Genomic DNA, 72,089 nt, shown 5'->3' on the forward strand with positions numbered 1-72,089 from the left:
TCTTGAGTTTAGGCGGGTTAGTTTTGGGGGTCCTGCTTCATCCTAGAGGCATGTTGTGTGGTCATGGAGGACAAGAAGATATACTATTGACTTCTAATATTTATCTCTCCAAAGTTGGACTCAGTATGTGCTTCACCAGAAAATAGAACTTGAATGAGAAATGGGATGGCTTTATTTTTATTTTCATCCTCTTACCATGAGAGAATAATTTTAGCCAGCACTTAAACAGTGATGGCCAGAAATTGTTTAAAGCTCTTTATACAGGCCAATTCACTGAATCATCACAACCACACTGTGAGGGAACTGATATTATTGTGCTCCTATTAAGGAAGAGGAAATGAAGGTACAGTGGAGGCTGGTGGTCTTAGCTTGGATTCAGCAGTGTTCTCAGATGAGGATTTGTGTGCAAGTGGTTTATTAAAGAAGTGCTTGCTCCAAGGAGGGACCAAGAGGGATCAGGGATGTAGAAAGGAAGAGGAGGAAGCCAAGTAAGAGTCCCATGGAGATAGAGTCCAGCAGAAGGGAACAACAGCATAATCTTGCAGGGGAGCTCTGGGGTATTAGTTGTATGTCAGATAACAATAAACTGGTGACCTGTGCATTGAAAGCAACCTATAGACATTTTTATTTCAGCCCTTTCAGAGTTTTTAGGTAGAATTAATAGCCAATATTTTTAAAAGAAAAGAGATTTCAATAAAAAATTTCAGATTCCTGACTTCTTCCCTCATTCTTACCTTGTGAACCTGACTGGTGGTGGGTAGTTGACAATGGGACAGGACATGGGCTGTCCAGTTTGTCACATTCTTTACCACCCCTGGGTTTCACCTCAGCCACCACTACTCCTCCATGTTACTTGTCTGACTCCAAATGATATTTAAATTTGCAACTGCTTTTATGGATTTCCTTGATCATATCAACTTTCATTTGTTTCTTGAGACCAACAACTCATGCCAGGTTTTCATAACTTCTTCCCTATTTCTATTTCTAGGCTTTTGACTATAGTACAGCCTTTCAGAAGAAGTGTAGTATATTATATACTATAAGAAGAAGTATAGATTAATTCAGTCAATGTAGACAACAACCAAGCCAGGCGGCTCTTTAAGATAGAATACCTGGGTTGACTTTTACCTTGTTGAAATTAATGCAGCAAGCTTCAAACCATTCCTTTGCTATAGGCACCAAACACAAGTTCTAAGAATAGACAAAATTGGTAGAAAATTAATTTCCAATTGTTTTTTGCTCAGATGATGATGTCCTAATAAATCTCTCAGCAGCTTCCAATATTTTCATTTTCTATGTCAAAGGAAACAGATACGAAAATGAAATTCTGAGCTTCATGGGAGTTTAAGTAAAGTATAGCAATTTTCTAGTTGAGCAAATAATTATATTGCTTCCACAAATAACCTGAATAAAAGCATTTCTTGATTTTAGGATTCCAAAGAAAACATATCTTAGTGGGTCAAATTTTAAAACTGCATACCTGGGAAAATCCTTAAGCTTTAAATACCCTCCTCATCTCATTGAAAATTTTCTTGAATATTCTTTGGGACATTTTTCCTAACCAGCTCAAAACAAAATGACCAGATTTCATAATGAGCTATTAAAAAATCTTTAATTTTTCTCCAGAAAGTCTAATGCTGATGATAGGTCAGATGAAGACCAAATGTCTTCTATCTCTGCTTGTTCTTTAAGTGAAAGAAGTTGAGATTATGTTTTTAAAAAAATATGAGGGCATAAGTAATGACTTTTTCAATAGTGACAGTGCTTTTATGAAGTTCACCATTATTCCTCTAGATGATGATTCCTTTATTCATCCCCTCCCAGTGAGGAACGCCCATCTTATCTACCTTTGGAGGACATTCTTCTGTGTCCTCTGAAGCTGGGAAGAGAGAGATTTGTAGAAGAGAGGAGCCTAAGCTGAAAGAAATCTTTTGTTTTGTCCTGGTTCTGTCTCTTACCAAGCATGTCATCTTGGTAAATTCACTAAATGTCTCTTTCTCCAAGCCTCAGTTTCCCCATCTGTAAAATGAGATTGATAATAATTTCTCTTCTTTGCTCACAGGGTCATTGTAGAGAGACTCAAATGAGATGTTATATAAGAAAGCTCTTCATTGAAGGACTTTAATTGCTATAGTTTCCCCTACCTATACTGAAACATAGGTATTTTACTTTTTAGTGCATGTGACAATAGGGAGTATTCTGCTTCATTGAAGATCATTATGTTTTTGAGCACTAGATGTCAGTAAAGCTCTGTGGTTTAACTGGTACTGCTCCATGACTGGGAAGATCTGTTCATGGAAGATTTTCCAAAGCAAAACTCATTGCACTTCTGCTTATTTTGCCTTTCTTACTAAATGGTCATAAATTATGTGTCCTCACCTCACATCCACCCTCATAGTCATACCACTAGAATTCTGCTTTCAGCACAATTTTCTGTCTTCCTGGAGCTTCCTTCTTTCCTTTTTCAAGTGTTTTCTTAGTAGAAAATGTGAAAACCAAAAGAAAACATGCTATACTATAAACTCATGAAATGCCTTAGAATAGTTACTGCAAGGTGGATTTGCTGCTTTTAAAATTAATTGTCATTTTTTAAAAATCCTATTTGTATTCATTTTTTCCTCAACATCCCACTATCATTGCTTTATTTTAGGTTTTTAGCCTTCATTCTGAGAAATGAAGCAGAAATACCAGAGTGGTGCTTTCCCTTACCCAGAAAGGCTTTTAAAAAATGCTGACTATCTACAGAAAAAAAAAAGTAAGTCTCTTGGAACTGTAGCTATTCTTGCTTCCTAGAAATAGCTTAAAAAGTTCAAACTAAAGCATATATGTGGGCTTTAGAGCCTTGTCCATCCTTTGGGGAGAGTTATGGTCTTTCCAAAAGCATGGATCCAATTATGAAGCGGGTCTACATTTCAACTGACTTGTTTGGTCACAGCAGAATTCACTAATTTAATTGCTTTTTTAACTTTCAACTTGAAAATCTTTTACCAGCATCAAAGTTAAGAAAGAGTAGGATGTTTTCAGGATTCGTTTTTCATCTAAGAAGGAAGGAAACTCAAAGTATTCAGTATCTGAAACTTCCCAAGAAAATGTTGGTACCATATTCAAACATAGAGATTTAAAAAGTTAAATTGCTTTGAAGTGATAAATGCTATTCATTTTCAAACACCACATTAAAAATTATTAATATCTACTCACATAAATTAATCCAACAGTGTTGCATTCCATTCTAACAAATTGCTGTTAGTTGGAATGAGAATTATTCAATCATTTTTACTGAGCGTCTATTATGAGATAGGCACGATCTCATATACATTTGCCACATGCTGAAGGTAAAAGGTGAGCAGACCCAGTCCTCTTGAGGCTTATAATCTAGTGAGGATGACAAATATTAATCAAATTGCTGCACAACCAATGGGAAACTACAAATCTGCTCCCTCCTCCATTTCTGTTCCCACTTCCCTGCTTTGTTTTCAGAGTTCTTATCACTTTGTGAGATTTATATTTAAATCTCATCCTAAAATGACAGCTCCTTAAGAGAGGCTTTGTTCTGTCCAATGACATATCCCTGCTCTGTAAAATGAACAGAACCTCACACATGGTAGGTACTCAGTAAAAATTTGCTGAATGAATGCATTAATAAAGGACTATAGGAGAAGTGTTATGAAACCCTTTACTAGAAGAAGTCAACCATGTTGAGGACATGAGGAGAAACTTCCTTGAAGAAGCGATGTTTGAATTGAGAAGAAAAGTAGGTATTGATTGGGCTGAGAAGGCACAGAAGATCATTCAAGGCAATATGTGCAAAGACTCTGTGGTGAGAGGGAGCATGAAAAAGGTAAAGGGCAGGAGGAAGGCCTGAGGGACTAAAGAGGAGACACTAAGTGAAATAGATTTTAAGATGAAACAGGAAAGGAAAGGAGGAGTCAGACCATGCAGAATCTTGGAGGCTGAATAAGTCAGAAGTTATCTTTATTCTAAAAATAATAAAAATTTATTTTAATATTTTAAGCAGGGAGGTGGCTTAATCTGACTTGAAAAGATTACTCTGGCTTCAGTGTGGAGAATGGATTGCAGGAGGGCCCAAATAGATTCTGGAAACACAGCTAAAAGACAGTGGTCAGGTGAAGCAATGTCGATAGTTTGAACTTGAGTACTGGTAGTGAGGATTGCAGTAGATGCATGCAGAAGTAGATGCTCCAATTGCAATTTAAGAAGTAAAACCAATGAGACTTAGTGAAGAGTTGGCTTGGATGAGGTGATGTCATTCAGTGAAATGGGGGCCCTTGGAAGTGGGTCAGGTTTGAGAGGAAAGATGATAAGTCAGGTTTTAGAGATGTTGATTTTGAGGTTTCTTTGGGTATCCAAGAGGACATATTAAGTTGGAGATAGTCCAGAGCTTGCAAAGTCTTGACTAGAGCTAGAAATATGTGAGTGCTCCAGAGATGATCATTAAAACTGTGGGCTAAAGACTAGAGTGAGAGGAGGAGAGACTTGTAGTTTCATATTAAGATCTCTGGCTCTAAATAAAGGATGGAAATGCAGACAAAGCCCTGATGTAAGCTGGTAGATTTGGGTCATCCATGCCTACAACTGAAGAATATTAACTGATGTTTGGTGCTCACTTGGTAGAGCATTCAATAGGCCAAAGAGAATATCCCAGAATTTTGTAGATTCAAGCATAATTGAGACTCAACTTCCTCTTCCTCTTCATCAAAGGACAGAAGAGAAAATCTTATGCTACTTTTACCTTGATAAAGTTCTTTTACTAAGCCTATACTTTAAAACATTATTTCTTTATGGTATATCTATGCATATTCAAAAAATAAAACCACTGTTGTAAATGTTTTCATTGATCCTATATTAATTATGCAATGAAAAATTGTTTTAAAAATATATTATTTCTTCAGCATTTACATTTAGATATGCTGGTGATTTTAAATAGATGGCTGATCAGACACTTGAAAATTAGTTATATTCATAGCTCACATTAACTGTGGGATTACTATGAGCCAAGTGCTGTTCTAAGGGCTTTACAACAATGACTCCCTTTACTTCTACCATAACTCGAGGAAGTAGCTACTCTTGTCCCCATTTGATAGATGAGGAAACCAGTCTAGCAAAATCAGGTAATTAGCTCAGGGCCACACAGATAAATAGTGGAGCCAGGATCAAACCTAGGAAGTCTCCTTCAGAGACAATACTGGTAATTACTGTGCCAGACTATTAAAAATCTACCATGCACATATTTTAATGTTTTGTATTTTGGATTAGACTGGAAATCTTTAATAAGACTTCCATGCACTCCTTCGTGGTTTGCAGATTCTGGTGAGCATTAAAAACCTGTTTAGCTTTACAACCCTGTGCCTGACTCAAATTCCCTTCAGCTTGTCTAGGATGAAAACAGCTCAAGAAGGCCGCGTGAACCCCTGGGTCTGTTCCAGCTTATGGAATAATATGAGATATGCTGATCAAATTTAAAAATAATGTTTTGGGGCCTCTTAGTCATAGTAGAAGGATCATTTTCTTGACTCAAAACATAGGTGTGTCCAGACATGAGGTCTCAGGAAAAACATTTAGCAAAATTCCCCATAAAAATAAAGGTGGAAGATTTGGTAGTTTACGTCATCCGGCAAAACTTTGAGATGTCACAGCCAGTGTCGCAATAAGACCCTAAGTTCCTAACAACCAAAATGGGCAACTACAACTCTTGCAAAATCTTCACTCTCAGGTGTTCATTTGAACCTGCCCTCTGGACACAAAGGAGATGGCCACAGGGAGCCCTCCACCCTCACTCCGCTAGTTCTTTGCTTGGTGCCCGCTCCCTACCACACTCTGTCTCCTAATTACAGATCTCAAGTGCTGCAATGTCCACTTGTCCCTCCAGCCTCAGGATTTGGCAAGGAACCTAAAGTGGAAATTAATTTTAGTTCATATCCAGAGCAAAGACTTCCTTTCTGATTTCTAGTCACTCAGCATCTGTGAATGGTGGGGGGAAAATGACTAGAAAAAGAGGATAGAAGAGTTTCTGTATAGTCATTGAATTTTGAGAGCAACAAAGATTATAAATGGCTGAAAGATTCTGAAATTCATTCCCAAATTGGTTCAAGAGCCCCCCACTCCAATTCTCTAATAGTAATAACAACTTTAAAATGATAAATGTTAATATTGACAAAGTGCCAACAAATAGCAGGAACACCTCTGAATATTTTAGGAGTATTATGTCTTTTAATGCTCACAGCAACCCTAGGAAGTAGATATTATTACCCCCTCCTTTTTTAGGGAAGCAACTATGGCACAGAAAGATTAAGTAATTTGTCCAAATTCACATAGCTCATTATTATCAAAGCCACAATCTGTATCCATGTGGATCTGCACAGTTCACTCCTCGGAGCCTGCTTTCTGGACTATCATGGACATTTCACCTACAAACATGTGACTTCTCAAAGGTTGGGCAGGAGGACTTTAGTAAAGATTGACACACCAGTGGGCCTGAAGAGCACAGTCGGAAGTAAGGTGGGAGGCATGCGGGAACAAAGAGAAGGAACCAATACTTCTTTGAAGAAATAATGAACAATAGTGACTCCACAGCCGGTGAGGCAGAATGGGCCCATTCTGGCCCATTCCGGGAGGATGGGGCAAAGAGCACATGCATAGAAGCAATGGTTGGCTCGACTCCTTATGAGGGCTGAAAGATGAACTCTCCTCTTTCTGAGTGGCAGCTACAGGATGAGGCATGGACTGTTGCTTTGATTACCTTTGTCTATGAAGTCTATGTAAGTCAAAGGGATCTCACCCAGGGCTCTTTCACTCTGGAAACAACCAATCCTGCCATTATAAATTCTCGGGACAGTGTCACACTGCATAACTTCTATGGACATATGGAAATGCGAAAGTAACCTCTGGGGCTTGCCCTGTTTCATTCAGTCCTGCACTCTTGAGTCTCTTGCTGTGTGCTTTCTTTAGCTGGACCAAGTGTGGCCTGGAGCCATGCTCTGGCACCCTCCTGCCCCCATGCACAAGGCAGGCTTGAAGGCTCTTTCTTTGTCATTAGTGGAATTAGCTTTGTTGCTAACTAATGGTAATAAGCTTTCTAATAAATCATTGTGTGTGTGTGTGTGTGTGTGTGCAGATAAATAATAGAACCATGGGTAGCTCACTGCATACCTCCAGTCTGGCCTCAGTACATTTATTTTCAGGATGCTACTAGTCTCTGTTTGTGAGGCATGAGTAAGTCCAAAACTTCATAATAATGTCCCGAACTTTAGCTCCCCACCTTCCTCTCCTGGAGTACTGCTTTGGGGGCAAACACTAACTTCCTGCACTGAAGGTCAGACATTCTGAATCATGCTCACCTTCATGCTGGGCACCTGAAAAATGATTCTGTTTCAGAGAAAAGCTATCGGCTTGAGCACCTTGGCCCTGGAGTAGCCTGTTTTCAAGCAGAATGTGAAGCTACTCACCAGGCCTCACCCTGAGCACACCCACTTAGATTATAAACATCCAGAAAATTACAGGCCTTTACCATTTAATTGGCAGTGCTGCTATGAATAAAAATACATCCGCCCACACACCCCATTTGCTCCAGTTGGCAGTGAATCTAAAGGCCAGATACTCCCCTTGGTGACCACAGTGGCTCCCTCAGGTAGATGCTTTGCTCCACCTTCAGCTTCTAACCTTCTGCTTCTCAAGTGTCTCAGGAGCACCCAAGCTGATTGTACTGATTGTCTAGATCAGATTATGAATCACAATGGTATGATGCCAGGTCTTGGTGTGGTTTTGAAGTGTAACCAGCACTGTCTGATGCCAAGAAGAGAAATGGCCAGGTTGGAACTGTGCACTCAGCAAGAATTCCTGGCCTAGACTTTATTTATCTTAGCTTAGAGCTGTGCTCTGAGACACAGCTACTCAGACTTAGGCATTTCCCTCCCATTCGCTACCCAGTGAAAAACATACCCATGCACTGACAGACAAGCAGACAGAGAGATGTTCATGACAAATTGTTAAATGAGAATAGCAGGATACAGCATTGTACCGTGTGTGACTCTAATTTTACAACATAAATACACATAGAGAAAAAGTTGCTAATAGTGATTATCTCAATGTAGTGATATTATTAGCTTTTTATTTGATCCTTTTCCCTCATTGACACTGCCCACATATATTATCTCTTTATAATAAATAAAATAATTATTTTACTTTAATAGCTAATTAAATAAGCAAAAGAAAAGAAACCTACTGTCTTTTATGGCCAGTTTCAAATCTTATAGCTTTGCAGAATCTTTTAATACAGCACTATTTAGAAAGAATCCCTCATCTAGGTACATATAGAAGATACGTAAAACATGTAGAATACATAAAATTGTCTTATGCCTCTATAGCAACACTTAACAACTTTCCTCCTTAAACTATACTTTTTTAAAAGTGTTGACTTATCTTGTTAATAGTAGATGGTTAGTACTTTAAAAGCAGAAACTGTGTTTGAGTCTTTTTCTGTTCTTTATTGCACCTAACACCCAACTCCACACCCCTGCCTATGGTAGGAAGCCAGAAAATCCTTTTTGAATGAATGATTACACACATCTTTGGGTACACTCTGTTTCTGATAAGTTTCATCAAAATTCACTCTCTCAAAATTAAAAATCTTGTATCTTTTCAATAAAACAAATAACTGAGATCTAGAGACTTCACATCGGTGTTTTGTCATGGCTAATATATACCAAAATAACAAAGTCAGCATCACCACATGTCAGATGCAATGAAGCTAGCTCTGGGACTCCAAACAAAAGCCAACTAGAGAATTACACACCCTCAGTTTCTTCTAGTTTATTTCTGGATTTCTCAAACCATACATGCTGCTTTTCATTTCCTAAAGCTCTTAATTTATACTGAAATGCTAAGAAACACATCAACATTCCAAAAATAAGTGAAACAAAGGTGAGGTGAAATTCAATGTGTAATTATTTTTAAAAGAAACCATGACCTGTGACTTACTTAGTGTATTGGCTTCAGCCTAGCAGAATCCCTAGCAGTTAAGCACAGATTTTTCTACCATGTGCAAAATAGGATGCAGAAACTGGCCAAGGCATCTATGTGCAGGCTTAGCAGGTGGGGAAGACTGGATAGGTCTTTGTTTTCTCTTGCTAAGGAAAAGACTTCTGGCTCGGGTTTTGGGCCACTCTACTCAACATTCACATGAATCTTCATTAAACTCACATTCCAATCAGCTCCCTAGGGCCTGTGGAACTTGTTTCAAGTATCCCTTTACCACATCACTCCCAACTCAGCTCACTACTTTTATTTCTAGCTCCAGCAATGCCTTAAACATCTTTCTAAACTCAAGGGCTTTATTGGGATACCAGACAGCATGTTCTGATTCTTTCACAATTTATCTTTACTCATCTACTCAACAAACATGTGTGGGGCACCTACTCTGTGCAAGTTAGTTGCTGTGGATAAAATGGTGAACAGCAGAGGCACCTGCTTTTGGAAAGTCCTGTCCAGCAGGGGAAAGCAGGTATTAGGCAAATAAATATCCAAGGAGTGTTTCATCATTCCTGCTGTCATACCCTACGGGGGAAAAGCATAGTGAGGAATGACAAGGGCTAATCAGGATTTCTGAACCAATGTAAGTCAGGGCAGGTCTCTGTGAGGAAGCCAGGCCCTTCAGGGCAAGTTCAGAGCACACCTGGGCAGAGAAGACAGCTCCAGGTGAGGGCACTGGGGCCAGGAGTTTGGAGCATCCTAGGAACAGAGAAGGACTGAGAAACACAGGGCCTTGCTGGTCTCACAAAAGGATAGAAATTTATCCCCAAAGCAATAGGAAGCCATGGAAGGCTATGGAGCAGGGGAGTAACACATCCAGATTACAGCTCTAAAAAAACCTCTGGCTGCTGTGCAGAGAACACATAGGAAGTGATAGAGAACACACAGCAGGGTGACCACACAGGAGGGCTTTGGCGTCCTCCAGGTGACAAGCAGCATGTGTCACAGTGGAAGTGAGGATAGGAAGAGGCGAAGGATTCAAGATATGGTTTAGAAAATACACAACAACAGAAAACCATCCATAAGATGTAATGAAGTTCACTCTGGGCATAACAGACTTCAATCTAATTCTTGTCCTTTTAAATTTCATAGTTTTATGAGATGATAGACTTCATAGGGCAATAAAATTTTATATATTCTGTAACTAGTTGATTTTTTTCTTAAAATTCTTTTCTAAATTCTCTAGGGGGACACTATAGACCACCACTTCTAGAAGTCCTGTGTTATCAGATTAAATCAGTGGTGCACACTGAGCTCCAACTATGTGCAGTGCCTTCCGTGATATTAAAAAATGTATGGTCCTTGTCCTCAAGGGGTCTTTAGTCACTGGCAGTGAATGAGCTATTCTTGACATGGAAGAACATGAATGCCAGGAACTGAAACTCAGAATTATGCCATCATTAGCAAATGAGGTGGGAAAAAGGAACTAGGAATGGGTCTCCAAACAAGCAGCTGAAGAGCTGAGAGAACCAGGAATCATCATGGACACCGAGGAAAGAGCTTGACGAGGAGGAGATGGCCTCTGGAGCTTTGGGTTGAGCCAGCGAGGAGGGGAAGGCGAAGCTTTAGGGAAGTATCTGGCGGTGTGTGATAGCTCGATGACACGGTGACTGCAGAAGGCAGAATCCGGAGGAACGACCCGAGAGAGAAGGCAGAGAAATACGACCACAAGTGTAGGTGAATCTTTGATCTATTGATTAATTTATGTTTTTGCCTTGTTCCAGAAAGAATTTAAGAAGGCTTGTAAGTGTTCAAATATATAGCAGGAAAGCATAGATTAAAAGAGGGATGAAAGGAGAAAGAAAAACAACGGTGGTGTTCTACAATGAGGCAGGAATGTGACCAAGCATGTGTGCAGTGCTGGGCTCGCCCAGAGGAGGAATGAGATCAAACAAACGGAACGAAGCCGCTGCCAGCCACCCTACAATCGCTTTACGAAGCTCCTTGTCTCCTTACCCCATTGTCATCTTGGGTCTTTCCCACTTCAAAGTCCAGATGTGCTCCAAACTGAGTCAATTTGTCAATATTTGTGTAGTTTCTGCTGTTTGGAAGGCATCCTTAGTTAAAAGATGGACAGAATTAGTGTCAATGTCTTCATGCAAACTTGTCACCACGGCAGGAGGACAGCCCAAAGCCTCTGCCCCTCAAGTCGCTATCGTCTCCTGTGAAAAGAAAGGGAAGCACAGTTTGGGGTAATACGTAGTCCCTTGGTAACCAGATGGGATTTTTCCAAATGGAGTTGTTCCAAGTCTAGATAAGGGTCTGAATTTAGAGGGAAAACTGCAGTAAGAGGAGCAGCAGACACAGCAGAGCTCATCTACCACAGGACGCCTGGCCGTCAGCCCCACTGAGCTGCAAAACTTCTCCAAACCCAGCCTCTCTTCCCTCCGCAGGGGCGCCTGACATGCACTTGGTTCATGGAAGGTGCTCAGTTAGGGGACTGCAGAACAAGCACATGTGAAGAGCAGGAAGAAACACAGGCTCTGTGGCTCCAGTTGGAATTAAATAGTCATGACTATTGAAATGAAGCCTTATAGTGTCCGAGCCTCGGTTTTCTTATTCATGAGAGCAGAGTGAATGCAGCAGAGACTGCTAATTACCCCCAGGCATTCATTCTCATCTGCTGGGGGCCTTGCTTAGATGCATTCTCCTTTCCTCACAGCGGCTCTCAGGGTTTGCAGTCTGACTGGCAGTTGGAATTCTGACTTCCACTCTGCAGGAGACTCATCTAATCCTGGGAAGGCGATAACCCATGCGACATCTCACCAGTACTGAAGGTCAGCCGTGTGACAGCAAACTAACCACTTAGGAGTAACTAAGACTCGGCTTGGGAGGAGCAACCTGTTTCCCTGCTTTAAATGACTTTCTAATTGTAGATATCTAAGAAGAGCAGGTATGGTCAATTTGCAGTGCCAGTGACATGTCAGGGACTTCATGGCTTTATGAAGAGATTTTAAGGAACAAATGCAAAAACATTGCCATTATTTATTACATCAAGGATTTGAAAGCTATCCTTTGATGTCTTTGTATTTTAAAAATGTTCTTTGAAAAATATTACAAAATGGAGTGTAGCTTTGACAAGTGGTAAGAAAATATGTTGTATTTTGAAAAAGTATTGAATGATTTTATACATAACATTGATGAATTCTGATTTTTATAAATAACAAGATTGTCCACTATTAGAATATTCTTTCATCTGAGGAACGTAAATGTTTATTCTCCCAGGCCCACCAAACAAAAGGATTCACAAAGTATCCTTAAAAAACATATTGCCCTAGTGTTTATTAAATATCATTCAATATATAATACGTGATTCAATGTGATATTCAAAACATGATTCAAATACAAATGTACCTGTCACAATGTCCAAAAATGGATGAATAATTCATTGTATTGTCCCAATAACATGGAAAGCTGTTTACAGGGGTCTCTCACAAAATATGTGACCATATGAGAGAAATTGACTTTACGTGCTTAGCTATTCATGTTAAAAATGTAACCACCAATAGCATTGCCAGAATGAAACCTCAACACAGATAATTACATGGTCTATATAATTTCTCCTGCTAAAACAAGAGAATTTTCAGTTCTGAAAGGGAACATCTCTCAAGCTCCCTATTCAAATGGATACCACTACAGACACACACACACACACACACACACACACACACACACACACACACACACACACACACACACACATCTCATCATTTGAAAATGACCCAAACCAACCTAGAGCTAGAATGAACTCTCTAATACAGAGCCAGCGATTTAGAAGCCAGATGAAGTATATCGGGCATGTGTTAAATGAAACCTGGGAGATGCTTGCCTGTCCTCTCAATACTTATTCGACATATTGTTAGCTTAGAGCAAAATTATTCCATTCTTGGTAGAGGGCAGTTTTGAATGTAGGTAAGCAGACCCTTCAGTCTTTTCCAGTTTTTCCTGTTTACCCCAACTTTGCACTAGCTGGTGGCTCCTGCTCTGGGTAGTGTTCTGCTCACTGGCCAGAGATGAAGTCATGGTACTGGCTTTCTAAGTGCTTGCCGCTGCATGGTATCCTGAGACTCTCACTGCCTTCTGGAGCAAGAGAACGTGTCTGCAGAGCTTCCAGCTACACAAGTCAGTTGTTAAGGGGCCAGGGAGCACCTTTTTTTTCCAGAAGGGGCCTTCATCCTCCTAGAAAGTTAGTTTCTAGGTCTCCAAGTTAGCGGGGGTGGTCCAATACCGTTCCAGAGCTTTCCTTAAGGCCCCCACCTGTGTGGCTGTTGAGGCAAGGTTAGTGCTTGTTCCCGCTGCATCCTGTTATTTTCTCTAAGTTAGATCCTCATGGGGCCAGGTTCCCACTGGATAAAATATTCAGAAGAGTGTTCGCATAGTATTAGAGGTTTTGATTTCTTCTGGCGTCTACTACACTCTCTGCTGGAAGACAATGAAGAAGCCTATTTCGCTCTGCCTTTGAAATTAGTCCATTAATTTCTTTAAAGCACCGAACAAAATGGTCCTCCATTTAGCTGAAGAATAGGGGACAGAATTCATTTAGCAAAAGAATGAGATGAGAGGAGTGGGGTGGGATGAGGATAATTGAAGAGAATAACAAAAGTCCACCTCATAGTACTACGGAAAATATTATAAAATGTTTGGTGGAGAGCTATTTCCTCAAGCAGCTGTCAGCATCAGGCATCTATTAATATGGACATATGAGTACATACATAGCTACTAACACTTAATTGATTATAATATCCTAATGTAATTAAAATAAAATTGAAATGTTGAAATGGAATTTTAAAATACATTTACAAAATACTGACTTTAAAAATGACTACTTGTATACTTTTTCTATTGTCCTGTATATTAAGAGGACTGTACATTGAAAGGAATCCTTTGGCGTTTTTCTTAAGTCATTGTGCTCCCTCCCTCACAATTCTCCAGCATGTAACAGGGGCAAATCTCTTTCAATAACAACCCTCCCAGGGAGAGGTGAAGAGGAGAGGCCGGGAATCAGTGAGCCCAGCATTCCCCAGTTGGACACCCTGAGTGATGCGACGCGCTGACAAGTAAAGCTAGCTCCCCATGGCCTCCCACTTCTCTTGAGTCTGAGGATGCAGAGACAATAGAAGGTACCAACCAAGATTTATTTGAGAGCTTACACAGTCATTCCATCTTATCCTCAAAATGATTAGTAGGGTATAAAGATTTTGTTTTGGAGAGTACTCTTTTTTTCCATTAAAAAAATCACAGACAAGGATAGGCATATGGATTTATTGTGAAACAGAAGGGCTGGTCTCCAGAGTGGGTGGGCAGGAAGGGGTTTGCTTAGGGACATTCAGAGCGGGGTTAGGGGGAACTGTTTCTTGAGGAGGCCTCTGGCAGCTTGGGCTGGCTGCCTCAAAGGTGGCCACGTCTTCAAGGTGGATTCCATGTTCTACCTGTGTTCTTCCAAAGGCACCTGGGATCCTGCAGAGACTCAGCCTCCCATAAGAGGGGAAATGCCAGCAGATGCCACCATCTGTTTTCATCTAAACTAAAACCAGGAATCCCCAAAAGCTGACCAAAGGCAGATCATGAGGATGCCTGTGACTCTGCACAGGTGTACGTGTCATCTGAGCCTGGGGGGCAGGGAGTTTGTTCTCTCATGGACAGGGAGATGTGCTGGCAGCAAACATTCCATTTACAAGAAAAATGCAGCATCTTGGAATAATTTACTTAACTTCAGGCTGAAGCAGAGGAAGTAAAGTGATAAAGACAAATTGCTATAGTAGCATTTTACATGGAATAATATAAATGATGCTTCACAAGCATTTAACTCCAGGCAATACAAAGGCGCTCACATGCCTCACCACTGGGCAGTATAAATTTGACAAGTGTTCTAAGGACAAGTTACCAACACATAACAGATACTAAATATATATATAAAACTACTTCCAGTAATTCTGCCAGTAGTAATGGATACTATAAAAATAACCTGATTACCCACAAACATGTATGGGCAATGATGCTTCTTATAGTGTTATTTTTAATGGAAAAAAACCCTAGAAAATCTAAATGTTTCAATAATGAAGAATTGCTTTAAAAATACCTACGCATGAGAATATGTGACACCTATAATTGAAAGGAATCCAATAGATATTATTTCAAAGTTATTTAAAATGATTTTACAGAAAAAGATACTAGATGAAATAATGTTCTTGACATAATGTTTGGCTTTTAAGGGGCAGACAACAAAAGAGTATGTATAGTATGAGCCCACTTTTGGAAAACAACTCAAACTTTATATTCACTCATTTATTGAGCACCTAAATGGGAAGATGAAAAATTGAACAAATACATAGCATTTAACATGATTACACCAAGCAGAAAGAAATATAAAAAATATCACTAGTGGCTATTTCTTTTTTTTTTTTTTTTTTTTTAAATAATTATTTTTTATTGAAGGGTAGTTGATGCACAGTATTACATTACATTAGTTTCAAGTGTACAACACAGTGGTAGAACATTTATATACATAATTCGAGGTTCCAGCTATTACCCTACCAAGCTGTTACAATATCTTGACTATATTCCTTATACTATACATTACAACCCGGTTACTTATTTATTTTACCATTGGAAGTCTGTCCTTTTTTTTTTTTTTTTTTTTTTTTTTTTGTGAGGGCATCTCTCATATTTATTGATCAAATGGTTGTTAACGACAATAAAATTCTGTATAGGGGAGTCAATGCTCAATGCACAATCATTAATCCACCCCAAGCCTAATTTTCGTCAGTCTCCAATCTTCTGAGGCATAACAAACAAGTTCTTACATGGAGAACAAATTCTTACATAATGAATAAGTTACATGGTGAACAGTACAAGGGCAGTCATCACAGAAACTTTTGGTTTTGCTCATGCATTATGAACTCTAAACAGTAAGTTCAAATATGAATACTCATTTGGTTTTTATACTTGATTTATATGTGGATACCACATTTCTCTCTTTATTATTATTATTTTTAATAAAATGCTGAAGTGGTAGGTAGATACAAGATAAAGGTAGAAAACATAGTTTAGTGTTGTAAGAGAGCAAATGTAGATGATCAGGTGTGTGCCTGTAGACTATGTGTTAATCCAAGCTAGACCAGGGCAATAAAACATCCACGTATGCAGAAGATTTCTCTCAGAACAGGGGGGGTGAGGTTCTAAGCCTCACCTCTGTTGATCCCCAATTTCTCACCTGATGGCCCCCCTGCGACTGTGCCTGTCTTAGGTTGTTCCTCCCTTGAGGAATCTTACCCGTCTCTGGCTAACCAGTCATCTTCCGGGGCCATACAAGGAAATGTAGAGTTGGTAAGTGAGAGAGAAGCCTTATTGTTTGAAAAGGTTAGCTTTTTACTTCTTTGCATATTTATGCCCTGTGGCTTCTATGCCCAGCATTTGTCTTGAGGTATCTTTACCACTTGGAGGAGTTATGATACTCGGTAAATTTGATATGAGGCACGAATTCTATTTAAGGGTTGTAATTAGGAAGGAAGAAGAAAAGCTATAGAAGTAGCAGGCGGAAGAAAACATGGGAAGATTGATTATTTCTTTGACATATCTTCTTGTAGAGTAACTTCAGCGTATATAGGTTTTAAGCTACTACTTAAATTGCGCACACACATTAACATAATAGGAGTATAGTTACATAACCAAAGCATATCTGTAATTACCAGCCATCTCCAGTGAAACCAAGAAAACCATTAAGGCACCTTAGGCACTTGTGAAAACTTATCTATGATATGGTGGATATTGTCCAACTGAACTTGAACAGTCTGAGAGAAATCAGACAAATTAAAACAACCCATTCCTGGGGACTGTTCACATGCCATATGTTCTTTTAACAGTAAATAGTCTGTAGTTGTAAGAGTTTGGAGTGCTACAATTTGCACTTCTCCAAATTCTTGGTTGAGTTCCAACAGTATAGATCCAGTCAAATTTGTTGTTTTTCTGTATGCACAGGCCAGCTTAGATATCTCCTTCCTCATTCCCATGGCAAGTCCAGGAACTGGTGGGATGAGTGCATCTACTGCTGTAGCAGTGCGTGGATCTTTGTTGGGGTTTTTTGATGATCATCTTCTGGCATGAGTCTTCCAGAGAATGCAGATGTTGGAAGTTCTTTTTCATATCGTATCTTAGTTGATTTTCGGGGTAGCCCAATTAGGCTTTGATCCTCTGTATAAACACAAACAGACCCTTTGCCTACACTTTTATATGTCCTTTATACCCTTGTGTAGAACTCGTTGGAGGTTACCACACAGGAACTGCCCTTTTTTTTTTTTTGCTTTGTTTTTGGTATCACTAATCTACACTTACATGACGAATATTATGTTTACTAGGCTCTCCCCTATACCAGGTCTCCCCTATAAACCCCTTTACAGTCACTGTCCATCAGCATAGCAAAATGTTGTAGAATCACTACTTGCCTTCTCTGTGTTGTACAGCCCTCCCTTTTCTCCTACCCCCCCATGTATGTTAATCTTAATACCCCCCTACTTCTCCCCCCCTTATCCCTCCCTACCCACCCATCCTCCCCAGTCCCTTTCCCTTTGGTACCTGTTAGTCCATTCTTGAGTTCTGTGATTCTGCTGCTGTTTTGTTCCTTCAGTTTTTCCTTTGTTCTTATATTCCACAGATAAGTGAAATCATTTGGTATTTCTCTTTCTCCGCTTGGCTTGTTTCACTGAGCATAATACTCTCCAGCTCCATCCATGTTGCTGCAAATGATTGGATTTGCCCTTTTCTTATGGCTGAGTAGTATTCCATTGTGTATATGTACCACATCTTCTTTATCCATTCATCTATCGATGGACATTTAGGTTGCTTCCAATTCTTGGCTATTGTAAATAGTGCTGCAATAAACATAGGGGTGCATCTGTCTTTCTCAAACTTGATTGCTACGTTCTTAGGGTAAATTCCTAGGAGTGCAATTCCTGGGTCAAATGGTAAGTCTGTTTTGAGCATTTTGATATACCTCCATACTGCTTTCCACAATGGTTGAACTAACTTACATTCCCACCAGCAGTGTAGGAGGGTTCCCCTTTCTCCACAGCCTCGCCAACATTTGTTGTTTTTTGTCTTTTGGATGGCAGCCATCCTTACTGGTGTGAGGTGATACCTCATTGTAGTTTTAATTTGCATTTCTCTGATAATTAGCGATGTGGAGCATCTTTTCATGTGTCTGTTGGCCATCTGTAATTCTTTTTTGGAGAACTGTCTGTTCAGTTCCTCTGCCCATTTTTTAATTGGGTTATTTGTTTTTTGTTTGTTGAGGCGTGTGAGCTCTTTATATATTCTGGACGTCAAGCCTTTATCTTATCTGTCATTTTCAAATATATTCTCCTTTTTGTTCTATTGATGGTGTCTTTTGCTGTACAGAAGCTTTTCATCTTAATATAGTCCCACTTACTCATTTTTGCTGTTGTTTTCCTTGCCCAGGGAGATATCTTCAAGAAGAGGTCACTCATGTTTATGTCCAAGAGGTTTTTGCCTATGTTTCCTTCCAAGCGTTTAATGGTTTCATGACTTACATTCAGGTCTTTGACCCATTTTGAGTTTACTTTTGTATATGGTGTTAGACAATGGTCCAGTTTCATTCTCCTACATGTAGCTGTCCAGTTTTGCCAGCACCACCTGTTGAAGAGACTGTCATTTCACCATTGTATGACCATGGCTCCTTTATCAAATATTAATTGACCATATATGTCTGGGTTAATGTCTGGATTCTCTAGTCTGTTCCATTGGTCTGTGGCTCTGCTCTTGTGCCAGTACCAAATTGTCTTGATTACTATGGCTTTATAGTAGAGCTTGAAGTTGGGGAGTGAGATCCCCCCTACTTTATTCTTCTTTCTCAGGATTGCTTTGGCTATTCGGGGTCTTTGGTGTTTCCATATGAATTTTTGAATTATTTGTTCCAGTTCATTGAAGAATGTTGCTGGTAGTTTCATAGGGATTGCATCAAATCTGTATATTGCTTTGGGCAGGATGGCCATTTTAACGATATTAATTCTTCCTAGCCACGAGCATGGGATGAGTTTCCATCTGTTAGTGTCCCCTTTAATTTCTCTTAAGAGTGACTTGTAGTTTTCAGAGTATAAGTCTTTCACTTCTTTGGTTAGGTTTATTCCTAGGTATTTTATTTTTTTTGATGCAATTGTGAATGGAGTTGTTTTCCTGATTTCTCTTTCTGTTGGTTCGTTGTTAGTATATAGGAAAGCCACAGATTTCTGTGTGTTGATTTTGTATCCTGCAACTTTGCTGTATTCCGATATCAGTTCTAGTAGTTTTGGGGTGGAGTCTTTAGGGTTTTTTATGTACAGTATCATGTCATCTGCAAATAGTGACAGTTTAACTTCTTCTTTACCAATCTGGATTCCTTGTATTTCTTTATTTTGTCTGATTGCCGTGGCTAGGACCTCCAGTACTATGTTAAATAACAGTGGAGAGAGTGGGCATCCCTGTCTAGTTCCCGATCTCAGCGGAAATGCTTTCAGCTTCTCGCTGTTCAATATAATGTTGGCTGTGGGTTTATCATAGATGGCCTTTATTATGTTGAGGTACTTGCCCTCTATTCCCATTTTGCTGAGAGTTTTTAACATGAATGGATGTTGAACTTTGTCAAATGCTTTTTCAGCATGTATTGAGATGATCATGTGGTTTTTGTCTTTCTTTTTGTTGATGTGGTGGATGATGTTGATGGACTTTCGAATGTTGTACCATCCTTGCATCCCTGGGATGAATCCCACTTGGTCATGGTGTATGATCCTTTTGATGTATTTTTGAATTCGGTTTGCTAATATTTTGTTGAGTATTTTTGCATCTACGTTCGTCAGGGATATTGGTCTGTAGTTTTCTTTTTTGGTGGGGTCTTTGCCTGGTTTTGGTATTAGGGTGATGTTAGCTTCATAGAATGAGTTTGGGAGTGTCCCCTCCTCCTCTATTTTTTGGAAAACTTTAAGGAGAATGGGTATTATGTCTTCCCTGTATGTCTGATAAAATTCCGAGGTAAATCCATCTGGCCCGGGGGTTTTGTTCTTTGGTAGTTTTTTGATTACCGCTTCAATTTCGTTGCTGGTAATTGGTCTGTTTAGATTTTCTGTTTCTTCCTGGGTCAATCTTGGAAGGTTATATTTTTCTAGGAAGTTGTCCATTTCTCCTAGGTTTCCCAGCTTGTTAGCATATAGGTTTTCATAGTATTCTCCAATAATTCTTTGCATTTCCGTGTTGTCCGTCATGATTTTTCCTTTCTCGTTTCTGATACTGTTGATTTGTGTTGACTCTCTTTTCTTCTTAATAAGTCTGGCTAGAGGCTTATCTATTTTGTTTATTTTCTCGAAGAACCAGCTCTTGGTTTCATTGATTTTTGCTATTGTTTTATTCTTCTCAATTTTACTCATTTCTTCTCTGATCTTTATTATGTCCCTCCTTCTGCTGACCTTAGGCCTCATCTGTTCTTCTTTTTCCAATTTCGATAATTGTGACATTAGACCATTCATTTGGGATTGTTCTTCCTTTTTTAAATATGCTTGGATTGCTATATACTTTCCTCTTAAGACTGCTTTTGCTGTGTCCCACAGAAGTTGGGGCTTTGTGTTGTTGTTGTCATTTGTTTCCATATATTGCTGGATCTCCATTTTGATTTGGTCATTGATCCATTGATTATTTAGGAGCGTGTTGTTAAGCCTCCATGTGTTTGTGAGCCTCTTTGCTTTCTTTGTACAGTTTATTTCTAGTTTTATGCCTTTGTGGTCTGAAAAGTTGGTTGGTAGGATTTCAATCTTTTGGAATTTTCTGAGGCTCTTTTTGTGGCCTAGTATGTGGTCTATTCTGGAGAATGTTCCATGTGCACTTGAGAAGAATGTATATCCCGCTGCTTTTGGATGTAGAGTTCTATAGATGTCTATTAGGTCCATCTGCTCTACTGAGTTGTTCAGTGCTTCCGTGTCCTTACTTATTTTCTGCCTGGTGGATCTATCCTTTGGGGTGAGTGGTGTTTTGAAGTCTCCTAGAATGAATGCATTGCAGTCTATATCCCCCTTTAGTTCTGTTAGTATTTGTTTCACATATGCTGGTGCTCCTGTGTTGGGTGCATATATATTTAGAATGGTTATATCCTCTTGTTTGACTGAGCCCTTTATCATTATGTAGTGTCCTTCTTTATCTCTTGTTACTTTCTTTGTTTTGAAGTCTATTTTGTCTGATATTAGTACTGCAACCCCTGCTTTCTTCTCACTGTTGTTTGCTTGAAATATGTTTTTCCATCCCTTGACTTTTAGTCTGTACATGTCTTTGGGTTTGAGGTGAGTTTCTTGTAAGCAGCATATAGATGGGTCTTGCTTTTTTATCCATTCTGTTACTCTGTGTCTTTTGATTGGTGCATTCAACCCATTAACATTTAGGGTGACTATTGAAAGATATGTACTTATTGCCATTGCCGGCTTTAAATTCGTGGTTACCAAAGGTTCAAGGTTAGCCTCTTTAGTATCTTACTGCCTAACTTAGCTCGCTTATTGAGCTGTTATATACACTGTCTGGAGATTCTTTTCTTCTCTCCCTTCTTGTTCCTCCTCCTCGATTCTTCATATGTTGGGTGTTTTGTGCTGTGCTCTTTCTAGGAGTGCTCCCATCTAGAGCAGTCCCTGTAAGATGTTCTGTAGAGGTGGTTTGTGGGAAGCAAATTCCCTCAGCTTTTGTTTGTCTGGGAATTGTTTAATCCCACCGTCATATTTGAATGATAGTTGTGCTGGATACAGTATCCTTGGTTCAAGGCCCTTCTGTTTCATTGTATTAAATATATCATGCCATTCTCTTCTGGCCTGTAGGGTTTCTTTTGAGAAATCTGACGTTAGCCTGATGGGTTTCCCTTTATAGGTGACCTTTTTCTCTCTAGCTGCCTTTAACACTCTTTCCTTGTCCTTGATCTTTGCCATTTTAATTATTATGTGTCTTGGTGTTGCCCTTCTTGGATCCTTTCTGTTGGGGGTTCTGTGTATTTCCGTGGTCTGTTCGATTACTTCCTCCCCCAGTGTGGGGAAGTTTTCAGCAATTATTTCTTCTAAGATACTTTCCATCTCTTTTCCTTTCTCTTCTTCTTCTGGGACCCCTATAATACGGATATTGTTCCTTTTGGATTTGTCACACAGTTCTCTTAATATTGTTTCATTCCTGGAGATCCTTTTGTCTCTCTCTATGTCAGCTTCTATGCGTTCCTGTTCTCTGATTTCAATTCCATCAATGCCTCTTGCATTCTATCCATTCTGCTTATAAACCCTTCCAGAGTTTGTTTCATTTCTGCGATCTCCTTTCTGGCATCTGTGATCTCCTTCCGGACTTCATCCCATTTCTCTTGCGTATTTCTCTGCATCTCTGTCAGCATGTTTATGATTCTTATTTTGAATTCTTTTTCAGGGAGACTGGTTAGGTCTGTCTCCTTCTCTGGTGTTGTCTCTGTGATCTTTGTCTGCCTGTAGCTTTGCCTTTTCATGGTGATAGGAATAGTCTGCAGAACTGGGACGAGTGACGGCTGGAAGGACTTCCTTTCTTGTTGGTTTGTGGCCCTCCTCTCCTGGGAGAACAGCGACCTCTAGTGGCTTGTGCTGCGCAGCTGCGCGCAGACAGGGTTTCTGCTTCCTGCCCGGCTGCTATGGAGTTAATCTCCGCTGTTGCTGTGGGCGTGGCCTGGCTCGGGCAGCTACTCCAAAATGGTGGAGTCGCGTTGGAGCAGGAGCTGCTGGGAGGCTATTTATCTCCGTAAGGGGCCTCCCTGCTCCTGCAGCCCAGGGGTTAGGGTGCCCAGAGATCCCGGATTCCCTACCTCTGGATTAAGTGACCCGCCCTGCTCCTTTAAGACTTCCAAAAAGCACCCGCCAAAACAAAACAACGCCCACCAAAGAAAAAGAAAAAAAAAATATTTTTTTTAATTAAAAAAAAAAAAAAAAAAGGTGGTCGTTCGTTTTTCTTTATTCTCCAGTGCCAGCCTCAGGCCTCTGCTCACCGGTCTTTCTGCCCTGTTTCCCTAGTATTGGGGTCCCTATCCCTTTAAAACTCCCAAAAAGCGCTCGCCAAAACAAAACAGCAAAAAAGCAAAAAAAAAAATGGTCGCGCGCTTTTCTTATGCCCTCAGTCGCCCAGCCTCCAGTGCCTGCTCACTGTTCTTGCTGCCCTGTTTTCCCAGTATCGAGCGCCCTGCACTCTGGCCCGGATGGCTGGGGCTGGGTGTTCGGCAGTCCTGGGCTCCGTCTCCCTCCCGCTCTGCCTGCTCTTCTCCCGCCGGGAGCTGGGGGGAGGGGCGCTCGGCTCCCGCGGGGCCGGGGCTTGTATCTTACCCCCTTCGCGAGGCGCTGGGTTCTCTCAGGTGCGGATGTGGTCTGGATATTGTCCTGTGTCCTCTGGTCTTTATTCTAGGAAGGGTTGTCTTTGTTATATTTTCATAGATATATGTTGTTTTGGGAGGAGATTTCCGCTGCTCTACTCACGCCGCCATCTTCTGCCCCTCCTCAGTAGTGGCTATTTCTGTGCCATGATACTGTTGCTGTTTTTAATTTTCCTCATCGTTTTTTTATATTTTCTAAAATTTCCAAAAGTGAACACGTATTATTTTAAGATCAGAAAAAAAACAAACAAAAAGTTACCTGTTGTTTTACATGGAACTTTCAAGAATTCAGTACACGAGAAAAGCACTCATCTAGGCTGCTCAGCGTTTCCATATACCCTTTCCTGTGCTGAGGAAGCCCAAAAGTCCTTTGCACATGGACACAGGGAAGATCAGAGGTGGCAGGTCAGAGGGAGGAGAGAAGCAGAAGGAAATGGGCACTATGTAGTCGACTTATGATGGCTTCTGAGGAAGGAAGTGAGCCAGGGTGGAAGGACTAGTCAGGGCCGGTTGGAAGTGGGAACTTGAATCCTAAGGGCCGCCCTCATTCTCAGTTCTGTGATGCATGTCCTCTCCCATTTCCGGGGCCCCGGTCCCACACTGTAAGAGGGCTAATAGTCTCTCTGACCCAACCGCTGAGGGGTTGCGCTGCGCTGTGGGATCTGTCCGCAAAGGATGCTAACGTGCACAGCCTAGCATGGACTCTGGGAACTCTGGGAACAGATACGAGGGTAGATGAGTGAGTGAGAGAATGAATGGATGAATGAACATGGAGTAATTCAGACTGTGAAGAGCAGCCGCTGCTAAAAGAAGAGAAAAAGTCTCAAGTATGTTTAGATTCATAAAAGTCACATTCTTCTTTGTAAGTGACAAAAGGCCTCAAACATAGCGCTAAAGCAAAATTCTGTGAAAGGGCGGTTGCTCATAAAAAGATAAGCTCTGTGGGCTCTATTACGCTTTAAAAAATGTATTTATTCATGCCTCCAGCAAACATTCCTGAATACTTCCTCTGTGCCTGGTGTTTGCCAGAGAAGGGTTACAGGGTGAATGAGGCCCTCTCCTCGTGGAGGTGACTGTGCCTGGCGCCCTGAGCTGTAGTGGGAACTGGCAGACTTCAAGTATTCCCTCTTCAACAAGCCAATCAAAATTTACTGACCCGTGTCATGTGGGCCAGGCACTGCGGTCGGCACAGACAGCGGCCCTTCTCTTGATGGCGGGGGGGAGGGGTGGGGGTGGGAGTGCAATGTGAGCGAATCATTCTCCACAATGACCTGTGGAGAGGAGAGGGCCCAGAGAGGAAGCCCTGTTTGGCTGGGAGTGGTGGGGAAAAGCTGCAGGGAGACGATACCTGTGCTGGACTGTGCAGGAGTCAGGCACTCATTTGCTCTTCCGTTCAACAAACATGAATGGGGCTTTACTGTGGGCTGGCATTGTACTGGGCTGAGGATGAAATGATGAATAAAACAGATGTGGTCCTTGTCCTCATGAAACTTACAGTTCAGTGGGAAAGGGAAATAATAAATATGTAAACAATAAACAAATACATCAAATGACTATGGCTATGAAAGGCACCATGAAGGATATAAACAGGGTATTGTCATGGAGAATAACAATGACAGCCAGGGGAGCAGCCTGCTCGAATTCAGAGTGAGTGGAAGGAGGGACAGCAAAGGGATTTCTGAGGGGGCCTTTTTTGAAGCTGAGACCCAAGGATTGAGAAGCATACAGCCATGCAAAAAAATTAAAGAAGAGCATTATAGGCCAACAGCTAGTGCAAAGGCCCTGAAGTAGTGACAAGAGACAGGAAGGAGGCCTGTGTGGGTGGAATATTGCTGCTTGAGGGGAAGGGTGGGCAGGTGAGCTGGGTCAGGTCATGATGGGCCTTTTGAGGTATGGTAAGGGTAGACCATCGAGGGGCAAGAGTGGCAGATCTGGTTTATGCTTAAAGCCACGCATATGCTACTCTCAGGAGAATAGATTGGGGAAAGGTGAGTGAGGTGGGCAAGAATAGAAGCAGAGAGGTCTGTGAGGTGGCTTCTGCAATAGTCTTGGTTAGACTTGGGTGGTGTGGAGGTGAAAGTGAATTAGCAAGGAGAATTGGGGGAAGAGCAGTGGGAAGTCTTCTTGGTAGAGGGAATAATTTGTGCAAACAAGAAAAGTGAACATTTTAGGAAACAACAGGCAGTTCTTTATAGCTTGGTGATGAAGGTTGAAAGATGGGAAAAGGTCAAATCATAAATGGTATGGTATAGAAAAGGAGGTTAGATATTATCCTGAGTGCAATAGGGAACCGTTGGAGGGTTTTTAACAGCAAGTCCCAGGAACAGAGTTGAGCATTATTAAGAAGCATTGGAGGACAGCGTCAAGACAAGTGGAGGGGGTCACTGAAGGTAGGTAAGACCAGTGGTGCTGAGATCAGCTAGGGGTCCACTGACCTGAAGAAGGACTGAGACAGGTAAACCTGGCTCTGCTACTTACTGGCTGTGTGACCTTGGGCAAATTACTTAACTACTCTGAGCTTTAGTTTGCTCAACTATACAAATGGGAGGACCTGACAAACTTTTCATGAGGATTACATTAAATGGAACAGGGGAAAGTGTGGCTCATAGCAGACACTCAGTTTTAATCTCCTTTCCTCTTCAATCCCTGAGTACATAGTTCCAAAGTGCATTCCCAAATATTTAGTGTTGCAAGATAGCTAGCCATTCAGCCACTGTATGATTACACTGCTCCTCTATACAATCTGAATAAAGCATACAAGGGAAAGTAAATAGAAGCTGGGGAAAAAATAATGGCATTTCCTGCTTCCTCATAAACTGGAAATAAAAAGTTGGCTGAACTTTTATTTATCCATAAAATCATCACTGAAAATCAGGTGAAGAAAATAAATGTCAGCTGTATTTCTGTTAGATAAAAGTTTGTAAGCCCCTTGAAAGTATTAGAGGAAATCTAGAGCCATGACTGAAGTGAGACTTTTACCCAGTTAACACTCTGCATTTCATGGGTGGCTGGGATGATGCTGAAATACAGATTACGAGTCCCTTGGTCATGAACTCTTGGCCAAGTGCGTTTCAAAGTCACAATCTTTCAGATTTTAGAATGGTAAGGTGGTGAATATGCTGTGTATTACCTAACACTCTTGGTCTTGGATTATTGCTCTTTCTGCAATGTAATATAAGAATATTCATTCCAAATGGGATACACAGAAACCCATAAAGCACTTCACTTACTTTAAGTGCATCCAACTCAGAAAAAAGTCTGCTTGGACTATGAGGATTTTTGAATTATTAAAAAGAGATTGGGGATTTAATGCATTTCCTCTGGATTTTGTGTACTCATTACCCACCCTGCTCCTTCACAGGGACCACTGGCTGGAGACTGAGTTGTAGAAGGCTCAGATCCAGACACTTATTCCACCCAGACACCTGTTCCCTCTGCTTCCTGGCCCTGCTGCTGATATCAGTCCAAGCGCAGAGCCTTCTTTACTCATGATGCCCTGGAGTCACCCCTGAAATCAAGCCTCTGCTCTGACTCTGTCCCTCTCCCACTCACAGCCGCAAGTCAGTTATACTTAAGTTACATCCCTCCTCGGGACTCCCAGTGTCCAGGTAAGTGTTCTGACAACTAAGTGCATTTTGGTTTGCACAGCAAACCTCTGGGTTGGGGTGGGGAGCAGCTTTCTTCAGCAGCCTGCATTTTCTAATCCCAGCTACAGGGTTTCCAAGACATTTTTATATGTAAATTTTGAGGTGATAAAACGTATTCAAACTGTACTCAGATGTGCAGGAAAAAACTAATAGTTTATTAACTGATGACTTGATCTGAGTTTATTCACAAGGTACCTGCTGGGTAGAAATGGGGTTGAATAAAATTAGTCCAATTTGATCAACTCTTCCATATAATGGACAGTGTGTTTCAGTGATGTAGTCCCTTGGGGATCTATGTACCCAATTTTTCAAATCTCATCCTTATCTTCTTCTTATCCCTAACTAGCCATCAGAGCATGAGGAGTGCTTAAGGCCATGGAGTGATGGGTGCTCACACTAAGCCATGTCCTCCGGCTCCTCTGGTCTTTGTGGCGTCCCTTTGGAGTGTCTTCTTGCTGCCCACCTGGCAGGCCTTTGCAGTTGACATTGGCTGCTGGTATAACCTGTGGTCTAGTTGTTCTCAGCTTGGTCAGAAACAATGTGTTCCCTGGCTGGGCAGGCCTCCCTACATGTCTCACTGATTTGTGGACCACTCTTAGCCTTTGCTGTGGTAGTCACTTCATCTCTCCTTGTGGTGCCTGATGGCAAACCATGGATCTCAAATCATTGCCTGCAAAGGGCCCCTGAAGTGCATGAAGGAACTTGAGGGCCCTATCTATGACAGGAGGTATGGAGAATACTGCTAGTGAGCAACCCAAATCTGTTCTCCCTTTCTTCCATGATAATAGGATTGTGGCTGGACAAGCATGGCTGCCCAGTTACACTACATTCCCAGCATTCCTTGTGGTTGGGTCAGGTCAAGTGACCAAGCTCTGGCCATGAAATTTGAATAGAGGTGATGTTTACCACATTGGGGCCAGAGTCTTATGACAGTGGGTGGACCTCAACCACCTCATCGTTCCCTTCCTTCCAAATGGAACCTAGACATGGCAGTCACGTACAGTTGATGACAATGCTCTAGACTCTGTGGCAGAGCACCTACTAGGAGAAGAATCTGAGTCTCTGATTTAAGGGCTGACCACCAGTCTGAAAACTCACCCCTGATGATTCTAGGAGAGAATTTCTTTGTCTTCAAATGATTATATAGTTGGGCTGCTTGCTTATAGCAACAGTTTTCCAAAAGGAACTACAGGGCATTGTTTGCAGCTAAGGAAGGCCACACCCTGCCTTACACTGAGGAACTCAGATGCATCACACTGGCAAGAGTCCTCTCTCCTTGGGGATCCTCTCATCCCATTTGACGTATCCCTGTCTTGGAGCAGGAAGACTGAGCTCTGCATGACCTTATCTGGCCTCTTTCTCCTTGGCTCTCTCCATCATTGATATGCACATGAATGTGTGCTTTGGGCCTTTTTTCCCCCTCTTTCAGTTATAAAATAACCATGCAGATGTAATGTACAGTTTGGTGACTATAGTTAAAAATGCTGTATTGTATATTTGAAAGTTGCTAAGAGTATATCTTAAAAGTTCTTAGCATAAGAAAAAAAATTTGGAAACTGTGTATGGTGACAGATGGTCACTAGACTTATTGTGGTGATCATTTCACAATATGTACAAATACCAAATCACTGTGTTGTACATCTGAAACTAATATAATGTTATATGTCAATTATATATCAATTTTTAAAATGCTCTCTAATCTTAACCTGGCTTTCACACTCATTCTCTGCAAAATCCTATTTGGACTCATGAACATGGAAATGCAAAAGAAAATTTTCGCTTCTAGTCTTTGAAATATCACCTATGATTACATACACACACACAAAAGGGAAAGGCTTTACAGCAAGATATTTATAGGGTTTATAACCAAATGATGAAATTATGTGATTTCTTTACCTTATTTTGATTTTATTTCTGGCTTTTCCACAATGAGCATATACTACTTGGTTAAATTTTTAAAAATCAATAAAGCTTATTTAAAAAATATGCCTATTGCACTATCAGTTGAGAAAAAGCAACTTAAAGTGTCTGTGGGAACCAATTTAAACTTGTCAGAGCAGTTAAATTAATTAGGTCTTAACTGACATTTAACAGCCAGGGTGGTAGGCCTGCCATAACTTAGCAAGGACTTAAAAAATTAGGGATAATAGTGTGCAGATTGTATTTCTGCAGAGCATGCTCCATTCAGAGGAAATAGTGCATCAAGCAGCATTCTAAAAATGCCTCTGCATTTTAGTTTGTTTTTTACCTAAAGAGATGCATGGATGAAATATCTAAAACAAAACACAAATCCATCTTCGTTGGTATTCCTGCTTCGTGTATTATGACCAGGGAATGATCACAACCTTTGCTGGAATATTTCACATATGGGTCATTGTAAATAAATCCTGAGGCACTTTTTTTTTCCATAACAAAGAAGGACATAGAGCTTTCTTCTCTGGTAAGTAAATTTCTTTGAAAAAATAAAATACAACAGCTAGATTTATAATGTCCAGGAGGAAAGATGAAATTTAGAGTTTCCAGGAAGGTTTGAAGCAAACTCCCAAACTAGAGAGAGGAGAGAGGCTTTGTTGCTATCACAGTGGCCCTGTCTGGACTGGCCTGGGACTAAGCTGGGAGGGGCAGGCAGTAAGGAGACACGGGCATGGGGACCCAGCGTGCCTTAGAGTCGCCTGCAGGAAAATGCAGCTGAAATGTCCCAAGCAAGAAACTTAATGTAAACTTAAACCTCAACTTTCAGGAAAAGAAAAATGTTGACAGGAAATTCTGAACTCAATTATTTTTGCTTCAGGTAGGTCTGGAGGGAGCATCTTGCCCCTTGCATATGTGAAGCAAACAGAAATTGCCCCCCGTCTCCAGAGTGTCAGGGAATTCACTAAGTAGTCTTCATTTTTCATTGTGGAAGTTTCCACAGGCATGTCAGACACTAAGTCGAAATACAGCAGACGGGGTTTGCCAAACACTTCTAGGGCAAAGGTTTCTTTCCCCAGCTCTACCAGTCCCAGACTATTACCTGTTTGCTGACTTCTAGGCTGGGTCTTAATCATTTCCAGCTGTTCTGGCTCCTGCAGTCCCTCTTGCTCCTCCCTGTCTGGCCTTCCTGCCCCCTGCGTCTCTTGTAGGAAAATATAAGTATTGCACGTAAATCCCCCCTTAGGACTTGGGAATCCTAAGCAAGAACCTTGCCAGTACATTCATCTCCAGAAACAGATGCCAGGGCTGGATTGCCTCACATGCTGTAGCTTCTCTTGGCCCTGTGGCTGAGCTCTTCTTCCTGCCCCTAATCAGTTACAGCCAAGCACAGAGAGAAAAGTCGGTACAGCTCCGCTATGCTGCAGAGAACTCCTCTGTCTTGCCTGAGGGGGATTGCCCCTGGTAAGTCCACTCTGGATTCAGTGAAACTGATTAACAACTGAACTGTTAGGAGTAAAAGGGTTTATATCAATCTTTATTCTCACAGTGGCAGGTCGAGTGCTGGAATCACATCTGCCTCTGCCAAGTTCCCAGTCCATCTCTGTCTCTGCCTCTAGGAAGAGCACTGGGTGGAGCTTTTTACATAGTAACACCGACAATAATGGTTCATCGCCAATGAGTGGGTAAGCAGTAGCCTAGCAATAGGCCAATTAGATCATCAAGTAATTTAGGGTCAGCTGAGGATTCTGACCATAGGAACTTTCACTTTCCCTACACCTTCCCCTCCAAATCCCACCCTGGCACCCTAATTCCCCCAATTCCTTCTCAGAGATAGGTTCTCTTAGGGCTTAAATTAATCCTCTCCAGGCAGTCATCTTTTGAAATATACATCTCTCTGCCTGGGTGGCTGGTATCTCCATTGAATCAATGACACCCAAAGCTTTGGTGACTTGGGAGGATTGAAAATCTGTGGCTAGCATGAGAATGGAGAGTGCCTGAGGTTGCACTACCTCAACACTATCCCTTTCAGCTGTAGACATCACTAATCAATCATGTAGCAGTTCTCCTGCCTGATAGGCTAAGACTGAAGCATGCTCAACACAGCATGTCAGGCAGCTACTAAGGCCTGGAAAAAATCGACAGATTTAGTGAAATATCTTTGCCATCTTTAGGTTAAACCACAGGATGCATATTGGACACTAGTGAGCAATAAGTCTGGGTCAGTGGTCACGGATGGCCTATATCAATGGTTTGCAAACTCAACCCTACATCAAAATTACCTGGGGAGCTTGTTAAAACACAGATTTCTGGACCCTGCTGTCAGAGTTTCTTATTCAGTAGAACTGGGATGGAGGCCAGGTATTGCTGATGCTGATTTGGGGACCACACTTCAAGAACCATTGTTCTACATCATACTGAAGAACTTAAACTTTATTCACCAGGTACTGTAGTGTCTTTGAAGGATTTCAGTCTAGGTGGGAGGGGGTTATGGTATCAGGTGTACACTCTCCAAAGCTCTGACTGCCCTAGTGTGGAGGATTGCCTTGAAGGGTCTGCAGCTGGGAGCAAAAAGGCTAAACAGAGGCTGTTGGCATGGTCCAGATCTCTTGCACCAGGCAATGTTCTGCATAATTGTACATGATAAATTACTGGCAGCAAAATTGGGCTGGGCAGCCTCCAGGAGCCTGAGAAAGGTAGAAAGTTGAGAGAGATCACTGCGAGGTGAGAGGAGAGAGCACTAAAAGGAGACAGGGGGCCTTGACAAACGTCCATTTTCCAATTTTACCAAGGTCCAAGAGACTGTGAGCTTGCAGAGGGGTCTGCAGAAGTGACATTCACGAGGCAGACCTGCTAAATTCTTGTGGCTGGCACTCTCCCTCCTCTCCTCTCTCTTCTCTGTGAGGAGTGCGGCTCGGAGAACAGATGGTGCTAATTACCAGGAGACCAACACTTTCCCTACCTTGTCTTTCAAAGTGTCAAAAAGACTGACAGGAAATTATGGAGTGCAGGGAGCTCTCCTGGTTTTTTCAGTTCAGTCATATCTGGCAGAGCCTGGTCATTCTGAATGAGTATCTGATGTATAATTTTGGAACAACATTAAAAGTATCTCAACTCTATTAAGTACTTTCCTAAGGAGGTGGGGGTCTAGGGTTATTGGCACACACATAGTAAAAGCGACTTCAGAATTTTACCCCACTTTCCAGATTGTAAGTGAAGCTGCATCAGGATCTGGGCAAAGAATAATAATTCCTACATGTGGAATCATGTCAGACCCCTGCTTATCAACTGGCAGTGGACTTGCATGACTTCGGATGTCTCCTGACTTACCTACAGGCCACAAAATTGGTCAGACTGGCCTGCTCTGAGTCTGCGTTGTGCTTTTTCACCACTGGCTCTCCCCAGAGAGTTCTCCAGCTGTGAGATTCCTGAACCTTTCCTCTCTCTCAAATTTACCTGCATTCATGACTTTCCTTGGAACACACCCAGTCATCACGATCCCCCGCCCCTCTGAAATCTTATGGCACTTACTGACCAAGCATATCCTTTGGTCCTTAGTAGTGGCTCTCTCGTGCTAGTTCCCTTTCTAGTAGTAGAGCCCTAGCTCTCTAGATCAAAAGCCTGTAGTAGCTGGGTCTTGTTTGTCTGAAAATGAACCATTATTCACACATTAAACTTGCATGGGTGACATGGAGAATGTGTTGGCTCAACTCCTAAATCCCTAGTAGGAGAGGCCTTCAACTGGGCCTCAGGGACACCTAGAACCAGGGACACAAACACCACCAGCATGCTCTGTCCTCCTCTCCATCTTTTGTTTCTGAAACTTGCTCTGTTCTCTCCAATTGGCATCCCCCAGAGCAGTAGGAACATGGCTACTGGCAGTTCTCAGGCTCATATTTAACAGCCAAGCTATCAGAGAGGGTCTGGCTTCCTTCCTTGTTTTCAAGTTCACAAAATCAGATTGTCCTGACTTAGGGGCATTCTTAGCCCTGGACCAATTCATTAATTGTGACTGTGGGGGAGGGGAGGTCCATTTTATGTTGGCTTCCTCCTTTCCAAAGAAGCCCGGTTTTGTTCTGTCATCTCTCCTTCACCACGTGGCTTTGTGGTTTGTGGGGACTACCCCAGCTCCACACCTGAGGGTGGGACCTGAATGGTCTAAGCCACAGGTTGGCAATCTTTTTCTGCAAAGGGCCAAATAGTAAATATATTATGCTTTGCAGCCCATATATCCTTGCAGTTACTCAGCTCTTCCTCTGTAATGTGAAGAGGCCAGAAACAACATGTAAATGAATGGCAGGATGGCTGTGTTGTAATACAAATTTAATTATGGACCCTGACATTTAAATTTCATATACTTTTCACATATCATGAAATATTATTCTTTTTATTTTCTTCAACCATTTAAAAATGTAAAAATCATTCTGACCCCTGGTCTTCACTGATCATTCCCCCTGCCAATGCTGGCGTAGATCAGAGCATGTGATACAACTTGGACCGAAAGGATGTGAGATGAAATCTGCTGGAATCTTCTGGGAAAGATTTCCTCACACTTCAGAAGAAGCATGGAAGACATGATTTCCTTAACGTTTCTGGACTGTGTCTAGCATGGATATGGCTGCTGGAAATCCCAGGGCCCTCTTATTGCTAGCTGGCTGAACTGAAAGATGGAAAGAGACTGTCTTTGCTGAAGTTTTGAGTCACTGAATTAACTACCCTGGAACAGCCTTACCTACAATCCTCTCGTTCTGTGAGTTTATAAATATTTCTGTTGCTAGCAGTAGTTTGGAGTTGCAGTCTCAACTGTGAGTACCACAGGATACCATGGCTGGGAGCTACCATAGAACCTTAAGATTTAAGTGAGTAGGGGAGCAGAACACTTAAAGAACAGTCCAGAATTTCACTGTATATTTCCTTTACCTTGTTAGATTACACCCTTAGTATACCACTTGATTGATTGCTCTTCATTCTCTCCCTCAAACCCCAATGCTTGAACGTTCTTCTCCTTGTCTAGCCACTGCAACGTTTGCATTTAGTTCCTGCTGTGAACTGAACTATTCCGTGAGATTGTTCCAAATGCGCACCTGAATAACCAGCAGAGAGGGACTAGCATGACTGCCCAGGTCTCCTCAGCTCACTCACCCAAGTACAGCCTGGAGCATTCCCTCCTGTGACCCATGGCTGCACTCATCTTTCCCCCTGCCCTTCCGGCTTCCATTCACCTCTTGAGCTCAGTTTCTCTTCCCAGGGTTGCAGCCACCCTCCACTACATCTCTCCATTCAGCCACTCACCTCAGGTGCTTGAGTGTAAAGAGAGGGCAGTTATTGTTGCCTAATGTCTGACCACAGAGATGGCACAGGCTCACAGCCCAAGAAAACACCCTTGACTTGACCTCAGATGTAGACGCAGGTCTGCTTAGGGGCTTTCTTCTCTATTTGCATTTCAGGCAGCTATTCAGCTGGCCGCCCACATTTTCCCACAGCAGCTGCAAATCCCCCTTTCTTTGCTTACTTGCTGCTTTTATCTCTTTCTCCTCTGCATGTATTTTCTTGGCCTGCCACCTTACTCTTCTTTCAGGGGCCCCTTACCCACACCTGCCATGAGTTCCCTTTTAAACAAAGTGTGGAGTGTGCAGAGGCAGCTGGGGGTGGGGGTGGGGTGGTCCTGGATGTACCTGTTACACATGGGCCCCTTGGAGCTTGAGCTGCTGCCTGGCAGAGAGGGGCAAAGACCCAGCTGTGGAGAGGAGCATGGGATTCCAGAAAAAGTCCACACCTCATTAGTGCCTTTTGATTAGTTTCTTTTATCCAGTTGTTAGGAATGGTAAACAGTGATAGAAGAGACAGTCCAGAGATTTATATCCCCTGAATTATATACAATTTGGCAAGATTAGATAAATAATGGGGAAACTACATAGAAGTTGATGTGTGTATAACCAGAGTGACTTGTAAGATTAAGATTGCCTGAAATCCCAATCCCTCATGTTTCCTGCACATTCTTGAAGGTTTATACGTTGATAGCTGTCTTTGCCCTTTGGCTCCTTGTGTATTTGTATCATTTCTTCTTCCATCCTGGGCTGAGAGCCAGGGCAGCTGTTCCCTGGAACACAGGACCGGGATGGGGCCTGCATGCAGGTGCCCAGTCCAGGGCAAGGTGACAACTAAATCTAGCTCCAGCTCAACTTTCCTGGGAAGGCCCAGAGAGGATGTTTAGAGGGAATCTTCCCCCAAGAGGGCACACCATTTTGTAATTTGTTTCACTGGAGGAGTTGCCTTTTTGATTTGTGCAAACGGGCCACATAGACTAGCAGAGGGTCCTGCACGGACCTCAACCCTTCACCAATTCTGAGGGAGGAACAGCCATTCACACCAGACACAAAAGGGCTTCTAGTAAACTAAAGCTCTGAAGGACCCGGATGGGAGTCACTGTGTGCAAAACATAGTCGCTCTTGCTCTGTCTCCTTTGTCCCATCTCTTTCCCTTGTCCAGGAGCTTAGAGTCATCCTTGTTATTTGAATGTGCTCCTGGGTGTCTCACCATCCACCTCTAGTGATTTATCCATGTGTTTCTTTCAAGTAAATGCAAAGCCCTCAGTATCTGGTGAATAACATTTTCTCTACCTCAATATGTTGGCTGTGACCAAAACAGTAGTTTATATTTGCTAGAATATGCTGTCTGTGCCACGGGGCTAAACAGCATTGGTGTAGAGGTAGATCTGGTGGGTTCAGGAGCAGAACACAACCCCATTTCCCCCCTGTCCCCCATTCACTATTCAAATGCATTCTGTGGAATTCTGTTTTTCTCAGGTCTCATGATGTATCAGTTCACTTTCATTTTAAGAGTAGTAGCACTTCTGTGACTAAACTGTTTAGTCACATATAATAGTGAAAACACTTCATTTCTTTCGAAGTGAAGGCTTCCCCCACCCTACAAGGCTGCTTCATGAGGATCACCAGCCTGTGGTCCCCACCACTTCTAGGTACCCTGGGTCCTCCAGGATAGAAGCAGAGGAGGTGGGATGGTCAGAGACAGGAGACCTGGCACCCATGTCATCTGTCATCGGGCATAGTGCCCTGCTGAATTTAATGCTGAGTTCCTTTGAGCCTGATGGTTGTTCAGATCTTTCCTTCCAGTTGAAGTGCACTTGTAGGCCCTTTGGCTTGCCCTAGGCAGATGTCTCTGCCTGCAGTCTCGGCCGGGGCCCGTCAGCATCGCCCCGGCTGGTACCTAGGCGGCCTCCTCTTTGTGGTGCTTCTCTGCTTGTGGGTCTGTCCTAAAGTGACCTCAGGCCTCGTCTCTCCCAGGCGGCCCAGATTTGGACAAGGAGCGCTGTCTCTGGCCCTAACAGCAGCGGGCAACGCCTCTCCCGCCGGCCCCAGGGCCTCAGAGAACTCTTCCTGGGCAGTCATTTCCTCCAGGCTGGGTCTGCTGGGTCCACTGGGTCACCTGAGCTCCCTCTGATGTCTTTGATAAATATTTACCCAAAAGATACTGGCTTCAGCTGTTTTTGTTTTTAAGTTTTTATTATGGAAATTTAAAAAATTCACGGTAGAGAAATTAGTATAATAAACCTATAATAAACACCATGAACCAACCACTCAGCTTAACAGTTATCAATTTGGAGCCAACCTTGTTTCATCTGCACACAAATACACTCCCCTATCTACTCCTCTGCAAACACTGTTTTTAAGCAATTATGACTTTTTCTATGAAATTCCTTGGTAAAAAATCTCTCTAAATTTGAAGTAGCTTATTTAAAAAATTTTTTGAATACATAGCTACTCAACCAAATTAACAATAATTTCTTAATACCATCAACTGGACAGTGTTCAAATATCCTATTCTCATATTTTTAAAGACTTTTTTAATAATAGTTTTAGATACACAGTAAAATTAAGAGGAAGGTCCAGAGATTTCCCATATGCCTCCTGTCCCCCCACACACATGCATAGCCTCCCCCATTATCACCATCTGCCACCAGAGTGGTAATTTGTTAAAATTTAGGAACCTACACTGACCCATGAAGATCACCCGAAATCCATAGTTTATGTTAGGATTCACTTTTGGTGTAGTATATTCTGTGGGTTTGGACAAAGGTATAATGACATGTACCCATTATTATAGTATCAGAGTATTTTCATTGCTCTAAATATCCTATGTGCTCCACCTGTTCATCCCCGGCCCCCAACCCCAGGGGCAACCACTTTTCATTTTACCGTCTCTACAGTTTTGCCTTTCTTCATCATTTTTTTGAAATGGTTTGTTCAAATAAGGATCAAAATATCCATATAATACATTTGGTGGATGTGTTTCTTTTAATCTATATATCTACCCCCCCCCCTTCTTCCCCTTGATATTTATTTCTTGAAGGAACAGGGTAGGGTCATTTGGGCTATGACATTTCCCACAGTCTGGATTGTTGCTGATTATATCAGCATTTAATCAGTATTAATTGGTGTTTTTACCAACATTTATTGTCTTCCTCTGCCTTCTGCATTGCCTGTAAAACAGCACATGAAGTTTCGATCAGAATCAGTTTGCATTTATCGCAAGTTTACTTTTTGGAGCTGTTGTGAACTTCGTATCGCATCACATAATATCTGGTAGTCTTTCTTATTATGAGATTAAGATTAATCGGTAGGTTCATATATTATCAGACTGGTTCAGGCATCTGCCTTCAAACTAATGATTTTAGCAGTTATTAACGATTATTACTTAAATCCCTTATTTCATTAGAATAGCCACTAATTTTTCTTTTCATCTACTAATGAAAGAAATGAGTACATTCTAATTCCAACATCCTTATGCATTTATTGGCCTACTTTCTCCTGTAAAGAGAACTTTCCCTTATCAAATTATTCGGTTACCCTGGGACACCATCCTTACAAGAAAGGCAGGATAAATGCTAAATTGTTTCCTTTACCTTACTGGTTTCTGGAATAATGAATTCATTCCATAGCATCCTCTAAAGATTACCAATTAGAGGGGTTTTTGGGGGGAGTGGTAGGGGTTATCATGATAAACTAAAGATTTTTATGTATTTGTTGTTCCTCAACCCCCTGCAGTTATTATTTTGGTTGTTACTTAAGTTGTCCTGTCCTTGGGCATGGGAACTTCTGGTTATGTCCTGGGTTATTGTGACATGTCCCAAGTGGTCTTTGATGCCTTCCTTCCTTTCTGATATGACAATTATATCTGGCCCATTTTTAATATCTTCTGCTCCAGATCTGAACTATTTTTCCACATAGTCTTGGTTCCTTTTAGTGAGAACTAGTATTAGAGAACTTATGTGGGCACCAAGGATACTCATGGTTAATGGATAGGTCATTGTTTCTGTACCATTTCATCGGTCAAGACCAGGAAATGTGTATTTAGGAAAATACTTAATTAAGGTGTGAAGGGAACCAGAACAGATTTTTTAAAAGTAAAAGAATAGAATGGGAAGTACCAGTGATAACACATGTAGGAATGGCAGATATTCTTTTATGAAACATTTTATTTTATAGTATTTGTGTATGAGAGAGAGAACTTGTTCAATATCTAAAAAACATGTTTGTTTGTTTTTTAAATCATGGGTCACACTCCAAGAAAAAGATTTGAAAACACTGGAAGAGATCTGTTGTTTGAACCACAATTAAGAACTGCTCCATACCACAGAACCCAAGAATGGACTAACAGTTACCTAAGGGATGGAACTGGGGAGGGTGGGTGAGAAGGGAGGGATAAGGGGGAAAACAGGGCATTACGATTAGCACACATAATGTAAGGGGGTGGGGACATGGCGAAGGCAGTATATACAGAGAAGACAAGAGGTGATTCTATAGCATCTTACTAAGCTGATGGACAGTGACTATAATGGGGTATGTGGGGGGAACTTGATAATAGGGGGAGTCTAGTAACCATAATGTTGTTCAAGTAACTGTACATTAATGATATCAAAATAAAAAAATAAATATAAATATTTTTTAAAAAAATGAACAGCTCCATACATTGGAGGAAGGCTGGTCATCTTCAATCAAAGGATCAGTTAGAAAATGAGATTTGAGAATCAAGAAGCCCTTGTCTATATGTTATGTATTTTATTATATTACCGTGAGTCATATTTGTAATGAGAAAATCAAAACAAATGCTAGGAGGAAAAGTTCCAAGGAATAAAAGGGTGAGTTTAGAGCCACATTGATACCCTCTGGATGCTTTATCCAGACTTTTCATGTGGCCATAAAGCTAATTTGTCCTATTTCTTTCTTGAGACTTTAAGAAGCAACCTTTCAACTGTTCTTAAAAGGTCTAAGAACAGGCCCTAGTCAGAGAGGGAAGAATAAATGGAGAGGTGGCAGCCTGCTCAGTAGGTCGACAGTCCGTGACTTTGCCATCCTTGTTACTGCAAAAGCCTCAGCTCCCACTTTGGAAAAGAGTTTGCCCATTAGCCACTGTTCTTTGAGGTTTTTAAAAAGGAAATGATAGAAAGTCCTGTGAAAAGTGCAGTACCCTCTGCTGCTACCAAGAAGACAGAAGATAGGAGTGTGGGGTCAGTTCTGAATATGAAAGTCATTCAATCAGGCTCCCAGTTCTTATTTGCCACAAATGTAGACATCAAACATTGCAAAAAGGGCTGTTCCCTCTTAGTTCTAATGTATGTTGCAGGTGCACACATCAAAAGATAATGAAATTCTAAAAGCCCCATGAGAGCCTAAAGCTACACTGGACTGGCTGCCTAACAGAATTCAAACTTGAAATAAAACCACATTGGATTGGCTGCCTAATGGAATTCAAAATTGAAATAAGGGACAGAAAAGCTATAAAACTGATGGGATTCATTTTTAGGTATGAAGTCTAAAAGAATGTGTCTTGACTCTCAAAGTTTGCAAGCTGTGCAATTTTATACGTTTTAGAAGAAGTATGTGCAAAGTCACAGACATTTTCTTTCATCAAGGTGTACTAGAATGTGCAATAAAACTAAAAAATGCACAAGTGCCTGTGCATAAGCATTCACACCCCAGCCACTTACTCTACACCAGGGCTTCAAGCCACCCGCACTTTAAAACAGCCCTGGGATTACTGCTCACCAGAGGGTTTTGTCTTTAGGAGGGATCTCTCTCTCCATTCTCTCAATTCTGGGCATGCCACTTCACTCTTCCACACCTGCACATTCACTTGCTGTCTCTCTGTTCTCCCTGTTCAGGCACAGATTGGGAACTCAGCACCTCCTTGAGTTCCTCCCAAAACGATCCACTTGCCCAAGAGCATTAGAAAGTAAGGCAGCCTTTGCTGAACACTTGAAAGTGGAGACAGAGAAGAGGGTTTAGGTTACCATCCTATAGCTAACAACTTAAAAGATTCCTTAAAACTTTCTATACCCTTTGACTTGGTAGTCTTACTGAGGAATTTCCCCCAAGAAAATTATGCTAAGTATGAGAGAGATTTATGCAGCAAATAGTCAATATAAGAAACAGAAACACTCTGATGTTCATCAGTAGAAGAATAGCCAAGTAAATTCTGGTTGCTAGGTATGATGGTGTCAGCTCAGGCTGCCGTAACAAAATACCACAGACTGGGGGGCTTAAACACTAATTTATTTTCTTACAGTTTTGGAGACTAGAAGTCCAGAGGTGTAGCAGGGTTGGTTTCTGGTGAAAATTCCCTTTGTGGCTTATGTTGAGGAGATAAATATTCAAATGGAGGCAAAACTGGTTTCTCCCACAATGAAGAAGGGAAGTCAAGCAACTGTCTACTGAATGTGCATGTCTATATACAAGAACTATTTTGCATTGCTATCAGTTATTTACAATTTACAGAACTGGAAACTAGCTCAAAGACAATGAAACGCTAGAAGAGGATAACTCGGAAGGATGTAACCTAAACAATGTGTAGCTTTGAAGCACAACTTTTTCCCTACTTTAGCCAAAAAACAAACAACATTTATTTATACTTATTATAAATAACTCCTCTTAAATATGTGTATTAAAAATAATGGTAGAAAATCCTCCTTCATTAAAAGGAAAGAATATACACATATACATACACATATGTAAATATATATATATGTGAATATGTATGTGTATGTGTGGTTGGATTTTGATATGTATATATCCTTATGTATGTATGTGAGTGGGTTTCTTTATTTTATTTTTATGCATTTTTGTTAAAAATTTGCTTAATAAGCATGCATTATTTTCATAAGAAAAACAATTTTTGAACCTTAATCATGAAAGAAATTCTATCTCAAAATCCTATTTCTTTCATGAAAGTTTCTTTGATTAATTTCATCGATTCCCTTCATAGTTTTCTGCTGATTCTACAGCTCTCTCCGCACTTTCACAGTGATCTTCACTGGTCTGTGGATATTCCCTGTGTGTTTCAGGACTGCCCTCCCTATTAGATTGAAAGTTTTTCAAAAGGGAGAATCTGTCTTCAATTCCCACTGTATTTTGTTGTTTATCTGTAAAACAACTTTCTACTTGTTGAGTAAATGCTCCTGATTAGATTTTACTGTGTCAAGATTTCTCAAACTGTGTGCCATGGTTCTCTAGTGCCTGGAAATGCTCCACCAATGAGGAGCTTTCCAAGCCAAAAACTTAAGAACACTGCATGCTGTGTGTCCATATGAAGCTGGTCAATAGAAAAGTGTCAATGTGAAATGTCAATAGAACTATCCCAATACCATTAAAAAACCTGGAGAATTTGCTAAGGTTCTCGTAGCTTATATGCCAGGAACCATGTATGTACAGGACATCCAGACCACAAGCAATATATAGACTGTGAGTCCAATTCTTCTCAAATTTTTCATTGATCAACATACCCTATTGGCCAAGGATAGTGAACACATACTTTGTGAGAGGTCTGCGGGAAAAGTCTAACTGACTGAATAAAAGAAGGTTTTTTGGAGTTTTATATTTTATCTTAAAAGGCAAATGTCAGTTCTACAATTGCTCCATAATATATGTGAGTTTATTTTGATATAAAAGTAAAGCACTATATTTTGTTTAGCTGAGTGGTTCAGTACTTCTATTTGAGATGCAAGGAATTATTTCTACTTTCCCACTTAATGATAGGAAAATGCGCATCCAGAGAGATAAAGGGACTTGCTCTACACCACACAGCAAATCTCATGAACCTGGGGTTGGACCCAGGTCTCCTGACAGCCAGTTCCATGTTCACTCCTGATTCCATGCAGTCCTTCTATCCCACAAGATGCCATTTGATTCAGAAAGCCCACTCCTATGACTCAGTTCTAAAGAAATAATCAGAGATGCAAAGAAAGATCCAAAGATGTTATTTATATTGCATTAAACTGGGAACAATCTAAATCTTTAGTAATGGAAAATGGTTAAATAAAATCCATATGACAGAGGATTTTGTAACCATTAAAAATGATGCTTATGAGGAATTATATAGTATTACATAATAAAACAAAATCAGGATTTCCTACCGTGTAAAAATATTATATGAAATTACTATGTTTTTCTGTATCTGTATCTTTACGTATTATTTATATATATTTATGTATCATTTATATATATTTCTATCTCTATATCTGTATGTATCATCTGTATCATTTCTACATCTGTATGTAGAAAGCCTGAAAGACCCACCAAAAAACTATTAGGACTAATAAATGAATTCAATAAAGTTGCAGGATACAAAATTGATACACAGAAATCTGTGGCATTTCTGTACGCTAATAATAAAGTAGCAGAAAGAGAAATTAAGAAAACAATCTCCTTTACAACTGCATCAAAAAGAATAAAGGAAAAAGAATAAAGAATACCTAGAATATCTGTCTATTCTTTTTTTTCTGTTTAAAATGTAATATCCCCAAATAATAAGAATGGTCATCTTTGGGCTGTGGGTAATGGATGATTTAAATTTTCTTCTTTATACTTTTTTCTATGTTTTCCAAATTTTCTGCAAAGAACATATTACTTTTATCATTAGAATTAAGCAGAGCATTATTTTAAAATTTATTTGCTATTTGGAAAAACAAAACTCATGGAAAGGTAACCATGATGCTTGACCATTTTAGCAATGTGATGCTGAATTCCTTTCCAGGGCCTTCTTTCTCTGTATGAAAGAGCTACCATAAATTGGGACTGGTTGCATCTGCTGGTAGAGAGGGGGAAACTAGTAACAAAGGGACTCTTTACAAAGATAGTGCATGTCTGAGATTCCTGGATGAGCCATGGAGAGAAATTCCCTTCCAGTGGCTAGCTTTGTCATGCTACTTCCCTCCTCTGCCCTTCTTTCTTCCCTCTTTCCTTGGTTGGATTTTTACTCTAGAAAGTGCCAGCAGGTAAGCTCTGCCCAGCCTGTGGGGGTCCAAGCAGGTCTTGCTCATGTGGCATTTGTCAGTGAGGAAACCTCATCATTCTGGGAGGCTGCAAACACATGTGTGGTTTCATTTACACATGGTACTGGACTCCTGTTTTCAGAGGGGAGAAACACAATATCCTGGAAGGAGGATGCCTTGAGATAATGCCACCTTACTATTCTAGCACAGCAGGTCTCAAACTTGAGCATGAATGGCAATCACCTAGAAGGCTTGTGAAAACTCAGATTGCTGGCTGGGCCCACCCTCAGACTTTCTGATTCAGTAGATGTGGAGGGGCTCAGGGAGCTGAGAATGTGCATGTCCACCAAATTTCCAGATAATGCTGATGCTGGTCTGGGGCCACACTCTGAAGCCACTGCTCCCGTGGCATTGCAGGCCTGATTACAACCAGGGAGAGGAGACTGCAGCCTAGGGGCTGTGACTTTCAGCAGGGGAAGATTTTGATTGATGAGATCCTCCCTTCTTTAGCCTAATTATTATATTTTCCCATTTCTAAGACATTCATTCACTCATTCAGCAATTTAAAGAGCACCCATAATATACTAAACATTAAAGATATAGCAATAGTTCTATCTGTTTCTGTAGGAAGATTTGGGGTTATTCAAAAGCTGTGCCAGTTCCAAAGAAAAAAGATACAGCAATAAACAAAACAGACAAGGTCTAACCTGAGGGGGTTTCTGTCCCCGTGGGAATGGTCTGCATTACTCAATTGTGATGTGCATTTCCGGTATTATTTGAGAATATTTTATCACAGTATAGAAGATGTGAAAGTCCTGAGATGTGTTAAGTATAGATAATGAGTAAGCAAGTAGCTCGTAGACACAGAATTCCTAAGATATGGTAAATAAATATGAGTCAGTAAACAGAGCATGTCAGTGTTTAACACAGAAAGGGATGGAAGGACCAGAAGAGACCTAATCACGAGGCACCAATGTTCGTGAAACACCGAATACGCGTAAGGCATATGAGGCCGTTTAGTGTTCATGGAGCTTTAATCTGTCCACCCGCTGGTGAAGTCCAGTCTGTTCCCAGGTGTCGTCAGTCCAGAAAACACAACCCACAAGTGCCCATCTGGCTGACCGGCAAGCCACCACTGTGGCCACTCATTTCTGCATCTTTCCCATCAAGCAGGCATGTATTTTGGCCCCAAGTATCTTCCACCTTGAGGACCCCTTGCTCAAACCTCCACTCTGATCTTGGCAGCCACACCACCTCTTGATCTTGGCAAACCACACCATCAGAAAGGCTGATGTGACAGAGAGAACAGCCTGTGAACTACGCCTCTGCCAGGAAGCAGGCAGTGTGGCCCTTCACCCCACGTGCACTCCTACCTCTGGCTGTCATTCTGTCCCAGTTTTTCCCCTAGCTACTTGCTGTGTGTTTTGAATGGATTCGAGCATCTTAATTTTGTATGTGAGACTTTCTGTCCCATGACCTCTGGGACAGCTTGTCTTCCAACATATTATGTGGTTCTCTGTGGCATCAGTATAATTTCCTGCAAGACCCTAACAATCATGCAAACAAATTACAAACTTGCTATCTTTTCACATGTCTTTTCTCCGTGTTTGGCCTCACCTCTTCCCTCTAACACAGGTTCTTCACTGACCCCACCCCTGGAAAGAGTAGTGACAGGAAAGAGCCCTGGATCATACCTCTAGGGCAGGCTCGATGTGAAATAAGAATGACTGTGTGGAGTGTCTGGGGCAGCGTCTGGTGTAGGGGATGTTCCCACAATGGTAGCTAATATTATTACTCTTCTGCTCTCTACAAAACATTACTGCTTTCTAATAAACAATGAAAAACCTTAAAAACTTCCTTCAGTTCCTCTTAAAGGATTTTCTTTCCTACCCAACAGCATTAAATTATGGTGCCAAGTCATGCCACCTAGTGGGCCTTGTGATGGCTTTATTTCTGTTTCTTTCCCAAGAGCACAGGGTCCACTTCACTCCTAAATATTTTAAGGGAGGGCTTCTCACATTGCTTGGGTATAATTAATATCCATTCTGCAAAACAAAGCCCATGCCTAGGGTTTTCTGCCGACACCAACATTTTGTCCCTCACTCCCAACTACCATCACTTAATGACAAACATGTTTTCCTCTATATAATCAATGCTTTGTAATTTATCACCCCCACAAAAAGATGAGCCCTCTTTTCATTTGCTAGGAAATCATAAGAACTCCCTTCCTATTTGAAATGTTCTATAGCTCTGACTCCCATAAGCTCCACCAAGCAGCTGTCTGTATTAGCACAGGAAAGGCTGGAATGGATTTAGCAAGGTTTTGTTTTGGTTTTTTTAAACGCAGCCTTCAGGGATTTCCCCCTTCTTGAGCTCAGAGATTAAGCTGCTGAACCTGACTGAAAGCAGCAGTTTGGAGGAGCAGCTCAAAGTTATCTCACCATGAAGCGAACCTTGGCAGACCTCGAAAGCTCCATCTGGGCTGCAGCTCTCTCCTCTGTGAGGCACCCAGCTCACCCTCTCCACTTGACTCTCCTTGTGTATAATCCCAGCATGTGTGTTTGAAAAGCAGTTGTATAGAAAAGATGTCTTTTTTGCATTTTTTCTGTTAAATTTATGTGAATAATTCACTGAGGTGCAATTTAGTTGTTTATTCCATCTATATATTCTCAGTCAGTTTAGGTTGTGAGACAACTAAGTATATTCTGAGTAAGGAAGGACCCAAGAAGGCAAATGGTGTTGTTACCCTTTGTGGGGCCACAGCGTGAGAAATATGTCTACCTCCCCCTGCACAGTGGCCTCTGAAATATCGAGTCCTCCTTCATTCTCCAGCTTTCCCACCTTGCTCCCCAGAAACTGCACACAGACTCCTCTCTCAACCCCAAATCCAAAGGCCTTGTGAACATAGAATTCTGCCCCTTTATCAAGCCCACACAGACAAGCCCACTCTCTCCCAACCCAGCCCCATGTGGAAGACACCCTGTTCAGACTCCAGCCAGACCTCAAAGGAGAGGCTGATGCCATGAATTTCCTTAGAATAAGAATCTGCTCTTACCTTTCATCATTTGATAGAAAAGTGGAGACATTTCTGCCCTCTTTACTGCAGAAGCACAAGGGTTAGCCCCATACTGCCCTTCAAAAATATAACACAAATGCTTGCTCTCCTTGGACAAATGTAATTTACAATACTCCAGAAACCACATTAAAAAAATAGGTAAAAATTAATTGTAATAATAAATTTTATCTAATCCAATATATCCCCAATACTATCATTTCAACATGTGATCAAAGAAAATTATTCTCTTTTATATGAAGCTTTCAAACTTGGATGTATATTTCACAGGCACAGCACATGCCCGTTTGGACTGGCCACATTTCCAGGGCTTGGTTGCCACGTGATGGGTCGCTACCATATTGAACAATGCAGGTTTAGAAGTTCAAATCAAAGTGGGTGGGAGAAACGGAAACTTCAAGTAAGAAATTTCAGTGGAAATAGCATCCTTTTTTACATGTTTGGGAATTCCCACCTCTGGATGAGTGAGGGGCATGGCTGCAGGAGAAGAGTGTTTTTCCATGAATCCTAAACCACTTGGCATGAGGTGCGCCTGTCTCTGTACCAAGGGACCGTCCTTCTTCACTGGCCCCTCTCCTCAGAGTAGGGCTCCTCCCATTCCACTGTGCACAGACTCCCTCCAGACTTTCTTAAAATGCAGATTCTGATTCAATAGATCTAGAGTTTTGCACTTCTAACAGGTCCTCAGTGACCCCCTGTTGACTCCTTGCCTCTGGTGCTCAGACCCCACTTTGAATAGCGAGGTTCTCCACCTTTGTGTGTGTGATTAAGTGGATGGGGTGGTATCAAGGTGGAAAGCGAGGAACTTGGAGTCAGGGGTTGGGGGGCTGCTGGCACTGGGACCATCCACTCTCTAGTTGTCTGAGCCGGGAATGCTGCTTAACCTGGCTGGGCCTCCATCTCCTTATCTATAAAAATGAAGGCAGTAACAGGGCCATGAAAGAAGCAATCAAGGAAGGCCAGCCATTTTAGTGTTAGGATGTCAAAGTACAAGCTTACTTATATTGAGACAAGAAGGAAATTTAATTCCCTGATTTAATCAGAAATAGGTCCAACATAATAGTTAATAAGCACCACGCCTTCAAGGAAAACTTCCCTAACCTCTGAGTCTGATGTAGATGTAGATGAATTCCCTGTTTCTCAAATTCTGTGTCCCTATCCGAGCCCTTATCTCATAACACCACATTCTGCACTCAGTCCTCAGTCTCTCCCCCTGGAATTCCAGCTGTCTGAGGGCTGTAAGAACAGCATCTGTCTACAGGCCCTTCTGATCACTGGAGGACCAGTGCTGGTTTGACTGTGAAAAATCACTCAGGGAGTTTGTTAAAAATACAGATTCACAGGCTCCATCTCAATACTTGGGTTCGGACCCAGAAATGTATGTATTTTCAAAGCTCTTCAGGGTTCTACTGCCCAGCCAGGTGTGGGAACCACTGGATTTATCCACTTTGTCTCTTCAGTACATCCTGAACTTGGCAAACATCCAGCTCCCAGCAAAATGTTTGCTAGATGAATACCCTGTTCTTTACATTGATCCAATGGGTCACGATTCTGAAGGGCCATCCCACAGATAATCCTATCAGCAGAGGTAGATCAGTTTTGTGGGGCGTGAACCTTATTCAATTTGAGGGCCTTCTTTAAGGAAGGAATACAAAATTAGATGTGAACATAAGTATTTATTTAGAAGGAGAAAAATCTCAACAATTCCAGGTGTGAAAAGCTGACCAACACTACATGCTAGTATCACCTCTTCATATAACAACAGTTTTATAATATTATTTATAATATAATTTCCAATAGAGAAATAGCAATATAATGTAGTCATTCTTTTAACATGGTTGATTGAAATTTGTTTTTTTAATTATAGATGGCTTAGGATGCATAAAACCTGTGGTTTTCCTAAACTGGCACAACTATATCTGAAAATGACTGAAAATCTAATAATAATTCCATTGAACTCAAACTAAATATATTCTTAACTTGGCTTCTCTTTAGCTGAATTTTCAAAATGCCTTTGACTACTCCATTTTCACCCAAGGGAAAGGGAAATGTGATTAAATGGAAGCCAGAGTGGAAAGAAACAGTGGTCATAACCAAGTGTTATTGAATATTGAAATATTTTGTAATGTAATAAAAACAAAACCATGTGAACACATGGCTAGGGCTCATCTGAGTGTCTTGGAAGGGGCCAGTGCAAGCAAGGATTCCAATGCCTAGGCTCAGAGAGCTTCACAGGGAATCTACCTGTGTTCAGTGATCCTCACAATCCCTGTATCACATAGAGTTCCCGGGTTGCAAGTAACAGAAACAACTCTGGGTCAGCAAGAAGGCATTTATTGTCAGCATTTCGGGTCCTTCCTGAACTGAAGGCAAAATAAAATGTTCTCAGATTGCTTTACGAGCTCAAAAATTTAATTCCAGGGCCATAATGCCTGACTGAATTAGCATAGCTCCAGAGCCCACCCCTCAGCCATGGGAGAGCTGTGCTCTTGACTGACACTTCCACCGAGACTGGGTCCAATGGGAAAGGATTAGTCCCCTAAGGCTGAATTCAGCCCTGCTATCAGAGGAAGGTGGGCTGGAGCTGGGCAGATGTCCTCTACATTCAGACTTCCTGTAGCATTTGCCACATTCTGTTATAAACAGTTGTGAATGTGCGTATGTGTGTTTCCAACTGAATTTGTACAAGCTTCAATTTAATGTCGTACATTTTCAATTCCTACTTACAAATTTCCATACTAGGTTATGTACTACATGTTGATTAAGTGAATAGATAGTGTGGTAAAGTAGTGGAAAGATATGGAGCAGATATGATCTAGAGATTAATTAACTTTCCCAGGGTCACATGGTCAGAGAACGTGTCGGAGACAGGACCAGATAACAGATCTGGTATATGGAAGGAATTTACTGTGTTTTCCTCCCATTGGGATTGGAATCTGGTCCCATTAGTAAATGTCTAGAAACTGAGGAGCCTCTCATGTCAGGAAAGTCACAGGCTCTGGAAACTTCCATATCTATTCACCCCCATTTCTGCCGCAACTGCATCCCCTGAGGACCTTCCAGTTAGAGGAAGTGCGGCTCCACTCCATGCCGCACCACGTGGCAGGGCCATGGAGCCTGGAGCCAGCCCCACCCCAGGGAAAGTTAAGCCTACGCTCTGTGCTGCTGTGAGAAGCTGGTCATCCAAAACGCCTAATCAAAACTGAATGTGTGCCATCTGGCGGAATTGCTTGCCCTAAGTGATTCTCAGCAAGGCATCTTGTACTAAGAGGTCTAAGTCATGATGATATTTGCTTTCTGTAGCTTGAGGTTGCCTAAGCTCCCTGAAGCATAGAGTTGCTAGCAGGGAGATTCCTGGGCTGAAAATATGCCAGGAGTCCCCACAGCTGGGCTGCAGCTAATGCTTTTTCCAAGCGTAGCATGGCAAAATCTGACTCGGGGCTATTGTTCAGTCACTGGTTCTCATGCAACAGCATGGATTTGTATCACTGATAGGCTTTATTAAAACACCGATTGCCGGCCGCATCAGGTGATCAGGTGTGGGGTTGGGGCCCTGCCTTTGTCTGTCTAACAAGCTCCCCAGGGGAGGCTAATGCTGCTGGTCTGAGGAGCACACGTTGAGAACCACTGGTCTAGGTGCTTCAGGGGCTTTTATTTCTACACGTGATCACTGCAGGGGATTTCATGCCCTCTTCTTGGCTCTGCTACGGCAAAGACCTCCAGGTGTGTATCAGAAGATCAGCGTTATACCAAGCCACCCAACAGCCGTTCTCTGTTTTCAGGCACAGAGTGGAAGCATGTGTACACCCCTAGGGGTCTCAGTTTCAGAACTACTAACATTTTGGATAACATTTTGTTGTGAAGGACTGCCCTGCGTATTGTGGGATATTTAGAAGCCCCCGTAGCCTCTGCTCTCTAGATCCGGTAGCATCTCCCTCTTCCCACTCCAACAGCCATGACAGTCAGAACTGTCTCCAGACATTGCCAAATGTCACTTAGATGGCAGAGTCAACTCCCACTGAGAACCGCTAATATATATATACTCTTAACAGTTCCACAGTTCCAGCAGCACATGTAGAATGGAAGAGTATTTAAAATTTCTCTGGCTGGTGCCATAAGTCACCTAAAGTAAACTGTAAGCTGATACAAATCACAATGATGCCTTTCCTCTGGAACATGCATTTTTAGAACTGTTTCATATGCTCAAATTCCTTTCATCCTGACCTGTGTGTTTGGGAGAGCAGATATTACATTGTCTTCATTTTAAAGATGAGAAGACTAAGTCTCATAGAGGTTTGGGGTAAGCCTGAGCTTACACAGGTAATAAAATTCAGCAGAGGACCAGAACACACATTGTCTAATTCCTAGGCCAGTGAATGTCCACCACACGATGCAAGCTTTTTAAGTCCACCTTTTTAAGCTTACAGACTTTCCATGAACAGTAACAGGTAATGGCATTTTCATAATTGTTGGTAGTTGAGAGGCCTGAAAAGACATGAAATTTCTTATACAGGTGGTGGGCTTATGGGCTTTGAAAATCCCATGTGGGACTAATGAAATCTATGTAGCCTTACCTGAGGACAAATTGATAGCTGTGGCAGCTTGTTGGCATATGGGACCAGATAAACCTAAAGTCCCCTAGGGAAAATGGCAGATCAAGCTAATGAGATTCTTCTGATGGCTGGGGTCTGGGCCTTGTACCCATTAGGCAGCATAGGGACACTCTCCCTCAAATTTCTCTGAGTTAGCCCACCCTTTCCAATATGTCAGCTCATTTTTTCAATAGATACCATCAAGGCTTAGCAACAGTTACAAAACAAATTTAAATATCACCATCTCTTAATTTATTCCAGGAAGGATTTGAGGCCAAATATTCCAAAAGGATTTGGTACTAAACTATTGCTCCAGACAGAGTCCAGTAGGTATTAGACATTGATGATTTGGGTGTCTCCATGTGTAGACACTACATTGCCACCTCCCACTGTAACTCCAACTTGCACTGCAGTTTGTGGCTTGGGTGAGCTGGGGTGGACATTTAAGTGAAGACCGAGATTTGGGGGATACATGAATCTATAGGAAGTATTTCACTATTAATTTTTACTCAATTTAGCCTTCTTGCCTATCTGACTGCTTGTTTACTGCCCTGGAAAGAACCATTTCTACTTGAGTTTGAGCACATAATATGCAAAGAAATTTTAAATAAGAACAAATCCAAGAAATTAAGAAGGTAGGCTAGCAAGATACAAATATGAAAAATCAGCTACAGCATTTGTGGGTTTTTTTGCTAATTTGCAAATGTCACTATTAAAGAGGTGGTGTGTGTGTGTGTGTGTGTATGTGTGTGTGTGTGTGTGTGTGTGTGTGTGTGTTTTAAGGGATTATTATGGGTGAAATAAGGCTCACCGTTAAAAGACTGATGAATGAGCCACAATTTGTCCAGTTTTCAAAGCTAGTTACTATTTATGTCTCTTACCTCTTTGGCTCAAGAAAAGCTTTCAAAACATGTAGCTAAAATGTTTAAGGGTTGCCAAGTGAGCCAGTAGGGCCATCCCAGAGAGAGTAATGGACTTCACTCCCACTGAGATCAAAACAGAACTCTCAGCTGGAAAAGACCCCTATAAACCCTAGGGTAACCCAGTAATGCAAGCGCTTGGATTCTCCCCTCAAGATGAGACTGTTTCAATGTTCCACATGCTGTCAGAGGCTCTAGTGATGCCAGGCAGATGGAGTTACAAAAATAATCACCAGGCCAGAGCACTCACTGCCATGTGGCAATGAGTTTGTGTCATGACTGCACTTGCCAGACTGATTTTACCATCCAAACAAGATGAAGTGACTCTAATGGCTTCCACTCGGTTCCATATGGCCCCTTCATGTTCACATTCCCTGTGGTGGGCTTTTCTTTGGTCATATTTCTTTCTGTGAAAGTATTTAGAGGAAGAAAGGGAGAAATGATGAAGTACCAAACCCTAACTTACCTGAGTCTGGCAAAAGAAAGAAAAATTCTGTGGAAAATGTGTAGAAAGGAAAGACCAGAGGAAATTGTAACACTTTTTCAGATTTTGGCTATATTGTCAATAAAATAGGAGCTTCCTGAACTAACACTTTATAATGCTATTTTGTTCTAGAGGTATTGTGTGTTTCTGTTAATAGATTGGAAAAACGTGTCTATGTGTAGAGATCTGAATCAATTAACATCAGTTTTAATGGAAATGTTGAAATAATTGAGGCAAGAGGTTAAGGGCATGGGTTAACAGTTTCATCACTTTTTAGTTGTGGGATCTAGCCCCAGTTACCTAAACTAGGCATTCATTTAATTATTCATTCACTTGTTCATTCAACATACATTTACTGAGTTCCTACTATGTATTGGGAACTATTGTTAAGTATTGAGGATATAGTGGTAAACAAGCAAGATAATGTCTTTCATGCAGTTTACATTTCTGATGGGATATAGAGACTATTAAAATATAAGCAAATCAATAAATTAAAAATAATACCAACTATTGAATGATACTAATAACTCTTGCTTGTTATTCAGACCACAGCTGAAATGTTGTCTCCTTAGAGAAACTTTGCCTCTCCATTCAATCCTTCCCTTTGTGTTTGATCTAAATACATTTAATCTAAATTCAAAGGGAAGGACTGAATAATAAGAAAAAGTCAGCCTTGAACATATTGGGAGGAGAATATTTGAAATCTAGGAAATGGGAAATACAAAGTCACTTGGGTGGAGGACAGCTGGGTATATTCAGGAATGAGAGAGAAATTCTGTCTGGCTGGAGCCCAGTGAGGTGGGAGAATAGTAGTACAGGAGTCGGTTAGTTGGCTAGGTAGAGGGAGGGGAATTTTCAGGGCCAGGGTTAAAGAATTAGAGATTTTATTCTGACTGTGACCTGGAAATTATATGTTATCAATTGGTGTAACAAATTGTGGCTTGCTGCAATAGACTATGTTTACCCCAAAGCCATTTCTTAATTTTATTCTTTGTCTAGAAGAAACAGAATTTTCAGAACCTGCAAGTCTAGACTTTTGTTGCGTAACAATCCTTCCTCGATTGTATCTGTTTCCTTTTGCATTTAAATATAAGCAAGAAGGAGAAATAGTAGGCACCTTCAGCACTCTGCCTGGAAATCTTCTACCTTGGTTACCCAGTTAAATGGGCACATTTTCTACTTTTCAGAGTTTAGTGTTGGCAAACTTTCTGCTGTTACTTGACAAGGATCCTCTTTGCTCCAGTGCTATTTTCTTCTTTCTGTTTAAGTCCCTTCTAGTAGCATCCTCTAAGGCCGGTGGGCTAGACTGAATAGCTAACACTGAATACTGGTATCTTAGGTTTTGCTAGCACACCTTCCTGAAAGTTCTTTCAGCTTCCACCCACTTCCCAACTCCAAAGTTACTCCTACATTTTGATTTTGTTGAAGGAGCACCTGACCTCCATGTACCAAAATCTATATTAGTTAGCAATTGCCCTTTAGCAAATTTCCCCAAAACCCATCAGTGTTTTGTAGATGCTTTATCAATTTGAGGAAGTTCTCTTCTATTACTAGTTTGATGCATATTTTTATCATGAAAGGGTATTGGATTTTGTCAAATACTTTTTCTTCAACTATTGAGATGTTATGTGCTTTTTGTCCTTTATTAATATGGCATATTATATTAATTGATTTTCAGATGTTAAAGCAAACTTGCACTTTTGTTTGTGTTAAATCCCATTTGCTCATGTTATATAATCATATATATTTGTAGATGTTGCTAGATTCACTTAATATTTTGTTGAGGACTGTTACTTCTAAGTTTATAGGTGTGTTCATCCATAGTGTTCTTTTTCCATGCTGTCTTTGTCTGGCCTTGGTAACAGGATTATACTGTCCTCCCAAATTAGTTGGGGACTATTTCCTCTTCTAGTTTTTGGAAGAACTCTGAAGGATTGGTATTAATTCTTCTTTGCATTGTTAGTAGAATTCAGTGGTAAATCATCTGGGCCTGGGATTTTTTTTGGTGAAAATTTTGAAATTACTGAGTCACGTCTCTTCACTTGTTATAGGTCTATTTACATTTTCTGGTTTGGGGGTCAATTTTTGTGGTTTTAGGAATTTCTCAATTTCATCCAGATAATCTGATTATTCATAGTATTTCCTTATAACCCCTTTTATTTCTGTAAGGTCAGTAGCAGTATCACCTCTTTCATTCCTCATTTTAATAATTCGAGTCTTCATTCTTTGCTTCTTGTTAGTTCTAGCTAAAGTTTTGTCAATTCTGTTGATCTTTTCTAAGAACCAACTTTTGGTTTTGTAGATTTTCTCTGTTATTTTCATATTCTCATCTACTGGGAGAGGCTCAGAGACTCCAAAGTTTGCCTTCCGGGAGAGGTCCAAATATACAGCATCACCATTGTGTATAGCACTACAGAATTAGCAATCAATCTTTTATGTGTTCTTTCTACCAACTGATACATGAGGCTAAATCCAAAGAATTTGATATGATCTGCTGCAGAGGGCCAAAAAGATCAAGAGAGTCAGTGGGGGAGAAATGGATCCCCACTTGTGCTGACTTCATTCCGTGAATCTTGAATGTTCCCAGTTTGTAACAGTGAAACATTTCCACTGGGGAATCCTTGTTCACTTCAAGGCAGGTATTTATCACTCCAGACAATGGCAATAAAATTTCCCCTAATAAAATGGAGTTCCTTCCAACATTTAAGATGAATTCAACAAGAGAAAAACATTTCACTTATGATTGCCAAATGCATATTTTAACAGTAGGAGCCAGGACAAAATTCTGTAGCATTGGGAAAATAACTGAAATTGTGATTATCCTTACAAAAAATATTAGCATGGACTACCTAACAGTTGTTTCTAATTACCTCACCTATTTACAGTCTCTGTCTCTCCACATAATTCTTTGTCCTTTTCTCAACAAAAATCTTAAGACAAAGACAGTTTGTTATGACACCCACACTTAATGCTTTGAGTTTCTACTCTCACCTAATACTGAGTTGCTCATCAAAACAGTGAACTATTGATGGGAGACTGGAACTTCATGGAGTTTTTACTGTATGCATGCAGGGCATTAGATGTAAGAACAATAGAAGGGAATCGCTGAGAAATCAAAACCTTCAATAATAAATTTGGTGTTTTAGGGAGATTGTATACTTGAAGGTGGGCTAGACAGTACTTTTCTCAAAATACAGAAAAGAAAAAAAATGTAACATTTGGAAGCATGATAGAACTGTCAAAAGTACACTGACTCTCCTATATATGCTGTGATAAATATGGAATGGTTTATTTGTTTCTTCAACAGTGTGAAGTACAAATGGCTCTTTCAGATAGAAAAAGAAAGCAAGGAAAACTGTGTTGCATTTCTGACAATGGCGACTTCTCCTGAGACCCATTCAAGTAACTGTCACTACAACCTTCAGCAAGGCCATTCCGTCAGTCCTCTTTGCCTTCTTCCCCAGTCCCCACACATTTCACTCTCTCTTGCTCAGGACAGGTCCTGGTATAAAAATACACGTGCCTGGAAGAACTCATTTACAATGCAGAGCCTTGCTACAAGTCCATTACAATACGGATGCCAGATCCTGCATTTTAAACAAGCATTCCTGTAACTTAGACACAAGTGGTTCCAGGACCACACTTTGAGTAATTTAGAACTCACTGAGTTCCAGCTTTGTGCAAGGCATAATCTCCATCCTAGAGGAGATTAAAATCTAGCTGGGGAGTCAAAACACAGTAACAAAACAAAACAAACTATGGAGAAAGAGATAGCAATATTGGTTCATTCAGCAAATGTATCAAGTGACTAACAGCTGACAGTTTACCAGAAAAATAATAGGGTGTTAAAACTGAGTGTTTCTTGTTTCAGTTTGTCTGACTCAAGCTAGAGCTGCCACATTCCAATTGGAATGTAGAGGCAGGACTTGCAAAAAGTGGTTGTGGAAAACAACGGTTTTCCCTTCGTTGACCACCAATGCCCAGTCTGTGAGACTGAGGAAAGAGTTGAAGTCTGAGAAAGATTGCTGGAGAGAACTACTGCTCTGCTGAGAGTCCCCCTTTCACTCCCAGGAAGTGGGGCATAGTTGGGGGGTACTTCCTGTCTTACTGAAAGTCAAAAGAGAGGGACTGCGAGGTAAGGAAATACGAGTGGCTGCCACTGGGACAAGGTGGCCTGGTGTCTGGTGAATGCCTGAGGCATCTAAAGGGTGGAGGCGAATGGCTGGTTTGCTGTGGAGCTTTTTCTGTCAACCTGCTCCTCCTTTTCTGCCAAAGGGGTTTTTCTCTCTTGCCTATGTTTCTTGGCACTTTTCAACCAAGGGCCTCAAAGTGATTGATAGTTGAACTCCTCAATACCCTGGAGAGGCAATTGGGTATCATTATCCCTAATGTCCAGCTGGACAAACAGAGAAGATTGACCACGTTGACCTAGATCACACAGTAGGCAGGTTGGAGAAGAGAAATGGATTGTAGCCTCCTGCAGCAAGAGTCAGGTCTCCCAGGGAAGATTTCCAGCTCCTAAGCCAGAACTTTGAACGTGCCTCCTTCAAGTACAACAGTCCATGGGGCACTTTGTAATTGTCAGGGTATATGAGCTGAGAGCAGCTGTGTGATGAAATTTGAGGGAGGGAACATTTTTCTAAAATATCCTGTTTCCAATTTGCACCTGATTGGCAGTCAGAAATGTAGAAAACTGTGCTGCTTTAACTGGCAAAATAAATATGCACCCCAGAGACTCGAGTTTCCTGGCCTTGTTTTAATTTTCCAATTAAAAAGAACATGCATACATGTTAGAATGACTGCTTACACACCTCAGCTTGCAAGGCTCTGAAAGCAACAAACTGTCCCCAGAACTCTCTAGAAATGCTCCCCTATGCAACAAGATACTTAATAACTGCAAAACAAGCCAACTAAACAAACACCAAACTAGCCTGAGGGTGGAGTGGGGGGTGGGTGGACACAGAGATAAATATAATTCAGTTCCTGCCCTGCAGAAGCTTACAACCCAAGTATTGACAAATAATTGAGTGCCCCTATAATTGGGGTTAGGCTCTAAAATCACTGAGTAAATAGAAAATCTCATTTAATCAAAATTACCCTTGAAAACTTGTCTGTGAAGTGTGACATGAGTTGTGTGTACAAATCTGTGCAGCAGTTCTTATGTCCTGTAAATTTCAATATCCACAGGGGTCATAATGGGAGGAACAAAAGAAAGGTTGTTAGACTGTCTGAACCTTCAAAGTTAGCCACCTGTAGGATAACTATCAAAGACTTAACTGTGAATAGGGAATAGAGTACAACATCATAGGTATCTGCTTAGATTCATTGCATAACAAACAACCTCCAACTCGGTGGCTTAAAGTGACCATCACTTCTTCTCAAGGAGCTACTGGTGAGTTGTGTGTCGGTTATCTTGCCTGTGCTTGGCCAGGATAGTTTAGCTTTGTTCCAGTTTCTTTGTCCTTCCCTTGATACTAGTGAGCTAGCCTGGGCATGTTTTTCCCATGCAAATGACAGGGACTCAAAATTGTAAGACCATAGACTCGTAGGAATAGAGAGAGGACAGTAGAAGCAGAGCCTTTAGGTATCATGACAATAGGCACACTTACCTCTAGTCTGCAATTGCCTGCAAGTCAAGGAGCTTATCTCACTCAGCATTGAATCCCTACCCACCTCACTCAAGTCTTGGTAGGTGCTCAGGAAATAGCTGTTGACTGTGAATATTAATTACCTCAGACCTTCAAGATAACAATTCTCATGTTGTTCCCGAGGATGAGGTAGGGTAATGCTGGTGCCATCTGTCCAAGTTGGGGTGGGAGCACAAGCCTGACCAGCAGGAAACTTAGTTCTCAAAGAATCTTGTGATTCTTGTGACATTTTCTGAGAAGCTTGAGCTTGTGAGTTCATCGAGGCCAGAGACTTCTCTTAATTATTGTGATATCTTTCCAGACAGTAGCACAATCTCACTGGGGAGCCAGATCTTTACTTATATAATTAACTATAACTCCATGTGATTAATGCCATATTTGAATAAAGAACAGAACCCTGAGGGAGCAAGAGCATTTGGTCCTACCTGGGGACATGGATCAAAAGGCAAGTTGGGGTAGATTTCAAAGGAAAGGTGAAGGGCTTCCTCATTTTCTCCTGTTGAAAAGCAAGCCCTTTGCTTTCTACAAAAACACCTGTGGAAACAAGTGATTAGGAGCATTCCTTGGGCAGGAACTAGGGAAGAGATTTTTATATAGAAAAGATGGGAGCAATGTAAGGAAATTATTGATTTGTTATAGCCTAAAGCCTACTTAGCTGTTTATACTGGTTGTCGCTAGTAGAGTGCCAAGGATCAAATTTGCCCTCTGCAATTTTGCCTTGGAACCTGTGGATGTACCCTTGCAAACTGCCACCAGAGGCTATTGATGCCTTTATTTAGCTACCAGAACTAGTTTAAATGGTTAAAAAGCCTGTTTTCCCCCAATTCAGCATTTTCTCTGTGCCAGAGAAGGTTAATTAGCTCCTACTATCTATTCTTTCCTTCTTTCTTTTAGTAATTGAATTAATAGAGCCTATGGCTACCTAGCCAAAGATTACAATTCCTAGCCTCTTTTGGAACTAGGTAGGGGACCATTGCCTGTGTTCTGGTCAAGGGGATGTAGTCAGAAATCATGTATGTAACTTCTGTATCACATTCTTGAAAGAAAGTTGTTTGTGCTTCGTTCCCTATGCAGCAAAGTCCATACCCAAGGGAATGACATGGCAGAAGAAAACTAGGACCCTGGTGACCTTCTGGAGAAGTGCTGCCTTCCCACCCAGGGTCACCTGCTAACATCTGTATTTCAGGGTGTTTTGTTATAGCAGCTCAGACTGTGTCCTGACTGATATACTCCCTGTGGACAAGTGCAGTCCAGCTCTGCAAGATCAGTCTAGTCTCTTCCTATAGGAAGATGAAATAAGAAAAGCAGGAGAGAGAAAAGAGATGGGTAGGTAGGTAGTTTTAGGTATTAGCAAAACCAAACTGAGAAGAGAGGATGAGAAGAAGGGGCAGAAAGGGAAAGAATTGTCTCAAATGATTAGACCTACTTGTGAAAACTGAAAGGAAGCAGGTTTTATTTTAACTTGGGATGGGAACAGGGGGGACTGCATTAACTTTGTGTCAAGCATATTTTTAGTAATTAGGACACTGCTTTTTGAAAGGTATTTTTATCTGCTCCACAAACGTATCATACAATAGATGCTTAAATACCAACTAAAGTGAAATATAACAAAGTCTTACCTGAGTTAATTGAATTGAAACAGTGTCAATTTCCTGGTTTTGACAGTGTGCTATGGTTATTATCATTGAGGGGAGCAGGGAGATGGGTACACAGAAACTCTCTTTACTATTTTTCAACTTCTGAGTTTTTAAACTATTTCAAAATAATAAGTTACAAAAGAAAAACAATTACTAATGGCTATATATACTGATGGAAGAGACTGAAGGAGATTTTGCGAGGGCTGTTTCCATTTCTCAAATTGAAGCATTTGAAAGTACACTGAAGCCAAGCTGCTCTCAAGTCAGTGGTAGCCCTCCACTGCTCATAGCTATGAACAGTTGCACCGCAGAGCTGACCTAGGGTGGGCACAGTTGATATCCCTCCAAAATAGTGAATTATTTGGTTGGGTTCAGAGTTTAAGAGCCAGTTATCACTTTGGTCAAAATAAGGAAAATATGGCATTTTACTAAGTTACAGCACTGTTTTCTTGTTCTGTCATGGAAGTCTTTAAAAACCCAAATTGGAAGGGTTCCCATATTTGACTTAGCATTCCTGCTCTGGCACTCTGTCCTAACCTATAGAGACTTGGCCATGAGATTGCCACGGATCTCAATTTCAGATGAGGAAGGAGACATGAACTAGCTGAGACCAAGAGAGGGAGGGGAGGAGCACAAACAAGGCTCTGGGAGCCAGTCCCCGAGGTGGTCCGCTGCCTTTCGCAGTGTCCAGGGAGGTGTGAACACAATGTGCTGGCTCAGACCTAACAACAGTTTCTAAGAAATTTTAGAAAATGGTGAGCAGAGCAAGCAGGGTCATTGCATGGGTGATAGTGCCTTGTTGCTAAGTAGAGAGGTGGTAAGGTAACAGGCCCCCCATCTCAGGTGATGAGCATGTGAGGTGGGGAAAGGTTGGGAGGAGAGTTGTGCAAGGAGTCAGAGTCATAGCCAAATGGACTGCATTAAGATTAGTCTCTAGGGAAGGATTCTAGCTCCAGTGTGGGAAACTAGTGTACTCGCAGCACACCAAGGCAGAAGCCAGATCTTAATAAGACCCGTGTGATCAGGCTACTATTCACTCAGATCAATAGATTTTAGAAAGCATACAAGGCTAAAGGGAGTAAGATTCATTTCAACACTAATCAATGATAGTTCTTGATGTTGATTTTGGTTGGTACCGTCAGACTCCGGAAGAGGCTGAAATTGGAGTTCAGTGATGTTGTGGAGAATTCTGTGAACAATGCTGGGGAGGTTAGAGGCTGGAACTACATACCACATCAAGAGCTAAAAAAAATTCATAGTCTCCAAATCACCTCCGATGCCTTCCGTGAGGTTTTTGTGACCATAAATACCATTATTTTTAAAGGATAAAAACAAATGGTATGCACTGATCCAGTGTTTATTCTGGAGAAGCAAAAGTGGTGGAAGTGACTGTCATGTGTTCATACCTGAGACACCATTACTTTTGTCTTCTCCCTCATCTCAGGGTTGCTGCTTCATCAATGTTTCTTCTCATGAGGCTCAGTTTCCACTACTGGCTCAAAGTGTATACAATTTTACCAGTGCCAAGTGCAAAACTGTCACACTCCCAAGAGAATCAAAGCATTGAGGGTAATAATGCATGCCCCTTATTATAGATCAGTGGGAACCAAATCAACTTTCTGAAGCCTCCCTGGGAGGGGAAACCCTGTAATTTTGGAAATGTGTCTTGTGTTTTGTAATTAAAAATGACCAGTAGCCTCTGTTTTTAGTGGCTTTAAATCTCTGGGAGTACAGGGTGTGTGTCACTCTGTGTGTGGGTGTGTGCTTGTGTGTATGTCCGCACATTCTTTATTTTGGCCTGAGACTTTCCCTATACTCTAGTATCATATAAATCAAGAACAGCAGTTTGAGCTAGTGAAAATAACTTTTCTACTTCTACATAGGATTTTAATCCTGAAATGTCTATACATACTTTTCCAGAATGAATTATTATGTTAATACAGAGAATTAAAACCAAAGACTTCAACCTTGGGAAAGGAGAGGAAAACCACCTGTCTGAGTTAGAACATGATTAAAATACACCATGGGAAACAGGACCAATATGTATCAATCCATGTAAAACATTTGTTAAATGGTGACCTTCAGAACACTTATTAAATTTTCCTTGAAAGTCTGAGAAATGTTTCAAAGAACATTTTTTTTTCTTTCATTAAATGAACCCAAACACATCAAGGTGGTCTTTCTTCTAGGGTGAATAGATTCTGCTTAAATATGAAATATGACAGGATTGTAGGAAATACATAACTTTGAGAGTTTATAATAAAAAATGTAGTTTCTAAGCAACTAAATCAATCCAAATAAAAACAATAAACCTGTTAGAAAGTTTTTGAAAGAAAAATGTTTTAAAAATACATTAAATGACTTGAAAAGATATATGCACCCCCATGTTCATTGCGGCATTATTTTTCCATTAATGGATGGATGGATGAATGCATAAAGAAAATGGAATGTTATTAAGCCATAAGAATGACATCCTGCCATTTGTGACAACATGGATGGAACTAGAGGGTATTATACTCAGTGCAGTATGTCAGACAGAGAAAGACAAATACCTTAGGTTCTCACTTGTATGCGGAACCTAAAACAAGAACAAACAAGCTCATGGGTACAAGAACAGGTGGATGGTGGGGGTCATGCTGACCCCTTCAATTCCCATTGCTCTTCCAAATTCATGTTTCCACCATCACGTAAAAATCCCTCTTTGTACCTGATCCCAGCTCTATCACCCTCCACACCTCCTCCGCTGTTCTGCCGGCCAGCTGATGGATTTCTATTTTATAATGCTTAGCGGTTTTGGAATACAGCCATTGACACTCTTCTGGCAGATGCGTGCATCAATTTTTGCATCCCACTTTTCATATTTGTCCTTGTTTACATGACCCACTTATTTCCTTCTACACATTCCTTTTGAAGGTAAGCTCAGAAAGCTCCATATGGAATCAGAAAGGGTTGCTTTCCATAGCTCTGCTTGTCTTCCTCATCAAGATCTTCATGGCTGTTTTGCCAGAAATCAGTTTTAGAAAGGGTCCTATCCCCTTTTAGTTGGATTTTTTTTTTTAATATCTGAGGCTGGTATTATAGCTATCATTTCTCTCAACTTTCTAGTGTCTCTACATACCTGTCAATAACCAGTATTCTCTCCATTATTATTAATTTTACCTTAAGATACTTACTTCCCAGACTCATTTTTACTTTACCAATTGATTTTTGACTTTTGGTTGACATCAAATCCATAGTAACCATTTCCCCAATTATTTCTTATGATTCCCGAGGGAGTTCACCCTGTTCACGTGGTGATCAGAGGTTTGCCTAACAGTCTGCTTTGAACAGTCCGAGCCTCCCTGCCGGGGTCTGAGCAGCCGAGGGGCCTCATCACCACTCTGTGTTGCTGTGCTGGGGTGTGTGTGTGTATGTGTGTGTAATTTGTATTATGATAGCTCATCCATCCTGCTGTCTAGCTGTGTTTCTGTAGTAAACTTAAATAACAAAACCATTGGACTTGCCCTTCTGATTTTTTTCTTTCAGCTTTATTAAGCTCTAGTCGACAAGCAGTGTTCTGTACAAGTTTAGATGTGTAGTTTAGTGACTTGACTGACATATTGCAAAATGATTACCACACTATGTTTAGTTAATGTCCACCATTTTGTATAAATACAAAAACAAGGAAAGAAAAAAATCGTTTTCCTTATAATGAGAACTTTAAAGATATACCTTCTTAGCAGTATTCAAATATACTATGCAGCAGTGTTAACTATAGTCACCGTGCTGCACATTGTATCCCTAGTGCTTCTTTACCTCTTAACTAGAAGTTTGTACCTTTTGACCACCTCCCTCCAATTTCCTCACCCACACCCCCTTAATCTGCCCCCTTCTTATATCCTCATTCAAATAATGGCCATTGAACTTGCAACTTCATATCCATGGCTTTACATGCAGAAATGCATCTTATTGGCATTCAATGCTACTCTCTATTCCACTGTATATGTTTCTTTTGAAGAATGCACCTACTCATTGTTATATATCATTGTCCTATTCAAGACATTAACTCTATCTTAATACACATACTTCCTGGGTTAAAATTTCAATGCTATTTGAACACAATTTATGCCACTCATTTCCATTATTTTGCTATAATGATACACATAACACATGATGTTCATTTATGAGACATACTCTCATGAGCATATCCAGATGCTGACTGAACTCCTTACTTTTGTACAGAAGTAAAAGCCTAAAGTAATTTATAATTTTCATAAGAGTTGGCAGTACATCAGACATAGAAGCTCACACCTGGCTACAGTATAAATAATATCAGCCATGGGTTATATATAATAGCTGTTACTCCATCCCTATATCTGTCACAAAAGTGGATAAGAATTAATTGAGATAACTTCAAACTAACCTTAGAGCAAAAGAAAAAAGTCACTCACAGAATATTGTATTTTATTATTGGTAACAAAATATGATGTATCTCAGAATGAATTGAGATATACTGATGTATCACTAAAGAGCTGCTCTCAATCTCAGTATTCAAAACCACAATTGTTACTCCTCACCCACTTTTTCTTATTTTCATCTGAAAATTATGAGTCCTTCCCTCCTGTTATACACTAGTCTTATATGCCACAATTGACCCCCATTATCCATTCTCCTCTTTTCCATTTTAGAAATGTAATCCCCTTTCCAAGGCTTAGCTGCTCAGTTAGAGACTGATGCCATTTCCCAGCCTCCCATGCAGCTTGGTGTGGCCATATGACAAGGTACTGGCCAATTAAATGTGAGCAGAAGCTATGTGGCCAACTTTCACATCAAATTTCAAAAATAAAAATTATTTGTACTTGGTATCACCCTGAGACCCCGGCAGGAGGAGTGCCTGCCCTGAAGGTCCCTCTCTGGCTGTGTTCCACCCGCTGGGTGAACATTCTTCAGGACCAAGGGGACATGGCCACCTCCATGTTCTCCTTCTTCCTTGCCCAAATGTGTCTAAGCAAGCTTCCAGAGCCTGAAGGAGCTTCTTCCATGGATCCGTCCCCCTGAGGATGGGCTGTGCCCCCAGTAGAACTGAGGGGTCACTGAGGAACCGCTGCATGAGGGGAGGTGTATGGACAAAGGAGTGTGCATACCTTTGTACAAGCCATACTTGCAGTGCAGATGGAGCTGAAATCAGGGAGCAAAGTGTGGCTGGCCGGAGGCTCAGGGCCAGGTGCTAATTTCCTCTGCATTGCTTAAACCAGCATAGAATTCTGAGGAGTCTGAGAGTTCTAAACTTGTAGATTTTCTAGGCAGTTTAGAAGGTACGTTTGCCAAAGTACTAGGTCAGAATATCTTTTACCTTTCAGTTTGATTGCTTGATTAATAATTTGGAAATATTCTGACAAAAATCCTTGGGCGTATGCCTGTACATCTGCCCAGATCTCCCAAATGCAGGGCGGGCCCCTGCCCCTTGCTCTTTCCTCTGGCTGGGAAGCAGACGTGGTGCTGGCCAGTGAGTTCTGCCCTTGTGTGGACAAGGACAATAGCCAAAGAGATGACAGGGTGACCTGGTCACAGGAGTCAGACCCCTGAAGGAGCTGTGCTGCAGACCCAGCCCAGGCTATGGAGCGCCCACACCTCGACTGTTAGGAGAGAAAAATCAACTTCTCTCTGGGTTGAAACACTGCATTTTTGCATTTTTGGTTCTCTTTGTATCCACTTTAACAGCTTTGCCTAGGAATCAGTTCTACTCTCCTCTCCTCACTCTGCATGCCTCTGATGCTAGCTGAAAACCTGTGTGATATTGTGACTGATAATAAGAAACACATATTGGTCTTGTCCCCTTCCTGGTACAGAGCTCGTAAAACCCTTGGATTGCCATTAAGTGTTGAGGGTGATAAAAGACATTTTTCGTTATGTTAATGAGGTAACTTCTGGAACTCACCTAAAGATGGGGCTGGATGCTAAGCGACCTAACCAGTGTGATTAGAGGGCTGAAACTTTCACTGTCCATCCCACTATCCCACCTCTGGCAAGGAGAGAGGGTCTGGAGGTTGAATTGAACCCTTGGCACTTTGGAAGGAGGGGTTTGCTCAGAGAGCAAATAATTTCCATGTCCTTTCCCCAAACCCTGCCCTATGCATCTCTTCCATCTGGCTGTTCCTGAGGCATACCCTCTTATAATAAACTAGTCATCTAGTCAGTAAAATGTTTCTCAGATTTTTGTGAACTGCTCTAGAAAATTAATCAAACCCAAGAAAGGGACCATTGGAACCTCTGATCTGCAGCAGGTCAGTGAGAAGCACAGGTGACAACCTGGACTTGGGATTGGCCTCTGAAGTGGGGAGCGGCAGTCGGTAGGACTGAATCCTTAACCGATGGGATCTGATGCTGTCTCCTGGTAAACAGTATCAGAACTGAGTTGTAGGACACTCTGGGTGACCAAAGGAATGGAGCCCAGCAGAGTCACATACAACAGAAGTATGTGTCTTTGCTGTTGCAAATCACAGAGAGCTGAGAACTGTATGTTACCACAGCAGAGATGATTAGTACACCTTTTCAATTAACCACCTCCAGTCACCACACATTTCTCACTGTACCCCGAAGATGGGAGAGAGGGAACCCTATTCCTTGTCCCTCCCTCTTGAGATCAGCAGCAGGATTCTTCACCAAAAAACATTGTTCGCTGGTGCATATGAGTTTAATTCTTCTTCTGAATGTAAAAATTTACATCCTATGAAAAAATACTCCTTGTGGAATGACACCAGCAGGAGTTCCTTCTTCTCTTCCCCTCAGTGTCATAAGCTAATAGTCCTTGATGTCAGATTTCATTCTTCTTTGGTTCCTTCAAATCTTCAATATTTTTCTGCTTTATTCTCACTTCAATATATTTCTGGCTCCTTTCACCCTCTCCAGAAACACTTAACCCTCTCCAATGAGTTGGGGAAGAGAAGGGCAGGTGAGGGGGGACCTTCGTGACAAACAGACAAGGCCCGCTCCCAAGAGAGCTTATGTTCTAGTGGAGAAGACAGTCAAGAAACAAGTAAAATCATGGCAATGTTCGCGTAGGGACGCCTGCCATGGAGAAAAGCTGATGGAGTGAAGAGGACGGCAGGGAGTTTTGCCTTCGGATGGTGGTCTGGAGGGACTGCACGCAGAGCGCCCTTGGACATAGGGCCGTCTGTGTCCCCGTGGGGGGAACACGTGTCCTCGGCAACCGTGCGGTGTCACTAGGTAAACACCTGCTCCTGCCGGCGACTCCAACACGTCCAGCCTCTGGCCCGCCTGAGAAGACCCAGTCAGGCGCTGCTCGCTGCTTTGAAGCCGGAATGGGGAGTCCTTTCTTGACTGTCCACCGATGTATTGGTGGCTGACCTCAGGTTTTGCTTGTCACATTATTTTTAAATATTTCTCTTTGTGCCTCAGATTTAGAATAGAACTCAAGAAGACTCTGAGGAAATGAAAAGTAAGTGAGCAGAAATATTTTGTGGATGGGCAAGAGAGCCAAGAGCAGCCCGCGCTGCGGCCCCTCCCAGTCTGGCTGCCTCTTCCGCCCCTGCGCTGCGCTCACTGATAACAGGGAAGCAGCCTGCTCAGAAATGAACAGGATGTCTCTGCAACATTTCATTTATTTTAAAAAAGAAAGACTGAAAACAAATATGACCAAACTTAAAAATTACTAATTTTGCATGGTAGGAGGGTAGGTGTTTGTCATGTTCTCTTCTGCACTTTAAACATTTCTTTAAAAAAAGAAAGTTCCTTAAGGAAAAAGAACTTAAGGTTTAGGATTCAAAGCCTTTGGTCCCCGCCCTTGCGCTACCCTCTCCTGGCATGTGTCCCTGAGCCCATAACTGAAATTCTCAAAGCCTCATTTGCTTTCTTGTAAAGTGGTGACAACAGGGCCCACTGTTTAGGCTGTGATAATTATAAAGTGAGAAAATGTATGCAGAGCCCCTGGCAGCAGGCTGAGATGGGATCCATCCATAATACATGGTGACCATATGGCTACTCGTGATTTCTCAAAGTGTTTCTGTGGGACACTAACACCGTAAGTGGTCTCCAGGTAAAGGATTCCAACCTCAAAAAAGTTTGGGAAGCTTTGCCCTACAGTCCCTTCTTGGGGACATTGAGTGACATTAGAATATTAATGACACTGAGAATTTCTGCAGTAAAGAAATGTTTTGTTTCTCTGTTTTTTCATTTAAACTGGCATTCTCCAGATTTTGAGCATGGAACACTGGCCTGCGGCATCCTTGCCTGAAAGGGACAAGCAAGGCTGCCCCGGGAGACCTCGAACCTTGGGAGCAAAGGCTACTGTCCCTTTCTGAGGAGCATGGTGCAGAGGGTGTGGGCTAATGGCTAGCACACTCTCTCCCCTCCCCCATGACATGTGACAAACTGTGGAGGCGGCAGTGACACAAAGCTGCACCTGACGTGGAAGCCGCCCAGAAAGGCTGTGAAGTCTAATGGTGGCCGACCACTAACTGGTTGAAAAGCTCATCCTGGCTTTCTTTACAGTTGGAAAAGCATGGGAAATTCTGGAGATCTCACAAAACAAACAAAAAAGAAAACACATTTTTAATGACTGTGTATATCTGGCTACTAATAACTACCCAACAGGCAAGAATCTGCTTCATCTTAAAGTACGTGTTTTGTGCCCTGATTTGCAGGGATGACTTAATAACAGCCCTGCCACTAATCCAGCTGGCAGATTGTCACCCAGCACGAAAAGGCCAAATATAGATGGGTGTTGTGCCTGGAGCGCATTTTTATGATCTGAGCATTTAAGGCTTTTACCATGAAGGGCAGATGCCCTCCCTGCTCTGGGTTATCTGAGGAGAAGAGATATACCAGAGAGGCTGAGCAGAGGCTGAAAGGAGCCTGCGTTATTGCTGGCAGTGGGTCCCAGGGTCTCTCAGCATGGGGGTGACCTTAGAGGATGCCAACAGACCTTCCAAACTGATGACAACACGTCTCCAAAGAGGACAAGCAGCCAAGGAGCAGTGCAACAGCAGCCCAGGCAGAGCTGAAAGCAGTGCAGATAGCAGAGTCTCTCCCTTCAGAGAGGAGGGCTCCTCTCTCCCTGTTTCCTCCCATGCATCAGTCTTCCCAGCACAGTGGCACAGCAGTGCAGAGGACCCTTACCAAGTGCAGAAACTAGGGTCAGGTAATTATCCTCTCTAGGGCTGGATTTTCTGACCTACAGAACAGGGACAGTCATAGTGTCTCCCTGTGTGGCTGTTGTGTGGATTAGATGAGATTAAATCTCCAGTCTTAGCATGGCACCTGGCGGGCAAGAGGAATTCTATTATTCTTGTGTGCAATTTCGGTGGTTATAGTAGGAACGGAACTCGTTGCTCCCGTGTCATATGCTGGCCGCATTTGCCCTGCTTTTCCCAAAAGCACCTGTGTCCCAGCAGGCACTTGGCTGAAGCATGCTCGTTGTAATTGAATCTAGGGTCTGGTTGTGCTGTGTAAAGAAGAATTGATATGCAGAGACTCCGAAACAAGCTTTGGGAATCAAACATCTGGTCTGGAAGGTGGCCTTGTAGGCCAACCCCCTGTAGGCCTGGGTAGGAGAGGAAAACAGGAAGTTTTATTCATCTTACTTTCCTCATTTTTCAAGTCACAGTCTCCAGCTGTTCACATCAACTTTGTTTTTCCTAAAGATGAGAGAGAGAAAGAGAGAGAGAGCCTCTATCAAGTGCTGTAAGTCACCATCTTTCCATGAAGTAGCCCTTTGTGGAAAATCAGAGTTAAATCTTTTGCTTGGCAAATTCATCTTTTATTTTTCTCTTCTCCTCCCAAAGCAAATATATTTTCTCTGGCTCCTTTTCAGGCTCAATAAGTTGTGGAGAAGGAGAGAAAAGAAGTTGAGGGAGAAGAAGGCCAATGAGGTAGAAAGAAATAGGAGCAAAACCCAACAAGGAGACATGGAAAACAGTTCATGTCCCTGAAACATTAGATATTTTCAGAGCTGTAGGCTCTGCCACCTGGATAAGTATGAATCCAGTGGGCACCGCAGATGTGGGCAATTGTCCTCAGAGTTGAACAGGAGCAAAGGGAAACAAAACCTCAGAACAAAAGCTGAGTAAGAGCTGCTGTCATGTTTCTTGAAAATAACTGCTATTTCAGTTTTGCCCCTATGTCAGTCAAACACCATTGTAAACATTGAATGTGACATTTCCTAACTTGCCTATTTCTTTCATTTCTTCACCTTCTAGAGTAGGGGTGAAGCAAAGGGTCTCTGGTCCTAGACTACTGGGGTTCAATCCCCAGTTGGGGAACTTGCAAGCTTGGTGACCTTGGACAAACCACTTAACTCTATGGCTCTCAGTTTCCTCCTTTGTAAACTCGGGATGATGGTGATGATGAAAACAGCAGCTTACCTGTGATCTAGACTGTTGGGAGGGTTAAATTAGTATATGTGAAGCACCATGCCTTGGCGTAAGTGCTGTGTGAATGTTAATATCTTCATCCTAGCCCACTCCATCTGATTTAGGTATTGAAAGGAATCCTATACCACAAAGTCACATGTGTTTCCCTTTAAAGCACTGGTTACTTTGCAGGCATTGTTCTGAATACCTCATGCATAAGAAATCACTTCATCTCATACGAAGCCTGGCAAGCATGTGGACTATTGTTATCTCCCATATGACAGATGAGGAAACTGAGGCACAAAGTGATTAAATAAGTTGCTTAATTTCATGGTCTGATAAATGGCACAGTGCTTTTTGAATCCACGTAGTTTAGCTTTAAAACAGGAACATGAAACAAGGGCCAGATCCCTGTTTTTGTAAACAAAGTTTAATTGAACTGTGACCACATCCATTCATTTACATATCATCTATGGCTGTTTTCTCAACACAATGGCAAACCCAAAAACATTTATTATCTGGGTTTTTTTCAGTAAATGTTTGCTGACCTCTGATGTTGAGTTTATCTATATGTAACTATTAAAGTAGTGTTGCCATATTTAGCAAATAAAAACATGGTATGCTCAGTTAAATGTGAATTTGAGATAAACAATGAGTAATTTCTCAGTATAATACATTCTATGCAGTATTTAGCACCTGTACATTAAGGTGACCTGCCGCTCTTATGTACCTGTAGATACATGGCCAAGATTTTTCAGAAACCAAGCTGTCCCTTCTCTCTTCTGAATCATAGTAGGTTAGAGCTGCAAAGGACCTAAGTCTTGACCAGGGTCAGCTCAGGAATAAGTGATGGTCCTGGGATAGAACAGTCTTTTTATGCATGAGTAGGCTTATTATAGTTTTAAGTTTCTGTAGTGGTGAAGTAATATGACATCCAGGACTAGACCAGGGCATGGCCAAACCTGGGAAAGTTCATGACACTGGAAGACATCTTGGTGACCCCTGTGCACTGGTCCCCTTGTCAGCCTCAGCTGCCCAGCAGCTGACCTGATTCTCTTTACCTTCTTTACAGCTGACTTTGCCTGGACCATCTTAACTGCCTCCTTTCATCCTCTCTAAAGTAAAAGCAGTACTGCTGTGCTCAGGTGAACTGAGTTCTTTCTCCCATCCTGTGACTTAGGGGGAATCTTGGAGGTTGGAGAGAGCAATTGAGAGACAGACCTATTTTTTGTCAGTAATGCAAGGGAATTTTGTAACATGGGCTGAAGACGGAACCCCCCACGCTGAACTAAGGCCGTATCTGGATGTGATGAGTCTTGCCCTTGAATGTACAATTCAAGGGAAGAAGTAGATCAGGGCATCATACCTGATTAAGCCCCCTCTCACCTCTTGTTCTGTGTGACCTTGAAGCAGCTACCCTAATCTGTCAACATGCACATTATTCATGCCAGAGTCTAGTAAGTATTTTATTCTTGGATAGTAGGTGAAATGGTACTTCTAATACATGCCCTTCATGTTCCCCTCTTCAGGGGGCAGATAGAGACATACAACCTGGGGTCCTGAAAAGGAAGGTACTGCTCTGTGGAATATATTACCAACCTACCTCCTTTTTCCTGAGAATAAATCAGTGCCTAAGAGTTTCAAAATCTTGAGAAATGCATGCAAATTAAAAGACAAATTTAAAATATCACAAAATTCTTTGATACGCCTCCTATCATGAGGTGGGATCTATACCCACTCCTCTTTATCTGGGTTTAGGAACAGAATTCCTAAAACCTTTGTAATTTCCTGACTGACAGGGAATGAAAGGAGCATCTTTTGTTATTTATAATAAGCTCCTTCCAACCCCACCCAAATCTCTGCTAATGAGACGACTCTTGGAAGATGGGGGTTGGTGGCCAGCAGAATCCACCGTGAGATTTGGAACTTCCAGTACACCTCCCACTTCCGGGAAAGAAGGCGGGTTTGGAGGTTGAGTTAATCACTAATGACTAATTAAATTTAATCCTAGCTGTGTCATGCATGCCTATGTGATGAAGCCACCATCAAAAAAACAAAAACAAAAACCTCAACAGAAGGAATCTGGAGAGCTTCCAAGTCGATGACCACA

The sequence above is a fragment of the Manis pentadactyla genome, chromosome 5 (assembly GCF_030020395.1).
Source record: "Manis pentadactyla isolate mManPen7 chromosome 5, mManPen7.hap1, whole genome shotgun sequence".
Taxonomy (NCBI): domain Eukaryota; kingdom Metazoa; phylum Chordata; class Mammalia; order Pholidota; family Manidae; genus Manis; species Manis pentadactyla.